We start from the raw sequence: 72,089 nt of genomic DNA on the forward strand, positions 1-72,089 counted from the left end.
ATTGCTTGTAACTGTTAAATCCGTAAGGATCGCTCTGTCCCAGTAAAGCTTTATTTCTTCGTTTTCCATTACGTTTTGAGGTACATATTTGTAGTAAGGTTCATCGGTGTTGTTTGTTAACTTATATTTGATGGCCAGTTGTTGATGGATTATTTTGGCTGCTATATTGTGTCTCTCAGTGTAATCGGTTCCTGCAAGTATTGAGCATCCACTTACGATGTGTTCTATAGTCTCTTTTTGCTGATAGCATTTTCTGCAAATATCGGAATCTAAGCGCTCTTTGAGGATGTATTTCCTGTAGTTCTTCGTTGCGATTACTCCGTCTTGAATTGCTAGCAGAAACCCTTCAGTTTCCGGAAACAGACGACCTTGTGTTAACCATTTGTAGGAGAGTTCTGTGTTTATTCTACTATTAAGCATTATGTTGATATGTTTTCCATGTATTGGTTTTTGTTTCCACGTTTGTTTCTTTGACTCAGTTGTTATTATTTGTGTGGTGATGTTTTCCTGTTTTAAGTTTAGTGGGGTGAAATCATCATCTGCCTTGGCTATTGCTTTGTGTAGTTGTGTTTGTTGGTTGTGAAAGTATTCTCTTAGATTTTTTATTTGTGTATTGTGTAATGCATGTATATCAATAAGTCCTCTTCCACCTTCCTTCCGTTTGATTGTGATCCGCTCTGTACACGAATTCGGGTGCAGGTAGCGATGTTTTGTTAGAGTTGTTCTTGTTAATCTATTGAGACTTTCGAGATCCGTATCTGTCCATTTAATAATTCCGAATGAATATGATAATATGGGTATCGCGAATGTGTTTACGGCTTTAAATGTATTAAGTGCGTTTAGCTGGGTTTTAAGTATAAGTTTGAGCCTGTGCCTATATGCATTTTTTAATTGATTTTTAATCACCCCGTGGTTAATTTTCGTATTTTGTTCAAAACCGAGGTATTTGTATGTTTCGTCAGCTTTCATATTACTGAGGATTTCACCATCCAGTGTCTCGTTTTGTTGTTGAAGCGTTAATTTTCCTCGTTCTATGTGTACAAGTTTGCATTTTTCAATTCCGAATTCCATTCCAATGTTTGCCGTGGTTTTTTCAACTATTCTCAGAATACTTTGCATTTGTGTTAAATTAGGTGCATACATTTTTATGTCGTCCATGTATAGTAAATGATTTATTTTGTGTAGTGTTTGCTTACTGTGTTTTATTTGCAAACCATACTGCGTGTTATTTAATGCATTTGAGATGGGGTTTAATCCCAGACAAAACCAAAGCGCACTTAAAGAATCGCCTTGAAAGATACCTGTGTTTATTTTTATTTCGTTTGTTTTAATTTTATTCATTCCGTTATTGAGATAAATCGTAGTTCTCCAAGATTGCATTGCACTTTTAAGGAAGTTTTGTATTTGTAGGTCAATTTTATATATTTCAAGGACTTTTTGTAACCATACGTGGGGTATTGAGTCAAATGCTTTTTTATAATCGATATAACATGTTACAAGATTTCTTTGAGACTTTTCGGTTTGTTTCATTATTACACTATCAATAATAAGTTGCTCTTTACACCCTTGACTATGCTTCCTGCATCCTTTTTGTTCTTCTGTAAGTATGTTGTGTTGCTTGATATGTTTCTCTATTTTTGTGGCTATTACTGATGTTATAATTTTATATAGAGTCGGTAAACAAGTTATAGGTCTGTAGTTTTTTGGATTTTGGGTATCTGAGTTTTTAGGTATTATAAATGTTTTTCCATGTGTGAGAAATTTCGGTAACTCCTCTGGTTTACTTAAAATATAGTTTATTTGTATTGTCAATGTGCTATGAAGTGCTGTAAACTGTTTGTACCAGAAATTGTGAATATGGTCGGTTCCGGGTGCTTTCCAGTTATGAGTTTGTTTGATAATATTTGTAAGCTGAGTTGTGGTTATTGAGTGGTCTATTTGTTGTGGTATATGTAAATGGTTTTGCTTTTCTGTTTTAATCCAGAAAGCATCTTCTTCTATTGTCTTTGAGTGCGACCAGATGGATTTCCAAAAGTCTTCTATCTGGTCCTTGCAGGGAGGTATCATGTCAATGCTATTGTCTCGTGTCAAATTCTTGAAAAATTGTCTTTGATTATTGTTGAATTGATTATTATGTGTGTGTCTATCATTTGATTTTTTATATCGTTTCAGTCTCTTTGCATACACTGAGAGTTGTTGTTTCATTTTGTCCATTGCTTCGCATGTATTTTCGTTGCGATTTGCTATAATGTGCTTAATGTTGGTGATAAGTTTTTTTGATCGTGAACCTGATATATATTGCGTTAGTCTACCTATGTTTTTTCTGAGCGCGTTGATTTTGTTTTCCAGTCTAATTTCCCATTTCGGTTTATTGTTGAGTTTTTTGTTCTTGATATTCTTATCGGTATAAATTTTTTGATTGTTATTTAATATGATTACTGTGGCTGCAGCATATATCAGTAGATGTGTTTCTGATATGGTTTGTAGGTTTAATGCATGATGTTCCAGCACAGAGTTTATATTGGAAATAAGGTGCTTGGTATTTCTATTAAATTTGAGTTTTGGTAGTTGGTATCTATTTTCGGGTTCAATGTCTTGCCACTTTATTAATTGTTCTTGTAATTCTTTCTCATATTTATTTATTGCTATATTTTCTTCGTTGTTATTTTTATTATTGTTACAGTTGTTATTGTTTATTAAAGTAGTTTGTAGAGTTGGGGTATTATTATCATTTGGGTTATTGTTTTGAATTTCTATATGTTCACTGTGTTGTGCAGTATTATTTGGGTTATTGGTTTCCAGTTGTGATTCTATTGCTGAGTTGTTGTTGTTATCCTGATTGCCACTTTGTAATTCTTTTGCAATTTCCTCTTTTATATTTTGCAGTTCTACAGCTGTTAGACGATTGTTTGTTACAATAGTGCGTTTCTGGTCTACTACTCTCTGTTGGGTTATGTTTGCATATTTGGGGTATATTTCAACGAATAATCTATGCAAATCTTCACGGTATCCAGTTTTATTTGTTTCTATGTTGGTGCTTTTGTAATAACATCGCATGACATTTATATTCATTTCTCGTGTCCAAGTCATACGTTGTCGTGGTTTTCCAGCTTTGGTGGTTGCTTCTTCAGAATGCAAAACACTTCCAGCTTGTTGTTGTTCGCGGTTATCCGTGGAGTTCGGGTTCGTTTCGGCATCTTGGTCGAGCAATGTGTTCCCGCGTCGTCCTCGACCCTGACGACGCTCGTCCGAGGCTACATTTTTATTACCAGGAACAATTTTTCACATTGGTGGGTGGTTAGCCCATACCAATGGTAAACTGAGGAGTGCGGGGTTGTCACACCCGAATCATATTGGATTCCTCTGCACATTTTTGTTTACAGTTTTCATCTGGGTTCACTGTTTCCTTCAGACATATATTTTACTAGCCAACATGTTAGGCGGTTTGCGAAAATTTTCTTTTTATCGCTCAGACTCAGGTTCCGTGGATTCGTCACATCCATAGTTTCCTTGTTAGGGACTTCCTTGCGGGTTTTCGACTAGGGTCCGCGGGCTTGTCACACCCGTCATCTCTCTGTGAGCGATGCCCTTGCGGGCTCGACTAGGGTCCGCGGGCTTGTCACACCCGTCATCTCTCTGTGAGCGATGCCCTTGCGGGGCATTTATTATTATTATTATTATTATTATTATTATTATTATTATTATTTATTGTTCGACTTTTTTAAAATAAACATTACATTTCATTTTTAATCATTAACATTAGACCGTACGACAGTAACACTAGGTAGTTTGTCGGAAGAAAAAAGAAAAAAACAAAATCTTACATTTTACATATGTTACTATGGTACTATGTATTGTATTTGTTTAAAATTAATTTTCTATATTCTATAGCTGAACTTAAATAAGTTATTATATCCAGAAGGGCCAATACCATTTAAAATGTCTATGATTTCATCTCGGTTTAAACTATATTTTCCAAAAAATCTTTGACGAATTCTTTTAAGTATGGGGCATTTTCCTAAGAATTGTGTGATGTCTCCTAATTCATTTAAGTTACATAAAGTCCAATTTAAATCCCTTTGGCTTCCCAAGTATATTAAATCACATCGGGCTTTCATAATCCACATAATTTTATAGATTCCAGTATTATCGTTTAAATAGCTTCTGGCGTTGTTATGGTCTAATTCCTTATATAATCGGGTGCTTTGGAGTGCTCTTTCTCATAAAGTTCGAATATTCGAATCATGAAGATTTTCTAGTATTGAAATTATATTTCTATTCCACTCTCTTTTATTTGAAGTGCCCCAGTTACATGTTATATTTAACTTTTGTGCCAGATTACTAATTTCTTCAACCCAAAATATCTGTTTTTCTAAAATCTTTTTTTATAGTATATGAGGCAATCTATTATCATCATATTCAAATAACGTTTTGAATATATATTTTAAATGAAGCTGCAGTGTATACAAATGAAAACTTGCAACATTTGTCTCCAAGAGAATGCAATAAGATGGCGTATTACTCGGGAGATGAAGTAAGTGGAGAGAAATATGTGTACCGAATTTAATTGAAACATATTAATTTATGCTCTAGTTATCATGCATACGGATAGACGGATGTGGCTGAGTCGACTTCTGTTATTATCCATGCATGTCTCTATCCATCTTCATACTCTCTCAACCGTTAAGCGAGCAAAAGTATTGAACCTAAAAACTACTAAGTGAAATGCTAATTCTCCCCCACTGGAATGGTTTTTCGATACATAGTAAAGTAAAACTTTACATATTGGTCTAAGAAAGCTTAAGGTCGTCAAAGAAAATAATTTTCCATAAGTAAATTCGCACTAATTAACAACATCGTAGGTATGTACTTACGCATCTATCTCGAAATGTTGAATTTTTTTTCGAAATTTACCACTAACAAAAATCTTTTTAGAATACTAATTTAAATAAATCATTCCGTAAAACAAGCTATGACAACGAGACAAATGCTAAGTTATTTATGTGCTGTGCTGTAGACTTTGCCTCAGCTCATATTTTGTGCCCAATAAAGAAAACATAACAAAATAATAATGAAAATGGCTTTAATGTTTTTCAAAATATTCTTCTTGGAGGTCAATACACTTCTGCATTCGCTTAAACCAATTTTCAAAGCGCTTTTGCAAACTCAAAAGTGGATACCTCCAAAAAGAGCTGTTTAAAAGCATCTACAGCTTCTTCAGGCGTTGAAAAACGTTGTATTCTTGATGTTAAAAAAAAACAAATTTTTAATTTCAAAAAACCCTCTCGGCGTTACCCGGAGAAAACTATTATCTAACGAAATAACTTTGGTTTTTTGATTTCAGATGATTTAACACCGAGTTATGAGGGGCACCGCAAAACTACTTTTTTTGAGATGCGTCCGAATAATTTCTGCCATTGCCGTATTTTTAAATATTTTTGGATGAAAATTTCACAAAACATACTTCAAATGCTATAGTTTTAAGTAGTAAAAGATTTGACGAATACATTTTAACTGTGTCATCAAACAAAAATTATAAAAATGTGCCTTTTTTTCCATGAATTAACGTTACCCCCCCTTAATTCACCAAAAACTTCTGGTAAACAAATGGTAGTGTATCGCGCAGAACTGACTGTTTTAAGTTTATCTGGTGGTAGAGTCGCGACCGCAGTCGAGCGTGACGACCATTCGGAAGCGCGTAGGTTCGAATTTTCGTGCATCACAAACCAAATGATAGAAACCGTTTTTCTAATAGTGGTCACAATGGGAAACCCTCGCGAGTATTTCTGCCATGAAAAAGCTTCTCATGACAAACATTTGCCCTTCGTAGCCGGCTTAAAACTGTAGGTCCCTTCATTTGTGGAGGATAAGGGTGTAAGCACCAATTATACATACATACAGCTGCGACGTGGGGAGATTTTCCGAAAAAAATAGGCGATCAGTTGCTTTAAGGTGCTTCTTCCGCGAACAAATTTCATTGGATTAAGCTTGTCTTGGAACACTCGTACTGCCGATTGTTGTTTTGTTTCCGGTGATATGCTTAGATCGAAGATATGCCACTTCATATGACCTCTTTGCCACGTCTATGAAGTTTGAACTACCGCGGCTGAATTTCTGCAGTATTTCTTTAAACCACTCGACACGAGTCCTCTTTTGGGCAACTGTGAAATTATTCGGTATCCATCGAGAACAAATCTGCCTGCAATATTGAATAAATGCATACTGGCCCCACTTATGCTCAAGGATGACTCTATCTCACGATTTATCACATGACAATTCTGCGTTTTCAATTGGCGAACGGCATCAATTGTTTCTGTTTTTTTTTTCAGTTTTTGACCGTCATCACGAAATTCATCCTGTAAGAATCGACGGCCGATCGTTGCACCAGAGTTTTTTAGTGGCTAAGTGTGGTTAATCAGGATAATCCATGTCAAAATCATAATAAATCATCACACGAAAATTTTCACAAGTTAATTCCATATTTGAGCGAGATGAATTTTGCAAAATCACTGAAAAAAGAACAAATAAAGCTTGAAAGCAAAAACGTTATATACGAGTTTATGCTAAAAAATATCAAACTTTTCGATGAAAATATCGAATTACAGCTCAACACAGGTAGTGCGGCAAAGGCGGAAAATATATAACACCACCCTCGTAAGAGCTGATGAAAAGTCGACAAGGTTTAAGAATTAACAAAAAAAAAAAAACAGATAATATGTTTGTAAAGCTAAATTATTTATATAGCCCTTCAAATGAGTTCCTCTCAAAGTTGATGACTACCAAGCAAAACAAGGGATAAAGTAAAAAAGTTGTAGTATGTACATACATATGTAATATACTTAAAGAATACATACATACACATATGCCTATGCAATAGACACACACACGTCTTCATTATAGTCACTTCATAGAAAATTATTGAGCAGATAATTCAAAGAAAAACGCAGTTAAGTCAAGTTCAGAAACCAAACAATGCAACTCTTTTTCTTAAAAGACTTCTAAACCGCCGATGACTATTTCAGCGGCTATACAAAGGGAGTGCTCCCATTGCTTTTCTCTGTTGTGCATTTTTTGTTGTACAGGGGCGTGTACAGATTTCCGCTGAAACTTGATAACTGAATCTTGATACGTGCATCTAAAACAAATGAAGCAAATTAGGTTGTTCAATAAGTTTTGCAGTTCGATGAGAGAGGGCGGACTAGCCTAACTGGTTTTTATGTTGGTACATTCTGCATATGGACGTATATGAAGTTTCATTTCAATCTGTCAATCCATTCTTTGTTTACAAGCCATTCAAGCCTTGATAACAAAACACTTCAAGGACGTCCAAAAACAACAACAACACCAGAAATCGTAGAAAATATACAGAATTTCGTATTGGAAAGTCGTCGAGTGACTGAAAGGGATTTTGTGGAAGCCCTAGGCATCTCATTGGGCAATGTAAGCAATATTTAGATTGAAGTATTGGGTTACAGAAAGCTGTGTGTGCGATGCGTGCCGCATTCGCTAACAATGGAAGAAAAACACATCCGATTGCGACTTTCTCAGCAACATTTAGAGCGTTTTCGAAAGGATAAAGTGAATTTTCTGCGTCGATTCATCACTAGGGATGGTTATATCACCATGATCGTAAATCAAAACAAGAGGCTAAAGAGTGGTGTGAACCTAATTCTTCGGTTCCGAAACGATTTCGTGTCCAAAAATCGGCCAAGCATCATTTTTTTTGGGATGCGAAAGGAATTTCGTTTGTGGATTACGTGCAAACTGGTAAAACAATAAATTCTTAATATTATAACCTTTTAGACCTCTTCATCTTCTTGATTGGCGCGATAACCGCTGAAGAAGTCTACGTAAGTGGGGAAAGCCACTGATTGCCATTCACTTGGTAATGGTCAGAACGATTCTTCTACATATGGCCCAAGCAGCTCACAACTTTCGGGTTAGTCCAAGTATCCTCGGATTAGCTTCCGAACAGCCGTTCGAGAGCGACCTAATGTGAGAAATCGAGCAAGATAGCTGGTTACGCACTGCGTTTGGGACCCACCCCTTAAAAAATCGCCTCCAATACAAATACGAACCTTTTAGATCAGCTGAAGGAAAAAAATCGTGAAAAAGATACAGTTTGCAAAAGAAAAAAAATCCATGAATTAAAGTTTGAATTGTTGGAGCATCCAGATTTCACCTCTAGCGACTTCCATCAATTTCCAGACCCAAAAAAGCGTTTTTCATCAAATGATGAGGTCATACCACCTGTATTTTACAGCCCTTCCAGATTCTCACTTCAGGGGTGGAATTCATAAATTGGAATCTCGTTGGAACAAGTGTATAGATGTTCAGGGATACTATACCGAATAATAAAGCGTATTTCAAATCGTGTTAAAATTATGTTTTTCTTATCGAACCGCAAAGCTTACTGAACAACTTAGTATCATTCACTTTGTTGTAGCATATAAAGGTTTGCTTCCTCGTTTTCGATCAGGTGGCAGTCAGATAGCCTGTTGCATTTTCTATACTGATTCGAGCCTCTGCGAAGGTGTTCAGTTCACTAGCTTGCACTAGCTTCACTAAAATGCACAAGACCGCCAGCAATGAACTGTATTTTCATAAAAAAATTATTAAAGTGAAATAAGAAGCAAATAAATGGTCAAAAATTGTCCATAAGTCTCAGTGCTACATTTACTCAACGCAGTGTACATGTGAATGTGTAAGTATGCATGTACAAGGTTTACATAGGTCAGTCATTTTAACACATCCATTTTCATGTAGTAATTTTTTTTCCAATTTCAAAACATGCAATCATAGCAAAACTAATATTATAGATTACTCTACTCCATTGATCCACTCGCTCATTGCAAGCATTTTGTATCCCTCATCCTTATACAGATTCCATCAACGCTCTTTTACTTATTAATTATTTTTCACTCCGACATCCTCATCAATAAGCCACATTTAGATCAGTCACAGACTTGATTGCAGACCGCATTACAGTCAAAAGCAACAAATATTTCAACTGCTGGTGTGTGTGTCGAAAATATAGTACACAAATATATACAAGTAGTATACATGTAACGGAACATCTAAGTAGGAAAATCTTTATATTGTATTACATTTTAGTATGTATAGTATGTGACTAACATTCCTCAGTCAGCTTACCAAATGCATCCACCCAATTTCTGGTCAGCACCGTAGCCTCTTTCGTGAAGACACAACATCCCCACGCCTCCCACTTTCGCCAGTGCGAGCACTCGAGTGCTTGCACAACCATCTGCCATTTTCCAGCCCCATCATATGATTAAAGCTTTATTTCAATTATTTCACTTGGATAAATATTGAATTGAATGGACGAGATTGATCCTTTGGAATGTGAAGTGAAATATTACACATACATTCAGCATCTGGTATTTATATGCAAAACATACATACATATATACTTGCGTGCATACAAACATGTTTACGGGTGTAAGAGCTCAGTTAGTGTAGACTTAATTTACGTAACATAACTTAACCAATATTTGTCCCGACTTGTTGGTTGGTTAAATCATAACTTAACTTAGGCAGGTGAATTGTTTGAAGTGCCAGTCTGGCACTCCTCAAGTAGCACTGAAGCGTCGTTTTGTCTACAGCCAGCCAGAGTTAAATGGTAACCCTAGCTTTTCCGCGTGTGTGCCGATCGTCCAGTGACCGGTAAACACAGCTACGAGTTTGGGCATTGAATGGTGAGGAGTCCAAAAGACTTTCTGAGTCCATCGTATATTGTACTGGGGCCAAAAGGTGAAATAGCACATGAAGAAATGGAGCTCCATCTTTTCTGTGCTTTTCTGAGAAATAATTTGTGCAGTTCGCCTTTAACAACTGTCAGGGAGATGCCGATGACTGGGTAGGAGGTCTCTGAGGCCAATTCAGTCCCCTTCCTGGCAAGCTCATTAGCAATTTCATTTCCATCTATGTTCCTATGTCCTGGAACCCATATCAGAGAAATGTTACATGCACAGCCAAGAGATTTGATCTTCTCCTTACAGGAGTTTACTAATTCCGTTCTGCACCATGGCGTCGTCATTGATCGCGGCTTGACTATCGGAGATAATGTTAATATCTCCTTCGTTCCCGCGTTACCTAATCATTTTGCATGCCTGCAGGATCGCAAAGACTTCTGCTTGAAAAACATTAGCAATATTCGGCAGTTTAAATGAGATAGATAAATGGGCTGATTCAGAGAAAATCGCTTATCCAACTCCCGATTCCATCTTGGAACCGTCAGTGAAGACGAATGAGCAAGTCTCGGTGTAGATTTTCCCCTAGATCCAATTCTATTCTATTCCTATTTGGAAATATTGCCCTAGCACGACTCTCAAACTCTAGATTGCGGATAGAGAGTTCGAAGTTCGGAGAAATACGGTGTTAACTGCCCGAAAATGCTACCATGTCCCTTGAGAGATTCCCTTCAGAGGCCAACCTCCTTAACAACTTAACTTAAGAAGCTGTAAAATTTAAATTCTTCATATTCGGCGTTCCCGAAATCAGGAGCGGTGAGAGAATCGGGCTTGCCATATCTACGATTTCATAATTCATAAAAATAAGTATATGTAAAAATAATTTTTGGAGAAAATTTATTTGATTTGACATTAACGAAGGCGAGCTATTAAACAGATATATTACAGGATTATATTACAAAAATAAAACATTGTCGAATGGAGTAATCGTTGCCAATATCTTAAGTTAAGTTAAGTCTGCTCTAACTGACCTTTAACTATCTGCTTGTGTTGATTTTGTACACTTCATATGGATGGCTGCAGCTCGCCCCACGTGTCTGTAGCAGCCTGTCCATGTACATATTTTCCTAAGGTCATGGGCGTTTGCAGAAATAATTAAGGATAAGGAGATGGTAGGAGCTGCTTGTTTACAGAGGGTTAATGAACATGTGTTTTCGTTTGGATTAGTGATGGACATTTTATTATTCAATAATGAATCAAAGACGATTTCTTAGGTGGCTCTTGGCTCCATCAGCAAAAAGTTTTGGGTAAAATAATTTTGTTTGTTTAGGCGGAAAAAGCAAAAATAGAAATTAGAACCGTATATATTAAAAACAAAACGAAATAAAATGAAAAAGTACTCTGAACATTTTGATTTTATTGGGGTTAAAATATCTGTTATATATAAATTATTTTATTGACCTATTAAATTTTCTTTAATACCTATCTCTTTAATAACTATTAAGTGTGAAACTATTTTACGCATATTTTTTAATTATTTTCATTAATAAATCGCTCATTTACTTCAATAGTGTCATAATCCAAACAAATGTTATTTAAATAGTAAAGTACGCAAAAATTAACACAAGGTCTTTTGTGTGCTGTGTAGAAAATGCATGCCAATATCAATTAACAATAACTCATTAGATGGAAAAATGTCTTTCCTTTATTTAGGGCGGCATTAAATTTTGAAATTTGAAAAATCCGAGCCAAGAAGCATGGAGAGATTCGTAACTCTTAAAATACTCAGGTTAAAAAGTTCATTGTATTCAAAGCTCTGGATATTAAAAAGGTAGATAGTAAGGGAGGAAAGGAGCGAAGTAGCAGAGGGAAAGAGGTAGAATAGAAACAGACATAGCTAGTCCTGTGAGATTTTTCAAGATACTTTGGCAAACATGAAAATATTCTCCAGCTTGACAGAACGAATTTTACTATTCTAATGACATCGGCGGCCGCCGTAGCCGAATGGGTTGGTGCGTGGCTACCATTCGGAATTCACAGAGAACGTAGGTTCGAGTCTCGGCGTAACATCAAAATTAAGAAAAGTTTTTTTCTAATAGCGGTCCCCCTCGGCAGGCAATGGCAAATATTTCTGCCATAAAAAAGCTCCCCATAAAAAATATCTGCCGTTCGGAGTCAGCTTGAAACTGTAGGTCCCTCTATTTGTGGAGCAACATCAAGACGCACGCCACAAATAGGAGGAGGAGCTTGGCCAAACAGCCGAAAAGGCTTTAAGCCCCAATTATATATTTATACAGTATAATTCCTCTTAACCGGCTTCGCATTAACCGGTCGACGGATTAACCGGCCTGTTTACAACAGCCGAGCGCAATGCAATATTTTCCAAGAAGTTCACCCGCGAGGCGATGCGGCTGGGATTCCCCCGATATTACGGGGAGATCCCGGCGAAGTAAACTACACTCCTCACAAAAATTAAGGGAGCAAGAAAAAAATTCAAATTTTTTCAGGTTTTTTGACGGACTGTATCTATGTGAAAAATGATCGTACCAGAAATTTAAAAAAAGCATTTTGAAGCTCCAGGGCTCTACTTTTCGAATCCGTGGAGCAAAAATTTTGCCAGGCCACGGTTTCAACGCAATCTGAAAAAGTATGACGAAAAAAAAATTTTCCAAATTTTTATCTTTCTTTCTTGGGCTCCACGGGCTCGAAAAAAATTTTTTCGATAAAGCGATCATATGGACCAGAAAGCCTGATTATTCAGCTTCATTTTCCTTTTTTTAAATTCTTCCTACGTCCATGTGTCACGGAGATATCCGGAATTGAACAAGAAAGGACCCTTTTGTCCTCAAGCAGCGATATCTCGACAACGAATGGTCGCATCGGAAATTGGAGGACGGTTTTGGAATCTGCAATAAATTCCCCATAAAATTCCGTGTAGACGTTTCACGGCGAAATTTTTTTTTTCTTTCAGTACTTCCCTGCAAAAAGTGGAAAAAATTGAATTTTTCTCTTGATTTGGAAAATCGGCTGTATCACCGCAAATATTGAGCATTGAGCAACGGTTTTCAGGGTTTTTTTTCACCTTAATGTATCCCTAATAACCCTGTAAATTTTTAGATTGATCCACTGAACCGTTTTTCCGGGCCGATCAATCAAAATTTTTAAAAAAATTAAAGGAACAAGATGTTTACCCTTAAACATTTTGTAATTTTTTTGAAATGGAAAAATCTTTTTTTCTCTCACTTTTTTTCTCAATTCTGCACCAGATACTGCATTAGTTCAAAAAAAGAAACACAAAAAAAAATTTCGAAAATTTTCGAAAAAAAAAATTTTTTGAAAAAAATTTTTTTTTTTTTTTCTTTTTTCATAAAGTTATAGCCTATCAACAAAGCATAAAAAAAGGTCTACACCTTAATTTTCGTATTAAAAAATTTATCGAACAAATTAAAAGTTGATACCCCCAAGGCAGGTCGAATATTCGTTTTACGAATATTGGAGCAATTAATTTTTCTGCGTTACACAAAGTGTCTAAAAAACAGTTTTTTTAAGACTATCCTGCTTTCTTGGTTAAAAAAACCAAACAACAGTTTTTGTCAAAACTCGAGATTTTTAAATTTTTGGTAAAAAAAAATTAATTCAAAGTTTTCGCAAACTTAATTTTTTTTTAATTTTTCATCATGCCTCGCCGGCATTTATCCGCGCCAGAAGTCGCTCGATTAGTGACTCTTGTAGAAGAAGGTCACACTTATCGTGAAGTTGGGCAACAACTGAACGTTAGCTCCTCTGTCGTATCTCGGGCTTATAATCGGTATTTGGAAACGGATGGCTATGAACGACGAGCTGGACAAGGTCGTCGTCGCGTGACCACCCCTCGCGATGATCGAACGATCGTTCGACGTGTTCGTCAAGAACCGTTTATTCCTGCAAACGTTGTCGCCCGGAATGTTCCAAACCGTCAACAACAACGACAACGACAACAGCAACGGCAACGACGACAACAGCCGCGGAACGTTTCTGTTCAAACGATTCGAAATCGTCTCCGTGAGGCTGGAGTGCGAACAAGAAGGGCTGCCCGAGTTCCGATGTTGACAACCGCGCATTGTCGTGCCCGGTTGGCTTACGCTCGCCAACACGCTAATTGGACCATGAGGCAATGGAACAATGTTCTGTTTTCTGATGAGTGTCGAGTTTGCTTGTATGGTAATGACCGAAGATCCCGAGTTTGGCGTCGTCGGGGAGAGCGATTTTCACGAAACTTCACTCAGTCCGTAGCTGCTTATAATGGAGGATCAATAATGGTTTGGGGAGGAGTTTCACGGTTCACGCGAACTCCTTTGGTTATTATCCGCCAAAATCTGAATGCTAGACGTTACATTGACGACATCTTGCGACCCGTTGTCTTGCCTCTACGGCAAAACACTAGGGGATTCATTTTTATGCAAGACAATGCTCGCCCTCACACAGCAAACATCACCCGTCAGTTTTTTGGAAGACACGAAATAACGTTGTTGAGGCATCCAGCGATGAGCTCTGATCTTAACCCAATCGAGCATGTCTGGGATATCCTGAAGCGTCGATTACGTCGGTTTCACCCCAACATTAGAACCTTACCTGCATTAGAGCGGGCGTTAGTTGAAACGTGGCGACGGATTCCGCAGAGAATGATTCGAAACTGCATTTCGAATATGCCTCAAAGGTTGCAGGCTGTTAAGAGGAACAGAGGTGGCAATACGCGGTATTAGCCCACACACACACACACACACACACACACACACACACACACACACACACACACACACACACAATCTTTAGAGAATGAGTTTGGAGTCTCAAAATACTGTGGAAGTGACGAGCCACGGGGTCTCATTCTCTGAGAAAACCACACACATACACGTGCGTAAGCACAAAAGAAGCGTGAATCCGACCGAGCAACCTCCACGTGGTGCGCTTTGGGTAACGCAAATGCCGGCGGTGGATGTTCCAATCCACTTTTATGTGGAATAATTTCAGTATTTGACTCAAATTTAAAAAAAAAATTTTTTCAAAAAAAAAATTTTTTTTTCGAAAATTTTCGAAATTTTTTTTTGTGTTTCTTTTTTTGAACTAATGCAGTATCTGGTGCAGAATTGAGAAAAAAAGTGAGAGAAAAAAAGATTTTTCCATTTCAAAAAAATTACAAAATGTTTAAGGGTAAACATCTTGTTCCTTTAATTTTTTTAAAAATTTTGATTGATCGGCCCGGAAAAACGGTTCAGTGGATCAATCTAAAAATTTACAGGGTTATTAGGGATACATTAAGGTGAAAAAAACCCTGAAAACCGTTGCTCAATGCTCAATATTTGCGGTGATACAGCCGATTTTCCAAATCAAGAGAAAAATTCAATTTTTTCCACTTTTTGCAGGGAAGTACTGAAAGAAAAAAAAAATTTCGCCGTGAAACGTCTACACGGAATTTTATGGGGAATTTATTGCAGATTCCAAAACCGTCCTCCAATTTCCGATGCGACCATTCGTTGTCGAGATATCGCTGCTTGAGGACAAAAGGGTCCTTTCTTGTTCAATTCCGGATATCTCCGTGACACATGGACGTAGGAAGAATTTAAAAAAAGGAAAATGAAGCTGAATAATCAGGCTTTCTGGTCCATATGATCGCTTTATCGAAAAAATTTTTTTCGAGCCCGTGGAGCCCAAGAAAGAAAGATAAAAATTTGGAAAATTTTTTTTTCGTCATACTTTTTCAGATTGCGTTGAAACCGTGGCCTGGCAAAATTTTTGCTCCACGGATTCGAAAAGTAGAGCCCTGGAGCTTCAAAATGCTTTTTTTAAATTTCTGGTACGATCATTTTTCACATAGATACAGTCCGTCAAAAAACCTGAAAAAATTTGAATTTTTTTCTTGCTCCCTTAATTTTTGTGAGGAGTGTATAAACGATGTTAGATAGGATTTTGTCGTTTTGATCAATTTGGTTTGTTTTTGCTGTGGGTACGGACATAACATAGTTCTTTCCTTAACAATGAGTGCAAAGCGCAAACGAATTGTGGTTTCGATGGATACACGTTTAAAAGTTCTAAGGCGGATTGATAATGGTGAGTTCGAAGCGAAAATATGTGCAGAATTTAATTTTGGAAAAAGCACTGTAAATGACTGGCGAAGAGATAGGCGTTCCATTGAGGAGTTTTGCTCGAAAATGGAATTTGATAGAAATCTGGGTAGCCGTTGTACGAGAAAAAAACCGATATGCGAGGTCATCGATGAAGCTTTGTGGATCTGGTTTCTTCAGGAACGTCGAAGAGGTACACCGATTGGCGGCCCAATTTTGAAAGAAAAAGCTTTGGCTATCCACCAGAAGATTAATATTGGAGGTGACTTTGTGGCAAGTGATGGTTGGCTTAATCGATGGAAGAAGCGACACGGAATTCATTTCGCACATGTAAGTGGAGAAAAACTGTCTGCTGATACATCTGGTGTGACAGAATTCAAGACTAAGTTTGGTGAAATGGTTAAAACAGAGGAATTATCTCCAGAACAAGTCGATAATATGGACGAGACCGGGATAAACATTAAAATGTTACCAGAAACAACTTTTCTAGGCAGTCATGAACAGTCTGCCTCTGGCTTCAAAAAGAACAAAGAACGTATTACAGTTACCGTTTGTTCGAATGCAGCAGGGACTCATAAAATTCCTCGTTTCGTTAATGGCAAGTCTGCTAAACCACGGGCATTCAAAAACTTGAATCCATCTTCCCTTCCGGTTTATTATAAGTCACAAAAATCAGCGTGGATGAATTCAGACTTCTTTAAAGAGTGGTTTAATTTGGAGTTTGTTCCAAAAGTTAAAAACATTTAAAAAGTGTAAACTTGCCTATTAAAGCAATTCTTGTGTTAGATAATGCTCCAACCTATCCTCGTGACTGCGGTGTAGATGACATAAAATTAGTTTATCTTGCTCCTAATGTGACAAGCTTAGTGCAACCAATGGACCAAGGAGTGATCGAAAGCTTAAAAAGACGATACAGGCGTAAACTTGTTTCTGAAATTCTGCAACATTCGGAGAGTGAAGACAAAGGTCTTTTAGATGTCATCAAAAAGATCCATATCAAGGACGTTATCTATATATTAGCTACAGCATTTCAAGAAATGCCCTTTTCAACGTTTGTTAAGTCTTGGAGAAAACTTTGGCCAGATGTTGAGAATCTAATTGTGATCTCGAATATTGCAGGGACTGAAGAAGAAGAAAACAAATCCACTTTACAAGACCTTCAAAAGTTATCGGGTACCGAATCATTACAGGCAGAAGATGTGGAAAATTGGATGATAAACTGTGACGAACACCTTGAAAATGAATTTTTGAATGATGACGAAATCATAGATTTAGCAAGCAAAGAACAAGAGGAAGATGATGAGAGTAGTGACGTTGAAGAGGAGAAAACAGTTTCTCATGAAGAAGCCAAAAATGTGATGGAAATTGCATTGAAATACATTGAGCAACAACATGAGTCAACAGCATTAGACGTTGTGGCGATTAGAAAATGGAGGGATGTCGCATTCAGAAATTCACTGAAGGTTAAAAAACAGAAGAAAATCACAGACTTTTTCAAAAAATAATTATTACACTTACATATATTTTATTGATGTAACACATTAACATATGTAAATATGAAATACATAAATATGTAAAAAATGCTTCTCAATTTTTTTATATGTATGTATACAATATATTATACAAGTATACTTCGGATTAACCGGCCAAAACGGCAACCGGCCAAGTATGCAGTCCTGCGGTGACCGGTTAAGAGGAATTGTACTGTATATGTATATAAATGACATCGGAACACAAAATTCGTAGCCTTGCTCTAGCAAAGGCAAGGCACTAACAGAGAAAATGCTCAGTGCTATCCACCTCCTCTAAGTAAGACAGGTAAATCGGGTCCTGAATGATTGTAATGGTGATCATATGCGGACCCCACGCTACTGTGTCTTGTAATATTACCGACCATCAAGACGGGGTTTATTCTCAGTTTTAGAAGAAAGTTCGACAGTTTTCTGTTCGGTCTTGTCACAAAACACTTTGCGGTTCTGTAACGTTTTAGACTGGACCTCTTTACGTAAATTTCATACATAATCGCTGATCCAATTCCCGAACTACAGGGGAATTGATTCCGATTATTGGCTCAGGCGACTACAATATGTTCCTCGCTCCATCCTCTCTCAATTATCGATTCCGTTACTTTCAGAATAGCAAAAATTTCCGTTTCGAAAGCAGTTGCCATGCCTTCCATAGTGCAATGATACTTATTAAGATCGTTTACGTACCATTCGGCTGCAGAACCTATTCCATTCTTGGACCCATCGGTAAAGAAAATATCCGTCAAATTTCTTTGAATGCACTCTGGACTACTCCATTTGTCCTCAAATTTTCTTCCAAATGACACTATGGACATAAGATCGTCAGTAGATGGCAAACACAGTGGATACTGTTTAGATAGCATCTTAAAGACATCTCTGTGTCCCGAAGTTCCGTCTTCGTACCAGAAATCATATTTATGGAGCCTACACATTGCTTTTGCGAGTATTGCTTACTGCTGTTTCTTAAGATCCAAGGCGAGCAAATCAGGCCTGGCATTTACGGCATCGCCGGAGGTTGTACTCATGGCACCCGGAATGCGTAAACATACACTTCTGTGCAGTTTGTATACTTTGAAGCCGTTTTTCTCGACCTTTTGGATTTTTGTATGCTTCTATAAAGTTCAATACAATGGACTTTTCCGTGGGGTATGCCTACATTTTATGTGTAAAGTTATTCGTTTACAGCACTGCTTTCACCTTTTCAAAATGAAAGTGTAAAATCCCACGTTTTGTTAATAACGGTTTTTATAATTTGCTTTGTTCTGATCAGCACATACATGTGCGCTTGCTCAGGTATATGTATATACTTATATATATATGAATATATGTTTGTACACATGTGAAAAGACACACACAAACGAAAGACAAAAACCAATTGTAATGCATTGCTTCTTGCTGCAAATTTTAGATAAGCAAAGCATTGCTCTAAGGCGTATTTTCGCATGTCGGAAGTTGATTTACATCCATACACACATATGTATGAATATTTAGATATGTTAGCAATATAGAATTTGGTGGGTTGATTGGCTGAAAGTGGAAGTTGCAACAGCACCGAAAGCAGTCAAGCTCAACGCAAAAAGTTTGTCATTGTGGTTCCCTTAACTGGTTCATTTACATAATGGAATACCGATATCGCTCTCGCCAAAGCCCCTTATGAAGCGTGATAGATATTTCGGAAAAATGACGATGCCATGAGTCATTTGAAATATTTCAATTGCCATCTGGAGTTCCACTACTACTGGGAGCGATACTACTCGTGATTCCAATATATTTTACAAACCCATACTATTTTTAATTGAATGTTTAGAATATTCTTTAGTCTGATATACAAATATACGTTTTGATTTCTGCATGTAATCATTCATTGCGAATATCAATTTTATCGAAATGCTGATCACTGTTTTAAACATTAAATTATAGTATACACCTACGGCAGCCGGTTGGTTTTGTAGAGGGTCCTTTAAAAGTGACGCTTAAATGTCAGAAGTGAATAATTTCTGGACGGTACCCTTTTTAAGGGGTAACACCACTGTAGGAATTTAAAAAAATTGATTTTTTTTTATAAGCTTAAAAAATTCTTTGAACCTTTTAAAATACAGAACAAAAAGTTTTATACGTTACCGAAGTTCATTTCATAAATATTTTAAGCTTTTAACCAAGCGTTAGTGACTGCTACCTAACGACTTCTCCAAATTTCCAAACTTTAAACGCGTTTTTCTCAAAACACGTTTTCTGAAATTGGCACGCAGCATAACTCAAACAATTTTAAATATTTTTTAATCAGGTTTTTCACTACGTCTGTATAATAACCTTCTTAAGGGGGAGGTAGGGTTTAGCGCTAAAAAAAACACTGTTTTTGTGAATTTTTTACAGAAATATGGCTTAAGATACTTTAATAAAATCAGTTACATGTTATTGTACATTTTTTCAATAAGTTTTTAAAAAATATTAATAATAAAATATTGACAAATAAGCCCATGACAGAGTTTTTTTGGAGATATGTTTTTCGAGAGGTGCTCTGCGGGGCCAATCGGCATTCGTCGTAGAATCATCTGAAACTAAAAAAGTCGAATTTTTCAGTTAAAGTATGACGTAATGCTCCCCCCTACATTAATAAAAATTTTTTTTTTCATTTTTGTAGTTTTGGTGGCAAAAAAACGTAAAACGAGCATTTTTGGCGAAAAATTTCGCCATATTTATAAGTGAAAAACAACCTTAAAAAACAAAAAATAAAAAAAAAACAGTGTAGGGGGGAGGTATTTTTGATTTAGAAAACGTGTGCCAAATTTGAAAAGAATCGGTTGAATAGTTTCGGAGTTGTGATTAGCACCGACTTTTAAGAAGTCGTTTCGGGAAAAACGCGTTTGAAAAAATGACTCTGAGAAATTATCGATGCTCCGCATTCGAGGTAGAGTGCCTACAAAGGCTATAACTTTGAGAGTTCTGCTCCGATCCACTTAAAATTTTGACACAACATTCTTGATGATTTACTATAAGATGAGTGAAGAAAAAAATTTAGATTTTGTGACCGTGTGCGTCTTGATGATGTTCCACAAATGGAGGGGCTACAGTTTTAAGTCGACTTCGAATGGCAAATGGTTTTTATAAATAGTTTTTCCTTGACAAAAATACATTCAGAAGTTTGCCATTGCCTGCCGAGGGTCGACCCCTATCACACATTAAGCCATTCGGCTGCAGCGGTCGAATTTATTACATCCACTAAAACGTACTGTTGGGTGTGGTTTTAGGACTGGTGAAATAATTTGCCTGTTTTTTTTTTTTTTTGAAGATGAAAATGGAAGAGTTGTTACTCTCAATGGACATCGCTAGCGACAACTGACTGAAGATTTTTTATGGCCGGAGCTTGAAGAAATAGACATAGACGATATTTACTTTCAACCGAATGCAGCCACACAACATAGGAAAACATTGCATTATGGCGATCTAAATTTTCCGGTCGACAAACCCTAATCCCATGTTGTTCCTTTTGGCACCTGGGTCGTTCGCGTCCGGTGCTTATTTCTACTATGTAACGCCAACAGAAAATTAGAAAAAATTCATAAGATGTCTAAGCTTTAACTAAACATATCCGAAGAGATTTTTTCAAAATTTTTTATTTTAATAATATTTTATCATAAACAAATGGTATGAAACATGCACCGTGCAGTAGTTTCATAAAAAAACGGGCCGGGCACGAACGACCATCGACATGGGATTAGAGTGAATTTTACGTAATAGTGACATAAATTGGACACCTGGATCGTGGATCATAATTCTTAATAGCCGTATTTAGAAATAGTGGAACCTAAAAGAATCTAAATTTTTCCAAGTTTTATTTTAAAAGAATATCTAGGCGCGTCTTCATAAATACATACTATAGGGTTGTTCAATAGGTGCGCTTCAACTTTTTTCCGATAGGGAGGGCGAACGACGCAATATTTTTTATTTTTCGCTTGCCATTTGTAAACTTCATTAGTATACATTTCATCATGGAACGCTACACACTTGAGCAACGATTGCAAATTGTGCAATTTTTTTATGAAAATAATCGTTCTGTTGCTGCTACTTTAAGAGCATTACAGCCATTTTACGGTCCATTTAACAAGCCGTCCAGTTTTGGGGTTATGTGAAGTCATTGGTCTACAGTAACAAGCCGGCGACGATTTGTGAGTTCAGAGCCAATATTGAACGCGAAATTGCTGGAATTTCGGCCGATTTATGCAAAAGAGTGGTCGAAAATTGGGTTCAACGATTCAACGATTGGACTTCGTAAAACGTGCTCGCGGTGGTCATGCAAAAGAAATCGAATTTCATACTTAAATGTATATGTTCAAGCTCGATAATAAAAAAAAAATTAGTTAAAAAAGTCTAACCGTTTGTGTTTTATTCAAAAAAGTTCAAAAGTTGAAGCGCTCTTACTGAAAAACCCTATATTTATTTGACTATCACTCGGTTAGTAAGAGTATGAAAAATAAATAATAAGAAAAGCTTTGTAGGAGTTCAACAACACGCGGTGTTTCCAAGCGGTCCCCCATCCAAGTACTAACCTCGTCCGACGCTGCTTAATTTTTCTTTGAGTGCAATAAGTAAATATTTGTAATTATTTTACTTCTAAATAAATAAAAAATAAATAAATAAGAAAAGTTTTTTTCTAATAACGGCTCTCTTTCGGCAGGCAATGGTAATCCTCCGATGGCATTTCACCATTAGAAAAGCATTGTGTAAAATTAATAAATGCGTAAAATATCTTTTGTTTAATGAGTCGATATTAAAAGATTTCGCATAAAGCGGGTCGACTACTGAGTACTCAAAAACGATTGCACTACGCATGAATCACGTGAAATGCCAACTTTGAAGTTAAAATACACTTCTTTCTTGTTCTTTTGCTCAATTTTCTTCTTTGCTATCCATTTTTGTGAATTCTCGTTGGCAAAACTTTTTTCCCGTGTTTGCTATACAACTTTTCTATTAGGATAATGGGAAAGTTTTTTTGCAAATATTGTTAGAAAAGTACGAAGGAGGGGAACTTTTTTCGGTCAGTCAATGCATGCAACGCAGGCGATCTGAAATCTTCCATTTGTGCTTCGTTTGCAATTAGATTAATGAGTTTGTGTTGCCTGCCTTAATTCGTCGTGCGGCAGGTGTGTGGAAACGACTGTCACATTTAGTAAAATGCTTTGGTTTTGAAATATGCAGTGAGTTTGGTTAGTTACGAGGGATTACTCATCACCTTTTATAGACGACTTGCGCTATCCTCCATTCTCTTCGAGATGTAGGACAGAAGTATTTGTTGAATTTTATGTTAGCAAAACCATGTTTTACAATCACTGTGAAAACTGTTACTGTGTTTTTCTGCTCACAGTGATTTTAGCCAGCGATTCGAATTTAGAATTTTATGATTTTGCATAAATAATACAGTTTGGTGCAGCTATAAAAAAGAAAAACCCTTACATAGTAAGCATTCGTACTGATTTACAAAGCGATTCATAAAGCTCGAAATGTACATAGTAATGACTTTGACGACTTGTGCAAAATGGGCGTTGTCGTAAAAAAAGTATTTTTTGACCATGTCGATTAGGTCTTTTCAGTCGAATAACCTCATTCATGTGGTGTAGCTGGGCAATGTAGAGCTTCTTATTGACCGTGGCATTCTTTTTGAGCATTTCCCAGGGTTTATGGTCCCAGCATATTATGGTCTTCTTTGGATGAAGATTTGACCTGATTCTCGGCTTTGGTGTATCTCCTGGAGCCACCGTTTTTTTTTTTTGCTGCATATTGATGTATAGTCACCATTTCTCATCTCCCGTGGCGCTTCGGTACTAAAAGCGCTATTTATGACCGCGTGTAGCTCGATGGCGGGCGAGATGGTGAGCAGCAATTTGAAGGTGCCTTTCTTTGTTTTTTTCGTTGAGCTTGTGAGACACCCAGGCTCCTCATTTTTCGGTAAATCTCAGTGAATGAAGCAGATTGAGAATCGTTTTATGATCGCAGTGTATTTTGTTTCCCAATTCACGACTGGTTTGGCGAACGTTCTCCTTCAAAAGTGATTTGAGACGTTGTTCATCGAATTCAGAAGGCCTTCCGCTGTGGGAAGTGCCATTGACGTTAAAGTCGCCATTTTTGAACTTTGCAAACCATTTCCGGGCTGTAGACTCACCTATCGCCCTTCTCCATACTCGTCGCAAATGTCCCGGGTTGCTTCGGCAGCTTTTTGACCTCGATGAAAAGTAAAGAAGGAAGACCAGGTGTCGAAACTGTTGATTTTTGCCGTCTTTTGCGAAGGGCAACGATTTTTTCTTTTGCGACCTCTGCCAAACTTGGCAACACATGCCAATTGCGACTTGATTTTTTGGAAATATCAGATATCTGAGCACCTCTAATAGGTGTTTTTTGCGACACAAGTTTGCTGCTTCCCATACGTAAAAAGTGGCGTCTGCAGACGGAGATAAAAATCGTGAAAATCCACTTTAGGAAGATCCTTATTTAAGACAATACGACAGCACTTTAATCCAGTTACAGCGATTGATGCATTTGGAAATGGTCCAACGGTAACTGTGATGCTACCCGGGGTAGAATGAATAAATCGGAAAACAACGATTTAGTACATATTTTCAACTAAAATAAGCGGTGAATTGTCAGTTGCTGTCAAAATGTTGCCCATAGCAATTTTTTGCTCAGCAATAGCAAATAGCCGGATTTGTTATATATTTTCTATTAGTAATTGATTCTTGTTCGAAGGTCTTCGGCTGCAACAGTCTTGGGATAGGTTAAGTTATACTGGCTGGCCGAAGCTACGCAGAGATCATTTTGTTCCATAGCGATACCAGATCAGAGTCCTATTTTAGCGAACTGTTCGCGAGTTTTAGGAGTCGCCCATGCTTTAGTTCAGGGATACATTCTAGCCTTTCAAAACTGAGGACACCCAGGTAGCATGGAGTACCTTTCGAGAGAGCCGGATAGCAGCATAGGAGATGTACTCGGGGTTTCCTTTGTACCCGGTTCATTACATTTTCTGGCAGTATTGTTAAAAGTCAGATTTAGTTTGTATGTATACGCTGTAAATAGGCAGTGTCCTGTGAGTATACTTATCATCGCATGATCCTAGAAACTTTGCAATTGGTTAAACTAAGTCATCTGCCTTTCGCCTTTCTCAACATGTGCTCCTCTAGTTCTTTTTGAATTGTGCGCAGGGTTTTAAGTACCTAACTTATTTGATCCCCTGCAAGTCTCGCGCCTTCTTCTCATATCCCTCTATGCCCAATATACACAAAGCCTGCGGTTACGAGCGAGCATTTATGAGCGTTTTTGGATGATAGAGAGTACGATTTGAACGCTTTTATAGTCGCGTGGCTATCCATGTAAAAGTTTCAGTTAATTGTTGCTTCTGCACATACATACAAGCTCTGCTGCTTTCTTTACAGCAAAGACCTCAGCTTGAAACACACGCTAACCGTACAAAGTCTGCACAAACAATCCAGCAGCTCTCAAGCTCTGCTCTGTTGAGTTTCATTAAGATGCTGTACGAGTATATCCCAACTATTCACAAAAGTGGTGAGAGGGCATTTCCTTAACGTGTTTCGTGGGCAGCACCGCTTGTTGCCCGACTTATTCTGCTACCTAGAGTACTGCATATCGATCTGCAATCACTGTCATTCTGCTCAGTGTCTGAGGGATGATGTCCGTCTCAATGCTGCTGAAAGCGACCTCAATGTCTAGACATGTCGAAAAAGTGTAATGCTTGAATTGAAGGCATCGTTCTATTAAGCCCACCAAGTCATAAGTTTTATAAGTATATTTGTACGTATGCATGTTGCGCTGATGTGTGTTGCTTCTTTCAATGCAATGAGCTTATTTCTATGCGAACTTATTAAGATTCAGTTAATGAATAAATTTGTTTGTCTTCCGTCCCATATTTGGCAATGTCCTTTGAAAATGTTTTGATCATCAATTGCACATCAGCAAAGTCATTACAAACTGGCATAATAGAATAATATAAAGAAAAAAAAAACAATCATCGTAGTAATGCTAAGTGAAAGTACATAAATTACTACATCTCCATGCTTATGTGTGCATGTATTGCACATATGTATGTATATGCCTGCACATACTCCACACAAGGACTTGCATACTATTACAAAGACGAACAAACAGGAAGGAAGAAAATCATCAGGAATATAATCTGACAGCTCCACTCTCTTTTGGCTCAAATCTTCCATATCCGTCGTCGCCATATACAGCACTACATACCACAGTCCACACGTATGCACATACACACATACATACACACATACATATACACATATTTGCATAGAAACTTGTTGGCAGCTAAAGCACACTTCCACCGATGAGGGTTCATGCACAGGTGAAATGGGCAGGCTGACTTAAAAGAAATCAATTTGATAAGTTGGCAAAATACTTTTTTTGTGAAATTCTAAACTTTGTGATGACGCCTGATACTATACATGAGTTGCCTTGAAAGTTACTGATTTTTTTTTCTGGCTGCTCATCTGAAGCTGTCGGTTTATTTGATGGTGGCAGTTTATTTGCAGTCAGATTTGAGCAGCCTCTTAAAAGGATTTGTTTATTTTTAGGATGGTTGCTTAGGTCGAAAATCAAAGACACCTTCTTGAATTGCGGTGAGAAGGCCACTTTCAGTTCGTCCATTGAAAATCATCTTATTATGCTATCTGAATGCTAAGAACTATTAGATTAAAATAGAATGTAAAAAAACTGTTTGTGAGAGTAAATTGCTGAAAACATTTGCTAAGGATTGAGCGCATTCTGGTTTAGTTCGAAAGTAGGCCAGTTCCTACCTAGTCCTGAAAGCGAACGATTTATAGCTGGGTTTTTATGTTTTTACAAATGTATGTGTGCATGCATGTTTGATTGAGTGTTCATTTTGTTGTCAGCAATTTTGTTAGATTTATGTCACAAATACGAAAAAGGCATTAAAAGAAATTTTTCAAATAGGACACATCTGTAGTGGGGGAAGTAAGATTGTTTTGGATATCTTTTTGCATTTTGAGTAGAGTATAGAGTTTCGCCGGAGTTTTGAACGATGTGAAATGTATATATGTATAAGTAAATACATATGTACATATACATAGCCGTAGTTTTTTTGTTGGTTGATTGACAGAGCTTCTGCTTCAATTTGTAATGTGCGTCTTGATGGTTTTGAACAAATGGAGGGACTTACAGTTCTATGTATATTTTTTATGAAGGGATTTTTCATTTTTCATGACAGAAATAGGAGTTTTGTCAGTGCCTATCGAGAGGCGACTGATATTAGAAAAAATCTTTTCTATCATTTAATGTTTCTTGTTTGCAATAGGTTTCGAGTCCGGACCCTACTGAAGGGTTGGTTGGTTGGTTGGTTGAAGTGGTGATTCGTCCATAATCCAACTAGCACCATTTTGTTGCCACATTCTCGCTACCAACTTGTTTAACGGTTATTTACTATATCCAGTCTTTGCGCTTAAGAACCTTATTAGATTGTGAACGTCTCAGTCAGGCAGTTGTTCGAAACTCTCGAACAGTAGTTTTCACAGTGTTGACATTCTCTTCTTCCATAGGTCAGGGCATTCCCAGACGAAATAGAAAATTGTTTCGTTTTCCTCTGGTTGTTCACAACTGTGCCTGTGTGTGTTGTGAGGGATGCCCATTTTGGCTGCTTGTTCCCCGATAGGCCATGAGTCCCTTCGTTTCATAATTGTCAGTATTGAATTTTATTTGAAGTTGTAGGTGGCCATACCATTCTGCTAATTTTGCATGTCGTCTGGTCTCTCCATCTACATTCCGCGATTCGGAGGTATTTTAGGGAAGTTGTATTCCCAGTGGTGTGATTTTGCAAGATTGTTATTCATTGCAGATCCCCCTCTTGCCAGTTCATCTGCTTTTTCGTTACCTTGAATGTTCCGATGACCCGGGACCCAGATTAAGTAAACGTCATGGTTTCCACTCAAGGTGGTAAGGCTATTCTTACTTTGTTCCACCTGTTAAGAGGTTGTTGTAACCGAATCCTGTACCTGGATTGCAGCTTGGCTGCCCGTAAGAAGAGCGATATTGCCCTTAAAAGAGAAATCTGCGATTAGTAACCTACAGTACTTCCGCCTACAGTACAGTGCCTGCAGGCATTAGGAAGACGTAGGGACAATTCTAAGTCTGCTTCTACCCCACAATCTATTTTAGAACCATCTCTATAGACTGATTATTGAATGTTTTATAAAAAGATAAAAAAAACAAAAAAAAAAAAACGAAATAAAGTATACGCAATGGATACTACAAGAAATCTAAAGGGTGTTTTTTTAGAGGTTAGGTTTTCAAGATGAAATAAAACGTATATAATTTAATGTTATGGCCAAGAATTTAGCTTTATTATAAAGATAAGGGTTTGCCATTATGTTTTAAAAATGATTTCGTGCAAGTGGGCGCCGCGGCTGGCTCGAATAAATTCCAGCCGAGAGGCCCAATTTTCGACCACTTTTTGCAGCAATTGGGGCCGTATGTCAGCAATAACGCGCCGAATATTCTCTTCCAAGACGTCAATCGTTTCGGGCTTATCTGCGTAGACAAGCGACTTCACATAGCCCCACAAGAAATAGTCCAGCGGTGTTATATCGCACGATCTTGGAGGCCACGCCACAGGTCCACGGCGCGAGATAATGCGCTCACCAAAAGTTTCCTTCAATAAATCGATTGTTGCGTTGGCTGTATGGCATGTAGCGCCGTCTTGTTGGAACCAAAGGTCGTCCACATCAACATCGTCCAATTCAGGCACGAAAAAGTCATTAATCATGGCTCTATAGCGCTCTCCATTGACTGTAACATTATGGCCGGCTTCATTTTTAAAGAAATATGGACCAATGATTCCCTCTGCCAATAGAGCACACCAAACAGTAACTTTTTGAGGATGTAACGGCGTCTCAGCAATGGCTTGTGGATTATGTTCACTCCAAATGCGATAATTTTGCTTATTGACATACCCATTCAACCAAAAGTGAGCTTCATCGCTGAACAAAATTTTCTTGTGATGCGTCGCGCGAACCGAACCATTATTTTCGTAATAAATTTGCACGATTTGCAAACGTTGTTCAGGTGTAAGTCTATTCATTATGAAATGGCAAACCAAACTGAGCATAAATCAAGTGACAGCTGTCAAAAAGACCATCTACGAAAAAAGTAGTGCCAACTTGAAAACCTAACCTCTAAAAAAAACACATGTTATATTTATATTGGCGAAAAGTAAACGAAAATTTCCTCATTATGCTTCAGAGAAATCCCATGAAACCTTTTGCGTATTTAAGTTAGTAAGTACTTCATATGCGAACAGCTTTAATTGTTGCTGTAAATTGCATTGTTATTTAATTGAAGCGCTGTGATCTTAAAAGCTTCATTGGCTTATCCTTTTTTCTTTTCAATGAAAATGAATGGTTTACTTTTTCATTTCATTTCAATTCTAGTTTTCATTTCAATGAAAGCAAAATCATTAAGTAACCACCCCCGTCTATTGTGTGTGCAATAATATCCCTAACACAAAGCGCCCACAAGCGAGCTTCAAAGTTACCTCCCGGTAATCTGGTACAATTTTGCCAGCATTTACAAACAAACAATGAACTTCAGTTGGCTAATCTGCGAGTGGAAGAGATGCTAACCTACAGCGACTTAATTCGAGGCACACAAGCCTGCCTATTTGTGGACACATACATATGCACATTTTGTACAGTTTTGTGTATAACTTTTTTCATTTCATTTTTGATAACGAATGTATGATAACCCAGAGTTGCAAAAAAAAAAAAAAATTTTATAGACATATTTATGAGTTATTGATTGTGATTTGTTTAAAAAAAGAGTTCACGTCTTTTCATCGGTTGTGAATAATTCACAAAGATAATTTTGAGCTTAAAAATAACAAATTTATTTACAATCTACAATTCGCTGTTCGCAATTTACTGATGCCATAAGAAAGTTTTGTGTGAAAGATATGAATTTGATTAAAAAACGATTGAAGACAAACTGATAACATTTTATATCAACAATTTTACCAAATTTGTAGCGTTATTTCTTCACTACTCTACTTATTAGTTTTATTTTCACTTCCGGCGCAACGGAAGAAATCGTCTATCGAAAGCAAAATTGAAATCTAATTTTGAAGAGTTTAAAGAATTTCACAAAAAGTTCTAAAAAGTTTAAGTGGAAGAGCACTCATTAATTTTTACTGCATACATTTCATGAAAAATTGTATAAAATGACTTTCAGTTATTAGTTCTTATAATACCTGCTAAATAGTGATAATTGCGCATGCCACAAAGAATGTGAAGATCCTGATACCCCAATCGTTGACGACGGAATTGTCGTTCCGCTACCCGCCCATGACGAAGTGAGAATAGCGATAACGCGGCTAAAGAGCAACAGAGTCGCGGTCGCCGACGGACTGCCGGCTGAGCTATTCAAACATGGCGGCGAGGAGCTGGTAAGGTGCATGTATCAGCTTCTATGCAAAATATGGTCGGATGAAAGCATGCCTGCCGATTGGAATTAAAGTGTGCTCTGCCCAATCCATAAGAAGGACGATCCTGCAATCTGTTCCAATTACCGAGGGATTAGTTTTCTCAATATCGCCTATGAGATTCTAGCGAGCGTATTGTGTGAAAGGCTGAAGCCCACCGTCAACCAACTGATTGGACCTTCTCCAAACTGGATAAAGAGGCAAAGCGAATTGGTCTGATGATGAACGAGGACAAAACGAAGTACCTCCTGTCATCAAACAAACAGTCGGCGCACTCGCGTGCACCCACGTCACTGTTGACAGTTATAATTTCGAGGTTGTAAAAGACTTCGTTTATTTAGGAACCAGTATTAACACCTATAACAATGTCAGCCTGGAAACCCAACGCAGAATCTCTCTTGCCAACAAGTGGTACTTTGGACTAAGCAGGCAATACAAGGTTCTCATCATGCCTGTCCTAACGTACGGCGCAGAAGCGTGACGATGACAACATCCGATTAAGCGACGCTTGGAGTGTTTGAGAGAAAGATTCTGCGGAAGATTTTTGGACCTTTGCACGTTGGCAACGCCGAATATTGCAGGCGATGGAACGATGAGTTGTATGAGCTTTACGACAACATAGACATAGCGCAGCGAATAAAGATCCAGCGGCTACGCTGAAATGGATACAAATGCTCCGGCTCTGAAAGTATTCGATGCGGTACCAGCTGGTGGTAGCAGAGGAAGAGGAAGGCCTCCTTTGCGTTGGAAAGATCAAGTGGAGAAGGACTTGACTTCACTTGGTATGTCCAATTGGCGCCGGTTAGCACGAGAAAGAAACGACTGGCGCGATTTGTTAAACTCGGTCAAAATCGCGCAAGCGGTTATCGCGCCAATTAAGAAGAAGAATACAAGGTGGCGCCAATTAATCATCCAATTGCGTTTGAATAACCCTTTTAAGTATATACATAAAAAAAAATACATAATTGGCCCGTACACTTCTCTTGGTGTTTGGCTGAGCTCCTTCTCCTATTTGTCTTTATGTTGTTGGTGTGCGTCTTGATGTTGTTCCACAAATGGAGGTTTTTTATTAACATAAAGTTTATATTGTACTACAACAAAAACCATATAAATTAAGGTTTCAAAATTTATACACAATTAAAAAAAATTCCAAAATGTAAAGCTTTTTAATCAGAATCCTCTGGTTATGCAGTTTTGTAGCTCATTTAATTTTAAGGTACTCAAAATTCGCGTCGATTCCGTATAATCTTTTTTTGTTAATGCTGTTATGCTCTTTCAGCCACATAACGAGTACCCGATTTTTTCTTTTAATGGAGAAAGTGCTCAAGACCACCAGCAACAAAAAGTTTTCATAAATCAAAGCGGTTTTTGCACTACTTCGAACTTACGTTTTATTATACCAAAATTAAAAGGGGTATAAAATTGCATACTGGAAGTTTTTCTAAAAATTCTGATTAAAAACTTTGAAATTTTGATGCAAATTTGTCGAATTTTTGTACAAAATTTTGAATTTGAAACTTTGAGCTGAATACACATATGGCTTTTATAAAATAAATATATATATGAAGATATTTAAGTAAAATTAATTAAATAAATAAAAAAAATAAAAAAAATAAAATAAATAAAAAAATTAAATAAACAAAAAAAAAAAATTAAATAAAAAATAAATAAGTAATGAAAACTTTGTACTATATCGCGCTGCTTTTATTGTGAACGAAGCTGTGTGTATATAAATATCTATTCAGCTCTCATATAGACTTGCCACCTTCGCAAAAGCATATAGCAGTAGGGTAGCAAATGTGACGTACTTTTCGCAGCTTTCAGAAAATTTTCGAATAGTGTTGCTGCATAACTTTTACACTCTCACAAACTTTGGAAAGAATTGGTATCTATATCTCGGCAAAAAGTTGCTTAGGTTTTGCACAATACTGTATGTGAATCTATGCACACAAACAAAACAAAAATACATTCCAACAACCTGCTGACAACGCAACATCAGGAGAGCTACTAAGGCTTTCGAACGATGTCTGCAAACGAAAAAGGCTGCAACGTCACATATAAAGGGAAATTGCTGGTGTCGTGAATGCTTCCACCGGCGTGCCATTTCCTTCTTTACCAAACGCTTACAGCTATGGTTTGTAAAGGGGAAGTAACTTCACAAACAAAGTTTATTATTTCTTTTTACATAGATTCATGTGAGGAGCTTCTGATCCAATGTGGATTGTGCGTCTTGCACGGCCGTTTTCACAATTTACCACTAAAGTACATACAACACTGATTCTGCGGAATGTAATTCATTAGTCAATTTCAAATAAATTTGGTCTGCTGAATTGGCGGCATAAAACTGTAGGTCCCTCCATTTATGGAAAATAAAATGTTTTTGATGGCGCCATCTTTTTAATGAGTTAGTGCGTTGGAAGTAACATCTCTAACTGACTTCCATTGACAACTGACTTGGTGACATTTGGTTCAGTGGTAGCGAAGTTATTGCTTCAAAAGTGTCAGAATGTTTGTGCCATCGGTACAAAAATGAGTTTCAAACAAAGAGCTAATATCAAATTTTGCTTTAAAATCGGTAAAACGTTCGCCGAAACATTTGAATTGTTGAAAAAAGTTTATGGCGATGATTATCTATCCCGTTCCAGAGTTCATAAGCGGTATACACGTTTCAGAGATGGTTGTGAAGACATAAATGACAATGAACATACGGCCCGCCCAAAATCAGTAATCACTGAAAACTCCATTGAAAATTTTCGTAAAAATGAAACAAAATCATCGTTGAAATTCATGGAATCGGAGTTGAATATCTCCAAAACTTCGATTTATCGCATTTTAACTGATCATTTGGGCTTACAATAGGTCTGTGCACATTTCATTCCGCACAAGTTAACTGAGAACCCAAAATTGATCAGAATTCAACATTCGAAAGACCTTAATAAAGAGGTGAGAAAAGACAAGAACTTCCTTTACAACGTTGTAACTGGTGCCGAATGGAAGGCTCCAGACGAGACACCACCCATAAAATCGCGTTCGGAGAAGCCAAAAATCAAGTCGATGCTCATTTGTTTTTACGATTGCAAGGGAACTGTCCACGAGGAAGACACGAGGTCAGCGGGCCAAACCGTCAATGCAATTTTCTATCATGGCGTTTTGAAGCGTTTGTTGCATCGCAATCGTCGAATTCGCTCTGAGTACCGCGAAGGAGGAAGCTGGCGCTTATTGCATGATAATGCACCATCTCATCGATCCACTCTTGTGACTGATTTTGTGACTGGAAATCGCATTTTAACTATCTCACTCACCGTACTCCCCTGATATGGCTCCCTGTGTATTCAACCTATTCGGAAAATTGCATTTGGTCATGAAAGGAAAACGTTTTGCTTCCATAGAGGCCATCCAAAATGCTTGTACCGACATCCTGATGGACATTTCGGTCAATGAATTGAAACACTCTTTCGAAAAGCTTTTGGATCGCTCAAAATAATGTATCGAGGCCAGAGAGAACTATTTTCAATAAATAAACTCGAAGTTATCAGATGAAAACTTCTGTCGTTTCTATTTCAGCTCAGTCTTGTTTACTCTGGACATCACCTTGTATATGCATACATGCCGTTCCTTTATTAGTGAAACGGTAAAAGTTGCTGTTATATACCTACCTCTCTAGTGCGTTCGCTGCTGGAATACGCCATCTTTATTTGGAGACCAAATTATGGTTGTCATATTAGTAGGCTTGAACATGTCCAGACGCTTTCGTGCCATGCGATTTGCGTTCTTTGAATTTCACAGTTCCCATTCCATTCTATAAGAGTCGGTGTTTGTGTTCATAAATCTAAAAACACTAAATATTAGAAGGACTATTCTCTCTCTCTCTCTCCCTCACTTTCACTTTCGATTTGTTGAGTGGGGCGATTGACTCCCTATAGCTATTCGAGAAAAGTAATTTCAATATTCTTCAGCGAAGCTTGCAAAATCATGATATTTTCTGGTTAGGAATGGTTAGAACTAATTAATGCTTCGATTTCTAGAACTTTGAGGAAATTTAATTCGCTTTCAAATCATACAGGACTAGATATTTCTTCAACAAAGCACCACTTAAAAATGTTACTTAATGAATTATTGAACTAAATTCCAATTATTATTTGTTGAACTAAATGAATTATTATTAATTTATCTAATATTCTTTCTCTGTAAATAATGAAATTTATTTTTGATTAAATTAATGGATTGATTAATTAAGTCTAATCTGTTTTCATTGCCTGTAAGAAATATGAAGAAATGAATAAATAAATAAATATATTCAAATACAAGTCTATTTAAAGTAATCAGATTCTAGTTGAAAATAAGAATTTTCATTTCATACGTTGGTGGAATTTTTGATGCATTTTAAAGTTTTCCCCTTAAAGTTGAAAATACAAAATTTACGTTTCTACATTGGCGCTCATGGCCACCCATGCAAATGCGTCTGTCAGTAAAGCCGAGAATAACACAATATGCTGCAACCGAGGCGATAACACACATTTTTCACTCCATACACTTTTCACTTCAGTAACTCGAAAGCTCACATGGCACACAACGGTCGCCAGAACGGACGGATGGTACGGAAGAGCGGAAATTCCAATTTAGCCATAGGCGATTGCAATATCAAACACAACAATAACACAAACAGTAACGGAAGCAGAGGCAACAGCAGCTGTTGCATTTTCTGTTGATACAATTGCTGTTGTTGTTGTACCTGCATTGTTATTGCTGTTGCAAGTGGTCAACCATCTGTGTAGTTCTCGCTCTTGTTTGGTTGTGACAGTTTTGCTGGAATATTGTAATATATACTGGATGCTGCTGCTACTGGGGGGAAGTAAGCAGATGGGTGCGCGTGGTCGTTAGACCGCACGTTGCGATGGCAACATTTTAATTGGCAGTCGTATTTCACATTTTCATTGCAGTTTGGGAATGCGATTTATTTGTCTGGTATTAATTTGAGTACTTTCTGGTGCTATTATATGTGGACTAAGCGCACATAACTGAACGTACATACATACATACATATGTACGTATATACATAAATGTTCATTAGCATGAAAAACATATGTGTTTTCACATTTTATTAATACCAGAGTGACTCAAGAAGTGGCTTGCTGATTTTGGAACAGGACAACCTGGAACTCAGAAATAGATAATAGATAAATAAAAATATTTTCATAAATAAAAGTAAACAACATTTTCGTTAAAATGGTGCTTATTGCATACATTAATTTATATCTTGTATTATATTTTTATTAAAAAAAATATTATTTTTTATTTTAAAAAATTAAAAAACATTCCCAGGCATCATTGCATCTAAATCAGCGCCTTGCACTCATATTGGTTTAAACGAATGATCTATGGGACCGTCGGTTTGGTGCTTAACACTTTTACATACTTACATATATCCCTTGTGAATGCAGTATGGAACTTGAGCTGGTCCTTAAGCTAAATACACACCAGGCAACCGTTGCAGCAACACGGCCATGTTGAAGCAACCGTTGCCTCGTGTGTAGCTGTGTTGCCAATTGATTTTCGTGTTGCTGCAACCGTTGCCTGAAATATCAAATAAATTTGATTTTTGGGATAGGTTGCTGCAACCGTTGCTTCGTGTGTATCATTGTTTACTGCTTTTACTCGTTCAGTTCGTTGAAAACAAGCGAAGAAGAAGGTTCGTGCGGAGTAAAATAAAGTGAAAAAGGAAAAAATGGCAATTGAAAATAATGAAAATTATGTTAATTTTATTAACGAATATAAAAATTTGAGAGAGCTGTGGGATATAATTAAGTAGTGAAAAATATAAAAATAAAAATTTTAGAAAAAAAGCATACGAACAATTAAAAAATGAATACAATAAAATTGATAAAATTTTCAAGTCCACAAAAGAGTTTCCTGTTGCAAGATACCGCAAAGTTATTGCCAGTCTATTTCTGCTGATATTACCTCTCTCATTATGGTATCTTGGTTCGTTATTTTGGGCTTTACGAAGTCCAGCAATTTTCTAAACAGGGCTTCGTCCATCCTCATGTAATTTTTATAGTCCGCTGGTTCATTTTCCTTCAGTTCTTTCAGGAGCCTCTCGTTCGAAAATTCGATTTTTTTTAAAAGCCAATTTTTGGACCAAATTTTCTTTCTCTTCTTTTGTTGCATCTCTTCTTCCTCATTTTCGTACAAAAGTTCGTCAATTATAATAAGAGAAGTAATTTTACGTATTTCGTCGATCATTTAAAAAATTTAATTTTACGTATCTTCCGCTCGTACCTTTCCTGCACCACAGTTATACACAATACTGAGATTGAAGCAACGGTCGCAACGTGTTTCTTAAACAAAGGCAACACGTTGCTGCAACCGTTGCTTCAACGGTTGCCTGGTGTGTATTTAGCTTTACGATTTGTATATAGGTAAAAATCTAGCCATCTAAATTCCATAGTGCAGTAGTGGTGTGGAGTTGGCTGTAACATCATAACGGAACAGATATAAATATACATATATATACGTTCAAACTTATTAAAAAATATGCAGAATCTCGCCAGCCTGCCTTCTATGCACGATAGTATTAATACAACTTTGCTTCCGTCGTTTTTCGATAGATGGCTGAAGCGCTAGACGCTAATATAATTAAAATCGACATACATACATAGTTTGGACATCTGTAAACATAAACACGACACCTTATTAGTGAAAAAGTGTTTCTTCATGAACTTAATCTTGGTAAAGGATGTCACTATACTTACTTTTTCTAGACTTTGAGAAAGCATTTGACACTGTTAAAAAATGCGTCACTTTGGTGTGCCTGGAAAAACCATTGAAAAATCATAGTGCTGAAAGCAGAGCACGTTTCAAAGGCAAATCTAGCGAAAGATTTTCTATAGTAAATGGTGTAAGACAAGGATGTGTCCTTTTACCTCTTTTATTTATCGCAGTACTGGAGTATAAGTACAGTATTAGAGAAAACAAATTGCGAAACGCCAAACGGCATTCGGTGGCGGCCGTTCCAAAAGTTTGGATATCTAGATTTTGCTGACGACATACGCTTCCTGAGTCATATGGTGGTATTCGATCAAAATTTGAAAAATTAATGGCAAATGCAGAAACCATAGGCCTAAAAGAAAACATTGCAAAATCCAAATTAATGCGATGTGAAATTAACAATACCACGCCCCTGGTTGTAAACTCTGCTGATACGACTGCTGAATTGAAGATGTTAGCGAGTTTTGCTATCTGGTTAGCAAATATCAGCAAAATTTGGGCTTCACGAAATACTAGTACATGTACCAAACTAGGAATTTTTAATACGAGTGTATAAACGATCCGCTTGTATGGTTGTCAAACCTGAAAAGTCACTAACAGAATCTGACAAAGTCATGCAAACCTTTGTAAAGAAATTTCTTCGACGAATTTGCCGAATTTTTTGGCCGAGAGTTATAACGAATGACAATCTACTAGCACAAACAATGCCAGAACCTGTTAATGTCGAGATTAAACGCCGGAAATGGTGTTTGATTGGGTGCACTTTGCGAAAGGAAAATAATGACGTCGCCAAAAGGGTATTCGAGTGGAACTCCCAAGGTTCACGAAGAAGAGGACGACCCAGAGGTACATGGATAAGGACGGTACATGCTGAATGCCAACAAATTGGTAGCTGGCATTTATTCGAGCAATAATAAAAATAATATAAACGACGGTATGCGTTGGACTCCGCCCTATGTTCCGACTAGGAACGACACTAAATTGTATCCATTGCATGAATGTTTTTTGTATTCAATTTATTCTCAAGGAATATAAAAAAATACACCCTAAGGACAAAATTTACATAAAGGGGATAAATTGGATACGTGCACTTTTGAAAAGTACATACCTTGTGTTGAGTTCAATTTAATATTAGATAAAATACTTTATTGTTTTTCAACTTTTGTTAAATTGTTATAATTTTCTGTGAGTTAAGTAGGTTTTGTTTGTAAAGAAATGTGTATAAATACGGAACATTTTTGTAAAATATAGTGAGAAAAAATTGTAACTTTGTCAATTGAAGCAGCAAGTTTCATTATTTTGGGCAATTGTTGGATACAGGACTCTCCCCGCAGCATTAAGGATAGAGGACTCTCCCCGCAATGGATTTATAGCCGCATACAAGATTCTTCCCGAATTATATTTCTTCCTGCAACGTTACTGGTCCTTCCCGCATCAATTTCTTCCTGCAACATTATTGGTTCTTCCCGCAACAGATTTGTAGCCGCACACAGGATTCTCCCCGCAACATTTTTGAACAGGATTCTCCCCGCAACATTTTTTGGTCCTTCGAGCCGGATCTAGTCACTCCGCTTGCCTTTTGCATATACGCATTCGCTTGTGTACATACATACGCGTAGCAAAAGGCGCAACGATTATTAAGAAAATTATTTTTGTGCATTGTGTGTACGTTTGTGCAGCCGTTCCTGCATTTAACATCGCGAAAATTCTAAAAACCCGTCGTTTGCTTTTCTGTCATATTAAAAATGTCAAATTCCACTAAAACGCGCGATTCCGCTCTCAATGCCATTAAACGGTATATGGCAAAAAGTATTGATGAGGCATTCACTATGGATGCAGAAAATATTGCAAGCTACCTTCAGTTATTGAGTGAACAGTGGGTTCGTTTTAACGTTGCTCAAGACGCTGTAGAAATTACGTGTGGTGCCGATGTTATTGAAATTGAAGAAAATGTGCGTATCCAAGCCGAAACTTGGTACTCTACAGCTTCAGCTAACTTTAGCCGCGTGAAAAATTGTCGTACTAATTCGCAAGATAGCTCCACAAAGGCATCTGTGTCCACGGTTATACGTTTACCGAAAATGGAGTTGCCCACATTCTCCGGTGACTCTACAGAATGGATTGGTTTTTTCGACGCGTTTTCTTCGTTAGTTGATAATAACTCTGCTTTAACAGATGGACAAAAGTTGCACTATCTCCGAAGCTGCTTGAAAGGTGACGCGTTGAAAATTATCAGTGGTTTTAAAATATGTGACGCAAATTACGTTGAAGCTTGGGGTCTATTAACATCGCGGTATAAGGTTATTCGTGTAATTGTGGAATCTCATCTTCGCGCGTTGGCTGAAATTAAAAGAGCTACGCATGACAATGCTGACGCAATCAAAGGTGTAATTGATGCGTTCCAACAGCATATTCGCGAGCTTAAAGCGTTGGGTCGTCCGATTGAGTTTTGGGATGATTGGTTGGTACATGAGGTCGTCAGTAAGTTGGCATTCGAAACGCGTAAGCAGTGGGAGTTATCGCTCGTTAGTGATGATCCTCCATCTTTTGAGCAACTAATAACATTTTTAGAGATAAGATGCCGATCGTTATCGATGTTTTCGTCGTCAACAACATCAGTACCAATTAAGGTTAAAACTGCATCATCAAGCAAGTCGACAAATGTGTTCCACACGATATCAAAACAAAGTAACGTGTGTGCATATTGTAGTGGACCTCATAAAATTCACAGTTCGTGAAGCAAGGACACATATGCTTCAACTGCTTAAGTTCAGGTCACTATAAAGACCGTTGTAACAGTGCTTCCACTTGCCGCATGTGTAAACAACGTCATCACACTCTGTTGCACGGTGCTTTGCAGTCGACGACCGTTACCGCAGTGAACAATTACGCGACGCATTCGTTATGTGCTGCTGACGCCACATCAAAGGTAAGCGCAAAAACTTGTGAATTTCCAGCAAGCGTCGACGTTCCACGCGTTTCTTCATGCTTGAACTCGAGCTCCAATCCACCCATAGCTGTAGAAAGAGTTGTGCTGTTATCCACCGCATTAGTGAAGGTACGCGACTGTTCTGGTAATTGGCAGCCCGCACGTGCACTTTTCGATTCTGGATCACATGCTTCCTTTGTAACCGAAGCGTGTGTGCAACGCTTAGGCCTGCCGCGATCAACATCTGAAGTAAACATTACTGGAATTGGGTCAGCGCAAGGAGGACGAGCTAGAGGTGAAGTATCACTTTCTCTTTCTTCTTTCTCTACAAATCAATGCTTTACTGTCAAAACGTTAATTCTGTCTAAAATTACAAGCGACTTGCCAACACAGACTATAGCTACTTCATCGTGGCCACATATCCGAGGTTTATTTTTAGCCGATCCCCATTTTATGAAGCCTGGACGGGTCGATATATTGATTGGAATGGACGTTATGGATCAACTGATCTGTACAGAACTTCGTAAGGGTCCATCTGGAGCTCCTATGGCTCAACTGACGGTCTTTGGGTGGACTCTGTTTGGAAGCGTGAATGGATCTGAGCCTGATATGCCACGCTTACAGTCGTTACATTGCGATGTTCATTTGGATCGAGCATTGAACAAGTTATGGGAGTTAGAGGAAGGTCCGCAAAAAACGTTTCTTACGCATGAGGAGCGTTACTGTGAAGACCATTTTGAAACAACGCATCGAAGGGAACCTAACGGACGGTTTGTCGTCGAATTGCCGCTGAAGCCCGATGTAGCTCTGGGAGAGTCGCGAAACTTTGCTATCCGGAATTTGTTACGACTTGAAAGAAGACTCGCTTGTGATTCCGATCTTCGTTTACGCTACAATGAATTCATGAATGAACTCATTGATATGAAACATATGCAGGTCACGTCAGAGACTATGAATCCAACGTATTATATGCCTCATCATCCTGTTTTAAAGGAAAGTAGTACCACGACCAAATTGAGGGTTGTATTTAACGCGTCCGCAAAATCAACTTCCGGAAATTCGCTGAATGACGCATTATTTATAGGACCCCAATTGCAGGAAGATTTATACTCCATCTTACTTCGCTTTAGAACACACCGCTATGCTGTAACAGCAGATGTCGCCAAAATGTATCGTCAAATCTGCGTATCCTTAAAACACGCCGATTTGCAACGCATCGTATGGCGTAGCCACCCATCCCTGCCTATCCAAGATTTTCGCATGGTTCGCGTAACGTACGGAGTGGCAGCTGCATCTCATCTAGCTGTCCGATCACTTCAACAGACGGCAAGAGATTCGTCGAATGATTGTGCTAGGGCTGTTAGTGTTATTCCCAAGGATTTTTACATGGATGATCTACTTACTGGTGCATCTAGTAAAGAAGAACTTCGATTGTTGCAGCAAAATATTTCCGAAATATTGAGGGAAGGGGGGTTTGAACTTCGTAAGTGGGCATCGAACTGCGCTGAGCTAATCGCAAGCATTTCTAATGCATCTACGAACATATCACATTATATTGTCGACGATAAGGATGTTCACGCTTTAGGTCTTATCTGGAACACAGAAGGAGACTATCTCACGTTTGCTATTAACTTGAGGGAACCGCCAGTTAAGTTGACCAAGCGCATGTCTCTATCAGATGCAAGTACGCTCTTCGATCCTCTGGGCCTGCTTGCTCCCGCTACTATAAATTCAAAAATTTGGTTTCAAGACATATGGCGCACTAAGGTAGGTTGGGATGATATCATTCCTGAGTCTATCGCAACGAAGTGGTTGGAGCATCGCATAGAACTCAAGAAACTGGCACATTTGAAGGTGAAACGTTGGTTTGGTACTGAAGTAGCTGGGTCATTTACGCAATTGCACGTATTCGCAGACGCGTCCGAGCGGGCTTACGCCGCCGTTTTGTATGCACGAACAACACAAAGCGACGGTAGCATTATTGTGTCATTAATTTCGTCGAAAACCAAGGTAGCTCCGCTTAAGCCGACAACGTTGCCACGTCTTGAATTATGCGCCGCTCATCTTGCTGCTAAACTAGTGCGAAGCGTGCTGCACTGCTGGTCTGATCTCCGTTATCCGCTTTTCGCTTGGACTGACTCTACTATAACATTGGCATGGTTACAAGCTCACCCCAGCAGATGGGTGACATTTATAGCCAACCGCGTCGCTGATATTCAAGAAGTTTTGCCTCCCGAATGTTGGAACCACGTTCGTTCTGAACAGAATCCTGCAGATTGTGCTTCAAGAGGTATAACTCCCTCCGAATTATTACGTCATCAATTGTGGTGGGCTGGTCCTATTTTCCTGAAAAGCACTGAACAATTGTGGAAGCAGAAAAAATCTAAAGAGCACACTACAGAGCTGGGCATACGAAAGAGTATTCGTGCCCATGTGATTAATTCTACAGATCATTGGTCCGTGATGACAAAATACTCATCGTATTCTAAGCTGCGTCGAGTTATTTCCTATGTTTTACGTTTTTTGACTAACATTCGGGCTAACAGACGGCTTAATGTTATAAAGCGTTTTGGTACACCGAGTTGCCAAGAGTTATTTGAAGCTGAACTTCGCCTAATAAGGTATACGCAACAGTTTTATTTTTCTAATGAAATTTCTCTTTGCAGCGCTAAAAGACCAATCCCACTTCGCAGTAGTCTTTTGCGTCTGCAGCCCTTTCTGGATGGGACTTGTGTTCTACGTGTTGGAGGAAGAATAAAAAACGATGAAATCGCTCCAGATGTTAGGCATCCCATTATCTTGCCTAAGAATTGTCCGCTTGCTAAGTTAATAATCTGCGAAATACACAAGGTCACTTTGCACGCTGGGCCCCGCATTATGCAAACTGTCTTACAACGTCGTTATTGGGTTATCGGCGCTCGTAGCTTGATCCGTAATATATACCATAAGTGCGTGAAATGCACTTATTTGAACCGCAATCTTACCACACAAGTCATGGGTGATCTACCTGTCATTCGTACAACCTACGCCCGTTGTTTTACTCACACTGCTGTTGACTTCGCTGGACCTTACCTCTACAAATTCACCCAAGGAAGAGGAGCTAAGGCTACCAAAGGCTACATTTGTTCGTTCATTTGTATGTGCACTGGTGCGATGCATCTCGAATTTGTTGGTGACCTGTCAACACCAGCTTTCCTAAATGCGTTTAAAAGGTTCACCAATCGTCGAGGATTTTGTAAGGTCATGGCATCAGATAACGGTACAAATTCCGTTGGAGCCGAGAAGGAGTTGCGCATTGCATTTCAACAGTGCATGGCTGATATTAAACTTCGCTCTTTCTTTGCGGACTCGAATATCGAATGGCGATTTAATCCACCGGCTGCACCCCATATGGGAGGTTACTGGGAGACCGGAGTCAAACGTGTTAAGTATCATTTAAAACGCGTATTAGGAGAAGTTCCACTATCATACGAAGAGTTCAACACACTTTTGACTGAAATAGAAGCTTGCGTAAACTCTCGTCCACTCTGTGACAACTCTGAAGCTGCTGGTGACTTAGAAGTTTTAACTCCCGGACATTTCATAGTCGGTGAACCGCTGAAGTCAATACCGGAACCTGAGGGTCAAGGGTTTCGTGGAAATCTTCGACAGCGATGGCAAGCAATTTCTGCCATGAGACAACATTTCTGGCGTCGTTGGAGAGACGAGTACCTCGTGAGCTTACAACGTCGCACTAAATGGTTTCGTTCTTCACGCAACATTGAAGAAGGGGATGTGGTTGCTGTATTCAACGAGCCTAATCCTCCGACGAAGTGGACGATTGCACGAGTGATCAAATGCCATCATGGCACCGATGGACGCGTAAGAGTAGTTACGTTGAAAACACCGCATGGCGAATTGGTTCGCCCTATAGTCAAACTTTGCCTTTTGCCAACGAGAGGAGATTTATTTCATGAAGAAACTAATAACTTATCGTAAATGTTTTTCAAGGCTTTTCATTTTCTTTTTAATATTTTGTTTTGAACTTATTCAGATAGTTCAAGGGCGGCGGTATGTTGAGTTCAATTTAATATTAGATAAAATACTTTATTGTTTTTCAACTTTTGTTAAATTGTTATAATTTTCTGTGAGTTAAGTAGGTTTTGTTTGTAAAGAAATGTGTATAAATACGGAACATTTTTGTAAAATATAGTGAGAAAAAATTGTAACTTTGTCAATTGAAGCAGCAAGTTTCATTATTTTGGGCAATTGTTGGATACAGGACTCTCCCCGCAGCATTAAGGATAGAGGACTCTCCCCGCAATGGATTTATAGCCGCATACAAGATTCTTCCCGAATTATATTTCTTCCTGCAACGTTACTGGTCCTTCCCGCATCAATTTCTTCCTGCAACATTATTGGTTCTTCCCGCAACAGATTTGTAGCCGCACACAGGATTCTCCCCGCAACATTTTTGAACAGGATTCTCCCCGCAACACCTTGAGTGAATAATCGGAAGTTACCAATTTTTTTATATGGAAGAAAAAACCTACCGCATCGTCAAAAAAATAATCGCCAAAAATCAACGGTATTTTGTTGTACTGGAATTCAAGGTGCTATAAAACTGCATATCCAGAAAAATTCCAAAATTCTTGTTAAATATTTGTAAGTTTTGATGAAATTTTGAAACAATTTGTACAAATTTTGGGATTTCGCATTATATGGCTTTTATTGTAGTATCAACTATATTTTTATAAAAAAAAAATTGTGATGTGCTTATAATTTTGCACACAAATTTATGTATAGGAGAATAAATCAATTTCATACTTAACATTCAATACTATAAATTATATTTGATTTTAAGTGATCCTCCAGAGAAGTTGAGTGGATCGAACTAGTTCGCGCTAGTTATTTTTTCTATACGTGTATGCATATACTATATATACATGTATATCATGATGGAAAAAATAATGAGATGGCGCCTATCGTGGTACCGTTACTTTGCTCTCAGCGAATTTGACAATGAGTGACGTCTTATTCACATAATTGGCGACCAATATGGCCAGATAACCATTTTCGTAACTTGATTTCGCTTGTTTTGTTATTTAGTCTCGGAGTTTTAGTTCTTTCTTCATGACATTTTTCTAGCCTCTTCTAATTAAAAAGTAATGGTTATAATTTTGTAAAATATACATTTTTAAAAATTAGTTCAATAATTTACTCAGTTTTTTAGCTTTCCTTTTTTAACATCTTGGCATATTACCCACGATTGTGGGTACTGTTGGTGTTTTTCTGCTTTCAGCAGTCAAATCTCTCTCTCGCTACTGCAGTGTTACCTAGCTTTGGATATAAAAACGCACTGAAATGCCCGTTTGAAGAAAATAAAATACCAAATTTTTATTGAATTATATTACTTAATTACTTTGTCACGCATAAATTGTCTTTAAAATGTGCGTTTTTTTTAATAAATGTGTTATGGATATGTACAATTTAATTTATGAGTTTTTTTGTTAAAAGAAACTCTTTTGTTAAGGGAACGACTTATTTGCTATATTTCAGGTTATGTACCATAACTTTTTTCGTAAAAATGTCGTTGTGGTTTCTTCAGTATTTTCTGGTATTTTGTTGCCTATTTTTACTGTGAATACACTCCTATGCCCCACTAAGGATTGAGAACCGGACGAAGCGATTGCACCTCTATGGTTTTAATTCGCATTCAGTAAATTCAAACGCTTTTTAAAATGTGTAAAAAGGTTTTCAATGTTAAGAAGAGTTGAGAAAAAATGATTTAATATTCTAACATAACCTTGAAAGGAGAAAGAAATTAAACTTGCACTTTCAAAATATCAAATTTTATAAAAATCAACAAATTTTCATTAGCACTAAAACCTTTTCAGAGTGAACCTTTTTAACCTTCTTTTGTTTAATAATACAGTTTTTTTTACTTATAGTTTTGGCAGCTTTAAATTAAGAAAAAGAAACAAACACCAAACTTAAACATTTTCGCATTTTGGGTATAAAAAAGCACTAAATTTATTGCGAAGAGCAAATGGTTGGCAAACTGCACAACTCAGCTGACGTCACGCACTCTCTGATGGGCGCAATCTTGTATCTATCATCCATGTATGTATACCAACCGCCATATCCCCTTTTCTGTAGTTGCAGACCAGTGTCAAATTCGATGGATAATTCTATGTGAAACAAAACTATGCTCCAGGTATAGCTGGCCTCTGCAATTGTTTAAAAGTAGAGCACGGAACTCTCACGGCTCGTTTGTTAAAATATTTTAAACTTAAGCTTTCAATTGTTGCACTTCAATTTGTTAGTTTATACTTACTGCAAACTATGCATGTGATAGAAATGCCCTTGTTTGCATCTGATCAAATATACTTACTAGAGCAGTATGAGACGGAACTCTCAGCTTGGTGAGAGCATTGTCAAAATGTACGCTTTTATAGCATTTTCCAATAGAGACACTCCGTTATGAAATGCAACACGAGCATTCACTGAGCAAATATTTTTGGGATTTTTGTGATTAAATAAAATGATTAAATACAAAGATTTATTTTAAGTTGAGTTAATTTGTAATTTTACCATTATATATTAATTGTTGTGAAATTCAAATATCGCATTTTATTTAATGAAGAAATTTTTATAATGAAAATTTCTATATGAAGTATACGTGTTTTTAGGATTAGAAGCGATGCATTTCGTATGTATGCATGTATGTAGTGGTAACGCAGAGTAAATGCATTCTACATTCATGCTTGCAAGCGTATTTGCACATCCAAGAGTTGGTATATGAGTACGAGTGTACTCAACATATGTACATTAATTTCCGCTGTTGTGCACTTAGCAAACGTTTTTGAATTCTGTTTATTTAATAGAATGCCATTTAATTCACGCCATGTTGGCGTTTTAATCCGCAGTTTAATTCAATAATTAAGCTGTAGATTTGCATTATAAATTTAAATAGAATTTGTTCATATATTCACTAACACATACATACACACATCTGGTTATATGTTATACGAGTAATAATAATTTCTTAACATATAATATTGTAGTAATAACTCTTGATCAATTTTCTTGTCTGACACCTGAAGGATTTAAATATAGTTAATATAAATTCATATATCAGTAAGCTGCCATAAGTTGGTATTATGAAAAGTACAAAATTGCCAAACAACTTAAAAAGAACGCATGCAATAAAAAGCATACAAAAGCAAACCACATCGAATGTTCGAGTAATGTGGAAAATAACTGGCTAAAATACCATAAAATAGGTATTATTCTCTTCTTCTTGATTGGCGTGATAGCCGCTTGCACGATTTAGGCCGAGTTCAATAAAGTGCGCCAGTCCTTTCTTTCTCCTCTCTTTCTTCTGCTAACTGTGCTTGTTAGACACACCAAGTGACTCCAAGTCCTTCACCACCTAATCCTTCCAAAGCAGAGAAGGCTTTGCTCTTTCTCTGCTCCCACCAGCGGGTACCGCCACGAATACTTTGAGAGCCGGACCGTTTGTATCCATTCGGACGACATAACTCAGCCAATGAAGCTGTAGTAAAGCTTTCATCGTCTACGATAACCGCCGTCGCCAACGTGCACAGGTTCAAAAATCTTCCGCAGAATCTTTCTTTCAAACAGTCCAAGGAGCGTCTCATCAGATATTGTCGGGCATGATGAGAGCCTTATAAAGTGTTAGTTGTGATAGCCGAGAGAGGACTTTACTACTCAAATGGCTACTTAGTCCAAAGTAGTACTTGTTGGCAGATTCTCCGTTGGATTTCAAGGCTGACATTATTATCAGAGTTAATGCTGCCTCTCAGGGTTAGAGCTTCAGAGTTTACTTAGATTCGCAAAAGGCGCAGGCTTATTTCAAGAAGCCTACTACAAAGAAACGAAAGGCTCCATCTGGCACAACTAAGGGCCAATAGGTCAGGTCAACCTATCCTGATGCTGGTTCCTAAATCATAACTAACAATAGTGACGTGGGGACCGACGCGCGAGTGGGCCGACTGTTTGTTTGATGACAGGAGGTAATTCGTTCTGTCTTCGTTCACCAGCAGACCCATTCGCTTCGCTTTTTTATCCAGTTTGGAAAAAACAGAACTAACAGAGCTGCCTTATCCGAACGAGTTACTACCGTTCGGGAGTGCGTAGGTTCGAGTCTCCGACAGCAATATTATAGAAAAAGTTTTTTCTAATAGCGGTCGTTCTTCGGCACGCCACAAATAGGAAGAGGAACTCGGCTAAATACCTCACAGAAGTGTCCACGCCAATTATTTATTTATTTTATTTTTAACAGCGCAGTTGTTAAGACCGATGATGTCAATATAGAGTTTTATAGTCCTCATTACTAGGTCTATGCCTGTGTGCCTGCGTCCAGGTCCCGCCTTTCCATCCGGCGAATTTTTTCCGCGAAACCACTGATGGTCTCTCACATTTCCTCGTGGCTAATCATCTTGTCGATTACATTTCCTGCTCTTTATTATACTAAAATTTAATGGGCTGTACAACAGCGTACCCAAATTTCTGTTTTTATTGGGTATGGGCATAAGTTTGCGTCCTTTCTTAGCCAAAGTTACGAATTATTATACATTGCTATTGGAAGCTACAACTTTATTCCATTTTTCGGGACGCATATGGTTTCCGCTGACGAAAAATTCGAATTCTTTTGACTTGATGCTCTCGTAAGAAGTGAACCGCTCTCCAATAAGGGCTGACTGCATTGATCGGAACAGATGGTAATCCAAAGGTGTAATGTCTGGGGAATACGGCGGGTGGGGCAAGTTCCTCTAAATATTTCTGGACCGATTTAGCAACGTGTGGCCTGGCGTTGTCATGCAGCAAAATCAGTTTGTTATGTCTACCGTCCCATTCCGGCCGCTTTCCTTTGAGAGCTCGATTCAAACGCATTAGCTACAGTCGGTAACGATCGCCAGTGATGGTTTCAGATGATTTAAGGAGTTCATAGTAGATGACACCCTTCTGATCCCACCACATGCACAACATAGCCTTTGAAGCATACATTTTTTTTTCGCTGTCGATGGACCTGGTTCACCTGGCAGGCTCCAATATTTTCGACGCTTGGGGCTATCACAATAGATCCATTTTTCACCGGCAGTAACGATGCGATGCAGAAAACCTTTTCTGCTCTATCTCTCGATATCCCACTCCTTCAATTGATGTGGCACTTAGTTACCTGCTACGATTCAGCTGCACTTTTCTTTAAAAGGTAATAATGAAGCATGACTTCCCGCAAATGCTGATTTTTCGGTACGAACGTAGACATTTTTGACGTCAGATAAAAAATGATCTTTCCGCTTCAAACGAATGTAAACTACTGCAATCGAGACCTTCAAATCACCAGTATACTCGTATTATTAGAGCGAACACAAAAATAGTAGCAGCAGCGACACCTCATTTACGAGGGCGGAAACTTATTCCCACATGATAAATTTTGATAAAGATTTTGAAATGAAGATTTTAAATGAAATTTGTCAATTTTTTTTATTAATATTGTACAAAGTTTGATTAATATGACCTTTAGTTTAGAATAGAATACATTTTTATTAAAAAAACAATTTAGGTAATAAACTACGTAAATAAATAGTTAAAATTGTCAAAATGTTAGATTGCCATATACAGTTTTTTGGTTGTTGGAATTAAAATAAAAATACATGCATTTGCATTTTCTGGCTTGCCTAGTCATTAGTTGCCGCTTGAAAATTGCAATAAAATACGACAATCACACTGAAATGACATGAAATAAACTGGCAAACAAGATCAGTTAGATAAGTCATGGAGTTGACTTAGTTAAATTTAGCAGAGCTCGGTGTGCTTGCCAATTTTAATTGTTCTTGATGTGTCACGACCTGCTGCAACTGCAAAGTATCTAATATGTATATGCATAGCTAACTCTTAACCACCAAAAAGCGGAATTGTTTCTTCCTGCCGCTTATATGTAGCGCTTACATGAATATATTCACCTCTGTAATAGTATTTATTTACACACATACATACATATGTGAATGATCCTTAACTTTTCATTTTGTATTTTCATGTATTATTCAACTTTGAAGTGCACTATAAATTTTTAATGTTTGCCAATCTTTGTATGGGCAATGCTACCTGTCATTCGAATTGATTGTTGTGGCTCAAACATTTCGAAGCGCCAACACAAAACTTACCTTGCGCATACCCTGCGGAAATTGGTAGCCATGATTATTTCGCGTTCCTCCACTTTACCGAGCAAGCTAAAGTATCATACCACACATCCCCTTTTCGTATTCGAAACTACTGCTGAGCTCAGGGGTCGGCAACCTTTTGAGTCGGAAGAGTCAAAAATTATAATTTATAAAATTTCAAGGTTTTTAAAGAGCCACACAATTTTTTCTTATAAACAAAAAATAGTACTCGCATAAATAAAGTTTTTTGATGAAAAAACAAGTAATCTATTCATGCACAAAAAATATTTATTTAGTCATATAAATGTAGGGTTTTTTACAACAATCGATCCGAGGATAGTCAGCACTCCAAATGCCAACTTCTCTACCTCTCTATAGCAGTCTGGAAGACTATTCCATGCGTAAAATATAAGTGCCTCAACTCACGACATTTCTTGCAAAGCTGCCCATATTCGTTGCTTTACGTACATACATTTTTGGACCCCCAACTTTTCCAACTTGCTTTTCAACTCTCTAAATTTTCCACTCCATAAAACTTCACTTTTGAAATCGAGCAATTGCATTTCTGGAGATCCAGTATCAATTCTAAATACAGTTGTACCTCGGTTAACCGGGCCTCTACTAACCGGGTACATCTGTTAACCGGCATGCTGTGTGTTTGATTTTATATCTCTATTAACCGTGCTTTACCTCTATTATCCGTGCGGCGTATAATAACTTTTTTCAATTTAAGTGAATGTGCAAAGAAATAAAATTCGGGGATTCCCATTTTTTGTTTATGTAATAAGTTTGTATCAAATTTCATTTTCATTCATTCTGTAAGTGCAAAGAAATAAAATTCGGGGATTCCCATTTTTTGTTTTTATGTAATAAATTTGTATCAAATTTCACTTTCATTCAGTCTGTAAGTGAAATTTGATCTCTTAACAGGTGCTTTTGTGAAAATGGCTCCATCAATAAGTAAACTGACAAAAAGAGCAAGAAAAGTTCTTTCAATTAAAGAGAAAATAAAACTGATTAACGAATATCGCAAGAACCCATCCGTTCATTTTTTATCTGAAAAATATGGTGTTGGCAAACAAACTGTACGAGACTTAATAAAAAACAAAGAAACAATTTTGAAATATGAATCGGAAAGTGATTCAATTCACGGTTTAAAAAATAGACATACTCTGAAAAAATCCGAAAATCCAAAGGTTGATTTTGCAACATATGAATGGTTTCGACAAGAAAGATTTAAGGGATGTCCCATTACAGGTAATATTACTCAAATCCAGACATCCACATAAACTGAAAATTTCCTGCAATTTCTAGGCGAAATGATTACTGAGAAGGCAAAATATTTTCATGGTAAATTAAACATAAATTCCGAGTGTAAGTATTCATCTGGTTGGCTGGAAAAATTCAAAAATCGGCATGGAATTCGTAGGCTGAAATCCACAGGAGAAAAGGAGTGTGCTGATTATGTGTCTGCAACGATGTTTGTGGAAGACTTAAACGAATACATTAAAAATAAACAACTTACAACTGAACAAATTTATAATGCAGACGAAACCGGTCTATTTTGGAAGTGTTTGCCCCAAAATTCGTTGGCGAGTGGTGATGAATATTCTATTGAGGGGTACAAAGAGTCCAAGGAAAGAATCACAGCTTTACTTTGTGCAAATGCAGCTGGGACTCACAAGTGTAAATTGATGATAATAGGAAAAAGTGCTAATCCAAGATGTTTAAAAAATGTTAAATACATTCCTGTAGTTTATAAGTCTAATAAGAGAGCTTGGGTAACACAAGAGCTATTTCTGGAGTGGTTTAACAACAATTTTGTACCAGAGGTAAGAGAACATTTACAACGCATTGGTCTCGAAAAGAATTGCAAAGTTCTTTTGCTATTAGACAACTGTCCAGCACACCCGGATGTAAATGCAATGATATCTGATAATGTTACAGTAAAATATCTACCACCGAATTGTACATCTTTGATTCAGCCTATGGATCAAGGAGCCATTCGGAGTTTCAAATGCCAGTACCGTAAATTTATCGTGCAAAAACTTGTGGATTCTAATAGTCGACACGAATTTGTTAAATCTTTGAACATTAAGTCAGCTATATGGACAGCAGCGACTTCGTGGGATTCTGTAACCCCACGTGTTTTAAATAAAGTTTGGAATAACTTACTATCTCAAGATGATGAAAATGATTCAACTTTTAGTATTGAGATACAATCAGATGTATTAATACCACCTGGTTTTACAGCTGATGCTATCTCAAAGTGGATGGAGTGCGATATTGATGTCGCACCGTTTGCTATTGTATCTGATGATGAAATCGTTAACATGGTCAATCAAACAGAAGAATATGAGCTTGAGTCAAATTCAGAGGAATCAGATGGAGGTAATACGGTAGAAACCCCCACATTAGCTCAAGCAATAGAGGCTAGTAGTGTTTTGTTAAAGTTCTTAGAAAACTATACTGGTACAGGTATTTCACAACCAGACAAAATACAAGTGTATCGCATACAAAGTCATTTACTTAAGGATCAAATGAATTCTAAAAGACAAACTACTTTAAACGAATATTTTAAATTAATATAAATATGCATTTATGTACCTATATGTATGTATATGAAAGTATATTACAAAAACAGTAATAAGATATGTATCTGTATTCATAAGTATGTTAATAGATGCAAATTTACATGTTCTTTTTAAAAATAAATAACAATAATAAAATTTTTGAATATTTCAAAAAACCTCTTTCAACCGTGTTTTCGATTATCCGTGCTGAGCCCGGTCCCGAGCAACCCGGTTAATCGAGGTACAACTGTAGCTAAATGTTGATTTTGTTACTATTTGTGTTGAAATGATTTACTATGAATTCTAAATGGTTTTTTGCTTTGAGTTGCTCAAATCTGTCAGTAAATTCCTATAAAATTGTTTTATAACTGTTCTGAATTTGGTTGGTTTTGAAGTAATTCATGTCAACAGTTGCACCGGTTTGCTATAGAAACTGAAAATGAAGAAATTTACTGCCCTGAATATCTTCTCCAAAAATAATTTATTTTTCTTTAAAACAACCCAATTCTTCTACCAAAACATAGGCGTTCACTCTCGATTCAGCTCGTTTTAATTTCGGTGTGATATCCACCATAAAGACAAATGTTTGCACCCATTTGTCGTTTTCTAATTTGGTGATTTATGTCTTTTTCATTTAGCCAAAGCAAAAAGCAAAACGTTTCGACAACTTACCTTTGGGAAGCCATTTAAGCACTTTATTGTGAAGAAAGTGGCCGGAGTACTTAGTCTCCATTTAGTTTAGGAATTCTTTAGACTGACGATTGTAGAGTGACGATTTTGCTTTTTTTTTGTTTTTGGTTTTTAATAAATTATATTTGCGTATGGAACTAAAGCGCCACAGCTTCACATCCAAAGAGCCGCGTTTGGCTCGCGAGCCGCAGGCTGCCGACGCCTGGCTTAGCTCAATAAATTATATCCACTATGTTCTGTGTCCGTTATTCCATATTGTCAGATTGGAGCTGAACAGTGTTAAATTTGGAATTAGATAACTTTTGCAATATCATCTGGGGCCAGTTTCTAAGGAAGAAATTCATGTAATTCCAATGACAAAAAGGAAATTAAATACACTAAGACATTTTTTTTCTTCTTCTATTAATATTGATTCAACTGGTGCTTATCGTTTATATGAATTTGACAAAATAAAATATAATATTAGTTGTACTAATACTTCTATGAAAATTGTTAAAAAAGTCAATTGTGTTGCTTGATTTTACCACATTTCAGAAGTTTTTAACCCGTGACGTATTGACATCGCACCAGTTCACAATTGACAAAATGTTATACAAATGAAGCTTCGCTTTTAAGTTGGAAGTGGCCCATTACTATTTACACACATATATAGAAAACAGAAATGTGGGCGAAAAAGATCATATCCAGATTTCATGTATGTCTCAGAGTTCTGCCCTGGCCCCACTGTGATTTGCCTGAAAGGTAGATTAAAATTTCCGTTTACCAGATTTGATTTTACGGCAGGGCATTTATTATATAGGGCTTTCCCAACAGAGGTGTTATTTTGATATTTAAAGAAAAATGCTATTTTTTTTATATAAATGACCGGATGTTTATTTCATTATAAAGAGGGAAGGTATGCCGTTAATAGTGGAAAATGACATAAGGCAAATGATCACCACGACCACGCTTACGGGACAATATCCTTTTCATGAAATTTTCCTTAACCGAATTGCAAAGTGGCTGCCCTATGTCCTCGATAGCCTCACAAAATCCATCTTTGAGGTGTTGAATCGACCCTGGGCGCTGTTGGCGAAGATCTTCTCTTTCACGTGGCCCCAAAGAAAAGAGTCACATTGTGTTAAATCACAAGATCTCTCTTCGAGAGATAACACGGTCCGGAAACTTAAAAAATCGTTAATCATCTCTCGATAGCTATATAAATTTACTCCTATGTACGTTAATATTAAATATAAACTCCTCGTGCAAGTGATATTTTATTTATTTTTTTTTTGGCTTTGTGTGCGAGTATATCTGGTATGACATTGCATGCAGATTAGTTGCAACTTTCTGTTTCTATTCTTTGAGCTGTTTTATTAAATATTGATTAATAGCAGAGTGACAGCCAAACAATTTCTATTTGAGCCGCCAACTACGTATAATCTCATATCTGTAGATAAACGTAAAGTTGTAGTCGGTGCTGTTGCAACAGCAAGAACAATAAACTCACCTGACTTTTGACAGTGCAAATATTTTACGGTTAAGAGGCAATCGGAACAAGTTTCTCAACTTAAGTTCCGGTTAACCGTGTGTCGGTTGCATTGTCGCTAGGAGACCAAATGTCAGCGACCACCAACACTATATTCCATTCGCCGTCGCAGAGCACAGATATGTAGTCGTCAGTCGTTAGCCGGTTAGTGGGATGGTTTGGTTGTGTGCATTGCGCGGAGTCGGATGCAGGAGAACACCCTCTACAAGTCATGCACCTGGTCATTGTTCATTTACTGGTCACGAACTTTTTGTACGCCTCACACACCGGCAGCACTAAGCAAGGCAAACGGCGTTACAAACTTTGATTTTTATATTCAATACCACTTCATGCACGTAGAGCACTCGAAGGCAGGCCGTGGAAGGCCATAAACAATGTCAATCAAATTCTCCCAAGCCAGCCAAAACGAAGCAAAACTAATTCACATCAACCTAATATTTTTATGAAATGTGTATATGCATTACGAGCATATGTTTGTATGTATAGCAGATATATCTATGTATGTAGATTTTGATACGGATTTCTACAATGAAGGAACGCGCAAAGCCTCCCACCTAAAATAGAAGATTTTAGATACTTTATTGAATCTTCTGGTATTGAAGTTGTTTGTGTTTCCGCAACTTAGTTCTCTGCTTGGCTGTTGTGATATGTTGTTTTGTGTTGATGGGTATGCGCTTTACCGCTCGAATAGTATTGGATATGGTGGTGGTGTTTCGGTGTTGCGGTGTTTGAAAAATCAAATTTGTCCTATAAAATTAAGTGTACCTCGAACCATACAAATTCTATTGAGTACGTTTTCGTGGAAATAATGTCTTATTATAAGAAAATCCTCGTAAGCTCCGTTTATAGACCAGCAACAACAAAATAAACTCCGAGCTCTTTCTCCTATTAGTGGGGTGCGTCTTGATATTGTTCCGCAAATGGAAGGACCTACAGTTTTAAACCGACACCGTTGTGATAACACTGGAACATCTTCCTTACACATGGGATCCCTTTTATAAATGAGCTTAACTTCATTCTAGATAGGTAGCTTCTACAATAATCGCAGCATAGAGCTCCCAGTTCTCAAAGTTCTTGTATCCTCTCTGTTGAGTTTTAGCAGGCAATTCGAACGACCACTCTTGATTTTCGGCCATGCCAATTAATTTGCTTAATTTTGCCATTTTGAATTTACTACTTTAATAGTTTCTCTGTCTATCAGTAATTTACAAGTGGCTATGGGCGTGGGTATGATCGCTTTATCTGGTTGAATAGTTTGGGCTGTACCTTTTCTGGCAAGTATACTATATAGTCTCCTATTATATTTCTATGAAAGATAGAAAACTTCTATCAGTAAAGTTTTGCTGATTCACATTGGCAAGTTTACGATCAAAAGAAATATTGTTTTAAGGTGTGCAATTAAATATTTAAAGTTAAACTATCCCGGAATTTAATTGGTAAGTAAGTAGTCCTATTACAAATTGAGTACATGGATTATTTGAACGCAGCCAATAGAACTTTTGTATCTACGTTCCAGCGACAGTCGCTTCTACGTTACCGGAACGACCCGAATTTATATGCGGCCAAGGATTGCCACTCCAGCTGAATTCCTCGTACATGTATGGGGAATGTTTATGCTGCTTCAACAACAACAACAATTTTTGTGTTTAGTTTTTTGCATGTGTAACAGCGTTTGAGAACGAATGAAATTCTACCACTTGCAACACCTTTCATTTTATTGCCTTTAATATTACATTTTGTATAAATGGAGCCACACCTTTACATTGCTTAGATGGTTTTTTTGTCTTAAAAAATTAATTCTAATCACACATAGAAAAGCAACAAAGAAACTTAAACAAATGTGTAATAAAATGAAATAATCATATAGAGTTAAGACTTTATTATTACCATAGATTGTCGTCAAACACCTGGCACTAGTTTGCACACTAGTCGAAAGCAGTGTTGCCAACAAAAATTAGTACTGTTTTATTCAAAAAAGAAGACATGAACATTACAAATTTGAATATTTCTGCAACCGACAATCAGGTAGACAGAAAAATAAATTCGGGGACATTACCACCGGTTGATTGCCGATATTATTACAAGACACAATCCATGGGATCAGCTTATGACCACCATTGGAATCATTGAGGACCGGATTTACCTGTCTTACTTAGAGAAGGCGGATAGCACTGAGCATTTTCTCTGTGAGTGTACTGCCTTTGCTAGAGCTAGGCTACGGATTTTGGGAAGTAATAAAATTGGTTCTCTCCAATTGGAGGATATTTTCAGATTTGCCAAGGAATCTGCAAAATTCTAGCTATGTCTGTCTCTATCTCTATTCTATTCTGTCTCTTTCCCCCTGTTACTTCTCTCTTTTCCACCCTGACTATCTACCTTTTTAATATCCCGATATTCATTTATCATTTTGTGGTCTAGGAAATGGTAACTTCTACTCTCTTATTCAGATAGTAGAGAAAAGGCAAAGGGTATCTTTATTCTAAACCAATTTAAAGACTGTATGGAATGAAATTAGAAAAAAATTTAGAATCATAACAGGAATTCTAATAGGGCATTCAAGATTAAAGATTGAATCATCTGCATCGATCGATATGATCCATCGATTCTTGTCGTTTCTGCTATCAATCCCAGAAGAGTCCTATGCACCTTCTTCTTGAATATGGCGCTATAGCGCGGAGAAGGTTGAGACATCTTGGCCAACTGCATTCAGAAGAAAGTCACATACGCTCAATCTAGCCCAACTCTGTCTTGAATTTAATAAGGGTTAATGGTTGTAAATGAGGTACTCTGATGAGTAAAGGGCACAAAAGACCACGAGGTCGAAGTGCAAACCTCAAAATAATCTAATCTAATCTAAATAACCTGGGCAAATACTCCAATGGAACTTGCAGTTTCTGTAGAAAGGAAGATGAAACCGCCAAGCATGTGCTGGCATCAGAAGAGGAAATAAAACTCAATAAAATAGAATAAATACTAAATTTATTGAAGGATCTGGGCCCAGAATCCATGAAGGACGGAGCCATGTAGCAGCGTATGCCTATAAGATAATATAGGAATCTGAAACAGTGAGGAATGCAGGAAATGTAGAGGGTAACGCTCAAGGGGGACTGTAGAACATCTCCTTTGTGGCTATTCGAAACACGTTTTAAATATCTGGGGTACTACAGGATAGGAAGTTATTTCAGCAGTAGGTTGGAAATGTCTCCTTAAATTTGCAATAGAAACAGGAACCTTGCCGGTGGACTATTTCTAAAAGCATAACTAATGAACTCCATCTGGTATCGTCGTTGGACCGAACCGGTCTATGCTTAATTGCAAGTAAATCAGTTCAACCTAACCTTACCTAATTATTAAGAGTGCACAATAGACTTTTCAGGTCGCAGTGCTAAATCGCTTCTTAATAATAATAAAAATTAAAGTTGGTCAATTGGAATCTTTGCTTCACACGCGTGAAGTGCTCAGTCGGCACTTGACATTTTTGTTTCACATGTCGCTTTGCTTTTGGTCAATTGTTCTGGCAGCGTTGTAAAGCTACCATTTGACCATAGAAGCTTCCAAAGAACGCAAAGCAAAGCGAGAAAAGCCTGTAGTTGGCCAGCACCTAAGGGCTGTGAAGCGTAAATCAATCATTTAAAATGCCAGCAAAACATAGCCCTAGAAGCGTTAAATCACATTACCATCGCAAACCGCAAAAGTATCTACGGTTCCTTTTCTTTTCGAAAGGGTGCACGCCCCAATTATATATATATACGAGGGGTGCCTTTTATTTTGCAGGATTTGGCAACCGTGGTGTTGCAATCTGGCAACTGACAGCTGTGTCGCAAAGTTTGACATTTTTTGGCTTTTACGTACTCAGAACGTTTTGAAATACCAGCGCTATTTGTGTTGTTTACAGTAACCTAAAAGATTCATCTCGGTCCAAAAATGGAATTAAATCGTGAACATTTTCGTGCGATTATTTTTTACAACTTTCGACGTGGATTAACTCAGCAACATTGCATGAATGAACTTAATTCATTTTTTGGCGATGAAGCTCCATCAAGGACCAGTGTTTATCGATGGTATGGTGAATTCAATCGTGGTCGTAGTTCACTCCAAGACGAATTTCGTGAAGGTCGTCCAAAATCAGTTGATGTTCCGAAAACCATTGATGCTGTGCGCGAAGTGATATTGCAAGTTCGTCATGTGACCTATCGTGAGATTGAGACAATCTTAGGCATTAGTGGGGCCTGCATACATTCAATATTGCATATACATTTGACTGTCAAAAAAATTTGTTCGCGTTGGATCCCACACAATTTGTCAATCGCTCAAAAAAAGGCTCGTGTCGATTGGTTGAAGGAAATGCTCAAAAAATACGAACGCGGGGCTTCGAAATACGTCTATGACATCGTGACAGGTGATGAATCATGGATTTATGCGTATGAGCCCGAAAGCAAACAGCAGTCGACTGTATGGGTGTTTCAAGATGAGCCAAATCCAACAAAAGTTGTTCGCGCACGAAGCACTTCCAAGCAAATGGTCGCCTGTTTTTTCGGAAAAACTGGACATGTCGCAACCGTACCACTAGAACAACGCAGAACAGTAAATTCTGAGTGGTACACAACCATTTGTTTGCCAGTTGTCTTCCAAGAAATTAGGAAAACCAATCGCCAAAGACGGATCACTCTTCACCAGGACAATGCGAGCTCTCACACATCGGCTCAAACAACTGCATTTTTGAGCACCCAAAACATCGAATTAATGGGTCATCCGCTGTATAGTCCTGACTTGGCACCGAATGACTTCTTTTTATTCCCGTACGTAAAAAACAAACTGAGAGGTCAACGTTTTTCGACACCTGACGAAGCGGTTGCAGCATTCAGAATGCATGTTTTGGAGGTACCTCATTCAGAGTGGCAAAAGTGCTTCGATAATTGGTTCAAACGCATGCAAAAGTGTATAGATCTTCATGGAGAATATTTTGAAAAACAATAAAGTGATTTTCGATGATTAAAATTTGTTTTTGTTCTCTAATCCCGAAATATAAAAGACACCCCTCGTACATATATATGCATACAATATATATAATCTTAAAGAAGTGAACATTTATAGATTTTATTACAAAATTTCATTACTCAAACAACAGATGTGGTTACCCTATAGGTGAGTACATGAACAAAAACTCCTATGTCTATGCAAGTGTGCATATGCAAATTCAGTCAATTTAAATATGAATTATATTTTATCATTAATAATAATATTGGAAGGTTATATGTAAATGCTTAACAAATCAACTTCAACACGCTGACAGTATTTTTATGCCCAAGTTATATTATTTAGAATGTGAAAATGAATTGAGAATGTATGTTTTCCATTAAAGAAATGTACAAACATATACATATGTACCCACTTATATATGGCATGCTACCATACAACATTTCTTGGCAATGCTTGGAATTATACTCCTACCAAGCTGGCTGTAAATATTTCGCAGCGTGGAATAACTCAAATAGTTTTCCGTCTTTGAATTAATTTCTTCCTTTTACGTAGAAATCGTTGGATCTGGCGTAATTTGCATTATCCGCCTCTCACGTTTTATACGGAACTCTCTTTTATGGGAAATAAAAATTTGAAATTAATTTAATTTTTCTCGAGAAATGTTGCCAATATTTCGTGGTTGTTGCTGTTGTAGCAGCATAAACATTCCCCATCCATATACGGGGAATGTTGCTGAAGTGAGAGTCCTTGTCCGGATATAAATCCGGGTCATTCCGGTTATGTAGAACCGACTGTCGTGTCGAAACCCTCGCCTTAGCATTAGCATTGGACTGCGACCAGCTGATTTTAAAAATTTGCTTCATACAATAAGTCTTGAATACATACAGTGTGCGCCATCTCGAGCTTCGGTATGGAAATATTGAATAACTTTAGCAACTAGCAAAATTGAATGTTTGTTGGTGTTTTTTTATTTGATTTTGTCCTTTACAAACTGTTTCAACTGCACTTAGAACACAACATCCAAAAAATGACCACCTTTACGAGCCACACAATATTGTGCTCTTTTTTTCGAATTTTCCATTACTTTTGTTAGCATTTCGGGTGATATTGCCTCTATTTCAGATCTACGCACGTTGAGCAAGCACAATTGAACGACCATTTTCCAAATACATGGACACAATTTCCGCGCGTTCTTTAGGTGTAAAGTTATTCATCGTTAAAATTGTACTGAATTGACGTTTCCAAATTATTTTTTCTCAAGTCCTTCTGACAATGGATAGCAAAGTTATTCAATATTTCCATACCGAAGCTCGAGATGGCGCACCCTGTATATGCGAGAAATATCACAAAAAAAATTCCTTTAATATATGTATGTACATATTTTATCTTTTTTAATATCTGAACTGCGAACAAAACTTCAAAATGGTAAAAAGGGTTTTCCGATAACGGCCGCCCTTCTGTAGGTAATGACAAACCTTTGCCATGATTAGAGGGCAACGAAGTGTCGTTGGTTGGTTGTTTTCGTATAATATATCACCAACGCTATCTCAGTTTTTTTGTAAACACACCTCAAGTGACGTCTGTTAAAGAGCTCACTTTTGAAACGTTTTCACCATGGTTTAGATGTTGTGCTTCATTTTGTAGAGCCATATACTCGTGGTAAGTTTATATACACCATGAATTGGTGAATAAGACCAGCTCAAACGCCAGAAGATATAAACTTCACACTACTTATTATTATTAATTTTATTATAATATGTACATAATTTGTTATAGAGAGCTTTATTCTTTTCTCACATATGGAGACTCAGTTCTTAAACAAGTATCCCTAGCGAGATAACACCTTAGAGTAGCGGAAAGGTCTCAGGGTTACAGATTAGGTATGTAGAGCAATTACAGCGTTGCACTTCTGCAGAAAATCAATTCGAAAAAAATGGAGGATGAAACCCAGAGTAATACAATGGCTCTATACAGCGGTGTTTAGGTAATTTCTCTACTGTGGTTGTGAACATTAAACGACTCGCATTTGTTGTCATAACCGGCGCGATCGAAAGCATTATTTGCGAGACTACACTTCCTTCCAGTAAATCGTAAGGCAAGATATATACATAGCTAGCAGTGTGGCGATACGATTGAACACCTTAAGCGGGAAAACATGGGTTTTAGCCAGGGTAAGATTTTAACTGGTATTTCCGGTCCCCAGGCTCTTCCAGACTCGTGAACAGTGCACTCCCGCCCACACCTGCCATCACAACGTTCACGACTTTCATACCATCAATCCAAGACTGCGAACGGGGCGTTGCAAAACAGGGCAAGTCCATCCATGTATACGCAGATGAGCCAAAACTCGAGAGTAGGGTCGACCGAGGTGTATATTCCGTACATCTGGGGATCTCCTGCAGTTTTTGGCTCCCCGACCACTGCAGTGTTTTTTAGGCTGAACTAATGGCTATAATACATAAAAGCCATGATATCTACACACATTTTCACGGATATTCCCTAAACCTCTAAGGTAGTCATGAAATGCGGCACATCTTTTAACGAAATTGATGAGTCATCTCACCCAAAGGCAATATGGGTTACGGGCCATTACGACATCGAGTAGAACTGCAGGGCCTATGAACTAGCGAGATGGGTGATGAGTATGCAGACAAAAGCATACTCTTATGGACATGAACTCGTAAGTTACGTATCTTTAAGAAAATCGTAAGAACAGAGAATGAAAGCTCAACAATTTTAACCGACTCTCAATGCTAAATGCACAGAATCTCTGTTAAGGGGACAGATATCTGTAAACGGCCATATTTTCCCTGATTTTCATTAAAATTATTTAAAATGAAGAAGTCAATATACCTATTTTTTCAAAATTGGCATACAGTTTATTTATACATACATTAAAATAATATACATTTTTTTTTATTTTAATCATTTAATATGGCGGATGTACACTCAATTCTTCCAGGAAGCTCGCAGCGGGGCTTCTCAATCGGCGGGCATTGTAGCATCGGCGTCAGAGAACTGAATACAAAAAACCAAAAATTTTTTTGTTAATTAATGTCATCATTTCTATATGAATTAAACAAAAATGGAAAAAAAATTCGCGGCGTAAAATGCTTCAAAAAAACAAAAATGAATTTTGGGGCGAATTTTCCTACCATTTTTGCTTCGAAAAAAATTTTTTTTTTTAATTTTCAAAAACTTTAAATTCACATAGAAAGTAATATCATAAAAAAGATGTGTGCAAAATATCAGGGAGATCGGCCAATAACTTTTCGAGCTATCGTGTACGCCAATTCGAAAAATATAGTTTTGAGAAAAACGCGTCTTAAGTTTGAATACCTTCCCAGCGCTCGAACGCAAAGAATAGAGTCGTCACGGTTGACGATCTATAATATAAGAAATACTTAAATGTACTTTTTAAAAATTTGTTGACATATTCTTAGAGGATTATATAACATTAAAAAAAAAAATTTTTTTTAGGTATCTGTCCCCTTAAGCCAAAATAAGAATAGTCCTAGCACACTGATCTTCGGTATAACAGGACACTGCCTAATAGGCAAACAAGTGTAGAGAAGGGGCATGTAGGCACACTTGACTTCTGTGGAAGATGTATAAATGCGGAAAGAAAACAGACGATTTTGCACCTTGTAAGCCACTGTCCTGCTCCATCCAGACGCATATTTACCATTTTAGATTTTGATAATTCATCAATAAGCTATATTCCATAAGGAACTCGCGTCTATAAACTCTTAACAAAATTACTGATTTGGGAGTAATCTTTGACTCCACTTTTCAGTTTCTTAGTCATTTGGATTTTGTCAATTTCAAATTGTATTCTACACTTGCCTTCATTCGGCGTTTTGCTTCCGATTTTACGGATCCTCACACTTTAAAGTCACTATTTACTTCACTCGTACGATTCAAGCTGGAGTATGCCGTCTTTATTTGGAGGCCACATCATCAGTGATACATCAATAGACTTGAACGCATTCAAAAGATATTTCTTCTTTTTACACTCAGATCCTTGAGCTTCACTGATCCGATTTCTTCATACATATTAAATATAGGAATACTAAATTTCGTTATAGCCAAAAGGGTTAGGTTAATTCGAAAAGTGAAACATAAATAAAATATAAAGACCGGAACATTCAGTTTCTGGCCCAGTCCATTCCGCTACCTAGACTTAATATAATAACAGGGGAGTTTTCTTATTTTTGCTCTTTCCAATTCGAACAATTCAAAACTGAATGATTTGCAGTCAAGCGCTATGCGGTGAGTTGGTTAAGTGCTATGTAGAATGTATGTGTAGATATGTTTGTACATACTTCCATACGAATTCGTGGTATACATAAATTGTGCAGGTTTAAACTGCATGTGCAATGTGGTCATATTAATGGCTCAATGACGGTCAATGGCAGCCCGAAGTCTTTTGTGCTTCTTGGAATACAAAGGATATTTTTGCTTTAATTTTAGTTAATTTCGCAGAGAGTGTCAATAGCCTTGAACTTAGCAGTGTGACTGAAGCCATTAATTAACCGCAGAATGTCGTGTATACTCGTATGTAAGTCGGAATATGTTTTTTGCATATGCACAATATTCCCACAATACACCTATGCATACATACTCCTATGCATATACATACTTACATGCATGACGACCCTTTCTTGTGACCGGTTTCTGAAGTGAGTTCATAGCGGCAATACATAAACTGTTGACACAAGAAATTTAATTGTGACTTAACTGCAGATATGCGCCAATAAGCATAAGAAGGGCCATAAGTTACATTTTCGAACTTTCCATTGAGATTATTGCTACGATGGATATTATGAATACATAAATCTATCTGATGTTTTATTGGTTATATTAATCTATTTTTTTGAAAATATATCAGATATCGATAATTTCGAAGTACATGAAGTCCTCTCGATGAAAAAAATATAGGTACTTCATAAGTCATTCAACTTGCCCCTGTTGTTGCATGGCACAGAGTCGTGGATGAAGACATTCACCTCCTGTGAATTATATTCGGAAGGTTTGAATATCACTCAGGCTCTCTCGGACTGACCTGATAGAAATTCCCATGTCACATATAACTTTGTAACATTTTGTTGAAGTTACTGCTTAGGGCTCTAAACTAAGTACCTCGCGCTTTTCTATTACGTGAGAGGAAATACACAGTAAGATTAGGTTTTCCTTAATACTACTTCCTTAGAAGATGCTTTCATTAGGAAAATAACATTTCCACGCGATTTTTCCATCGAATATGCTGATAGATGTGTGCCAATCGCTCTTTCCTAGCAAATGCCACCTCTTTGAGCTCAAAGGTTTAGAGAGACCCAACGAAACATCGACAGACAATAAACGATATTTGCCGAGGCACAATTAACACATTAACGAGTTCTCATCCCATGAGCGCTACAATTAGAGGCTAACCAGCACCGACCGCAGATGAAGAGCCTGAGATAAATCAGGGGACAAGTGTAATACTGGCACAATTACGTTCTAGATATTGCAGTTGTTGCCACTTCCTCGTTACCAACAGGTTTAACGGCTATTTACAGCATGACTATATCCAGTCTGTGAAAGTTTGAGAACCTTACTAGGTTTTTGACGTCATTCGTTGGCCAAGGGTTGACATTCTCTCCGGCCATAAGGCAGGGCATTCACAGAGAAAATGGGAAATCGTTTCGTTTTTCTCTGGTTGTTTACAACTGTGCCAGTTTGTGTTGTGGGGATGCCCGTTTTGACTGCTTGTATTCCTTTGTTTCATACTCGTATTTGTCAATACTGACGTTTCTTTCAGGTTGTAGGTGCGCCATAACGTTCTGCAAACTTTGCATGTATTCTGATCTCACCATCTACAATCCGCGATTCGGATATATTTGAAAATTGTATTCTTGATTGCCCCAAGTGGTGTGAATCCGATTCTGCAAGACCGTTATTCATGGCAGATCACCCTCTTGCCGAACTCTTACTTATATAGAAATCCCGCACGATACTAACCACCTCTTCATATGCTTACATAACTTGACCCTTTTAACATCCTACCGAAGGCAACTGATCTAATCTGACCCCGCCAAAACAGCTCGTTTCCTGAACGTGCGGATTTCCTCAATGACAACATTAGTAGAGGTCCTGTATGGAGCATTTCAACCCTAGAGTAATGGTGTTGGTTTCATGCGCAATATGATTCTCAGGTGCGTTAACACTCCTAAGACAAAAGGAACCGTTGTAAAGATGAAGCAACCTGTTCCTAAGAAAACACTCACTTTTTTCAAGGATGAGGCTCAAGTTACCAAGCGCATTTGATAAAACCACTTAGAGACTTTCTTTCAAGAAATATACCTGCAATATTCAGCAAACATCGAGTATCATTAACGAGAGAACTCTGCCATTCGCATGCAAGGATCACTTAGAGATCTAACAACTTGAAGATCCTAAACAAAAATAATCTTAAACAAACTTTTCATTGAACAAATGGCAATAAATTATGAATATTTTTTGGTAATAATTTCTGATTCTAAAAAAATAAATATAAATAAAGGATATACTATATTTATGTTTGTATATAGATATATACAATTGCCATGTACGTACTTTGTTAGGTGTTTGGCCGAGCTTCTCCTCCAATTTGTAGTGTGCGCCTTGATGTCGGCCCACAAACGAAAGTCACATCAGATATATTTTTGTGACGCTTGTCCATGGCAGAAATAGTACACTCGGAGGTTTGCCATTGCCTGCCGAGGGGCGACCGCTATGAACCGCTAAATTACTATTATGGTATTATGTTTGGTGTTTCAATTGTGGTTATGCCCATTCGGCTACGGCGGCCGCAGTAAGGCTGTAATTAGTAACGTCTTAGCCGCAACATTACAGCATTTGTCGTTTAGTCATGGCGTAACCGTAAACGACTGCTATTGAAGTAGAATTTATGACAACATTTGCATTTTGTCATAAAAACACGGATAATTTTCCACTAAGTCAATGAATTATGCGTCGTTCATTTCTATTATTCAAATTTGTATCGCAAATATCGAAACAAATGTCAAGTATTTCACAGCTGCTTACGGCTACGGGGAAAAAGCAAAATTCAATAGATACATACAGGTACGGCTAGGATTATGGCTAAGGCGTTATGGTTTAGCACCTATAGTATAATCGTTTACAGTGATGCCCATATGTTTGATCAGAACGACTGATTGCTATGGTTACGGTTATGGCTAAGACACGGCGCCACTAAACGCAGCTTAAATTCTGTTATGTTCCCTTCGGACGCTTGTGTATGTATGGATGTGTAAGCTCTAAAATATTGTTTTTTTTCTAAAAATCTGATTTATGTTATATTTGGAAAAGTCCGCAACTTTTAGCTTTGACTTTTTGGTCACACCGGTTGACGGTTGCTGAAGCAAATCTGGAATTTGATTGTTAAAAAATTGAAAATTAAGAATTACAGTCATAATAGTGAATTAAGTAATGATACAAAAATATTTTGAAAATAAATGTGTCTTTCTTTAGGTATCACACACATCGTTTAATGAAATTTGTTATTCAATCCTTTTTTAAGGTAAGCAGGTATCATTTTGTTATTTTGTTTTTTCGTTATTTTACAATTTTGAGGTAATCGCTTTGCTATAATTTTAATTTCAATTGTGAAGTTTTAATTTCAATTTAGTAGAATTTTATTTTACTCATCTTATCCAACAATTCATATATTAGTTTTTCTGCTGATATCCCTGGCAGCTGATGATCAGTAGTCAATTTTAGCAATTTAACTTATTTAATTTTGTTAATAAATAATAATAATAATAATAGTTCTTCTTATAGGGTTTTAAATTATTTTTCTATATTATTTCCCTTAAGCTCAATAATATAATCATCCCCCAAACTAACGTCACAAAATATCTCGGCATCCATTTTAATAGCAAACTTACATGGAAAACCCATATTTTCACCAAACGGCAGGCTCTAGCAATAAAACTCAAAAGCCTATATTGAATACTATATCGAAATTCTCAAGTTTCTCTCGAAAGTAAGCTCTCACTTTACTCAGCTATGGATACATGGCATTCAACTTTGAGTCACTGTAGCCAACTCCAATATCGAAATACTTCAAAGATGCCAATCGAAAACCCTCAGAATGATCTCAAATGCCACTTATTACTAATATAGCACAAATTAATTCTGAACTCAAAGTGTCCACTATAATTGAAGAAAGCAGAAAATATGCCACATCACACAACACTCGACTCCAATCGCACTCAAACCCTCTTGTCACAGAAATAATTGCAAATCTCATAACCTTTAGTAGACTCAGGAGAAAGTCTACAACAGACCTCCTATGATAATAAATTAGTCTAAATTATTATTTATCATAAAATTAGTGAATGGTTGCACCACTGGGTGTATTCCATAAATGTTTTTCTCTTAAATGAATTAAATAGCTTTAAGTAAAAATATTGCTTAATGTTTGAAAAACAGATCGCAATAAAGAAATGGACTTCAAAAAAGTAGTTTTTTTTCTGAAATGAGTGTCTGACCAATAATTACGATGATATGCTCTATGCTGATTAATTTTAATAGCTTTGTGTTATTATAAAAGCGAACAGGTGTAGAAAATTCGAACATAAATTTAAATTTTATAAATTTGTACGCTTTCAAGTCCGATTGCGTCTCTGTGAAATGGTTCATTTTAGCAACCGAAAAAAAAGGCAGAGTGCGAACGAACATTCATCATATACATATATACATACTTATGTATGTACATATGTATGTATATAAGTATGTATATATGTATATGTAAGTACGAGTATGTTGGTCTTTATAACACTAGTCTACGATTAAATGTAGTATAGAAAGTATGAGTAAATGTTTTATAGATGCCGAAGAAATTTGGATATTTTTGTAGCTTTCAGTAATATATACCTAAACATACTTATATGCATATATACATATGAATGTATGTATAGTGTGACACAATCAAACTGCTTAGGTTTAAATACTTAAAATAAATAAAAAAGTTGGCACAGCCTAAAATACTAGAATATAGTGAGCATATATACATATATATAACTACATATAATTGGCGCGTACACCCTTTTTTGGTGTTTAGCCGAGCTCCTCTTCCTATTTGTGGCGTGAGTTTTGATGTAGTTCCACAAATGGAGGGGCCTACAGTTTTAAGCCAACCCCGAACGGCAGATATTTTTTATGAACAGAAATGCACTGGGAGGTTTGCTATTGTCTGCCGAGGAGCGACCACTATTGGAAAAATGTTTTTCTTAATTTTGGTGTTTCACCGAGACTCGAACCTACGTTCTCTCTGAATTCCGAATGGCAGTCACGCACCAACTCATTCGGCTACGGTGGCCACATAACTAGGCTCTATTAAGTAAATATGTAATATATACATAGGTACATGAGATTAATGAGCAGAAATGTACTATTAACCCTCCGTTGCCCAACGGACCAGACTTTTCTGATCAGACTTTTTCGACTTTGGACGTGAATTTAATGTATTTCTATTATAGTTAACGGCTTGAGCTTCCATTTAGCTACCTAAAATTGAATTGAAAATTCTGTCTTCCACAATTTTTGCGAACACGCAGACGACGCTATCATTGAAAATGATTTTGCATGTTGTTAGTCCATAAAATTAAAAAGACAAAAAAAGTTTAACTTTTTATATATTAAAATTTCAAAGGTGTTAAAATAAAAGGTGTTTTTGAATATTTTGCAGTTGATGTTCGGTATTTTCGTTATCGCTTTCATCGATTAGAAGTTTTAAACTTTTGGTTTTGGAAGTTTTTTCCATTTAATTTCAACAAATTTTTTCCAAAATACCCCTAACTTTATCCATTTGAATATTTTACAAGGCCAGCACTGGGATTCACTAACACATTTTAACGATACACGCATTTTCATCTTTCCTTAACCACAATTTTAACGATTTTGCTATTAGGTAAGCCGTTTCAAAACGAAAATCGATAAGACATAATCAGCTGCTTGGTTAAAATGTCGATTATTGCGAACTAAATGACTACAATTTTGTTGTGGTTAAATTAAACGAGAAAACAAGAATTAGTATATTAGTTTCAATTAAAATTTTGAAATTACATTCATAACATTATGTAATCATGTAAAAAATACACACATTACAAAAAACTTAATAAAAAACGCGAATATGTCCTTTAAGTATTTAGCTTATGGCTGGAGAGGCGTTGAACCCTCAAATAGTGGATCGATGTTTGCTCCAGGATGTGGACAATCCTTTCCATTTGGCTGCAGGAAAATTTTAAAAACTATAAAATTATATTGAATAAAACGTAATCTCTTCATTTGTTTTCCTTGTTCACTCATCTCGGGAGCATGGGGCCTCGACAAGACTTAGTCTTGCCTTGGTTTCGTTAATCTGTTTTTAATTTCTAACAGGGTAGGTGATTAGCCTGCCGCTGTCAGTCCTAAGTAGTGGGAATATCCACCTGTCGTGACTTAGGAACAACGCCTTCTTACTGCTTGGAGCGTCATCTATGTCTCACATTTTTCTGGCAGAAGGATCGCACAGATGGTTGAGGACTTCCCTAAATTTCGTGTGCCCGCGCTATTACCGCAATCGCCTGCTTCCTCTTGCTGGCGCCACTGATGCAATGTGCAGCTATGTGATTTTCTTTGTTTTGTTGCTGGAATATTGTGCGGAAATAAGGATGGAAAGGATAAGTTTTTGGGGTTGAGGAATGGAATTGCAGGAATTTTTTTTTAAGAAACAGGAAAAGTAGGGAAATTTGGAAAAGTGCGAGGACCGTGTTTTACGTGGGATTCGAACCCACAACCTCTGGGATGGCATTCTAATGCACTTACGCTAGACTACCGAGAAATCTCTTGATTACCTTTCCTGTTAAATTTCCTGCATTTATTACCTTGTAAAAAATCTGCTTTATCAATAACAAAACTTGGATCTCTTTTCCACATCTGTCAAAAAACCATTTACAATATCAAAAACAGAAATCAAAATCTTCTTTCTGGCTTTATTATGAATTTGTTATTGCTATTAACTTCACTGGATTCTTCATCTTCACTCTCTGAAGAACTATCGGCGACTTTTTCAAAACCATCTCTTATGTCTCTCTTAGCCATTGCGTTCTCAGTATGCATCAAAAGTGCGTCTGAGATATAAATGCTGGCATTTTTTTAGTGAATGGCCTCAAATCTGTATATTCTTTTTTACAGTTTCACGATATTTTTTCCGGCCAAACAAAAAATAAAATCTCTACATTTATCAGGTTTTAGTGTTTGATCGGTTTACATATTTTACTTGTTTCATATTTTCGAGCGCTTAATCGTTTTCAATGTGAAAATGCTTGCAAAATTGCTGACTAGTGTAATCAGACGTGCGTAATCATTAACCGAGTCAAGTAATTATCAAACTATGATGACTTAATTGTATTTTATTAATTGACCACTCACAATTATGCCTACATGCAGGAATATGTATATAGGCACTTGTACATACACACGTACATACCTGCATGTACAGTATTGTTATTAACCTATGCAGCTTTTTTGTAAATTTTTTTATCTTTGTTTTATGCCACGAATTTTGAATATTTTTAAAAATCAATTCTGAGGATTTTCATTGTATTTAGCAGAAAAACGACCATATTCGCATATCCAAAAAGTGACATCGACATTTTTGGTTGATTGATACGGTGCATACTTGTAACTGATCCATTTGGGTTGAAGTGAAAATAGAGGAATTTGCCAAGATTTGTACGAATTATAAAAATATATACAAATGCATTTTTTTTATTTTCATGCAGATGGCGCCGTAGCAAGAAAGAGTGTGTGTATAATTTCTTGTGTTTCGCAGTTTCTATTGCTTTCGCTTACTCTTCGTCTTCTTTCGTTTTTACGAGGATCGTTTGAAAAGTGTGTGCAAAAATAAAATCTACTTAATTTTTGGGGTAGAACTGTCTTTATTTTTCGATATAGTCTCCTTTTAAGCTTATACATTTCCTCCAACGATGTTCTAGTTTGTTGATCCCTTCCAAATAAGAGAATTTGTTCAAGTCTGAAAAATAGCAATTCGTTTCTGAAATCAACTCCTCTTTTAAAAAGAATCTTTTTCCGCCATCCATTTCTTCATATTGAGGAGCAAACAGTAGTCTGAGGGATTCGAGAGATCCAACTCCGGAGTATAGGGGGGATGTGAAACGAGTTGGAATCGTATTACCCTTAATTTTGTGGACGATGGAAAACGAAAATCACTCGACTTCCTTGATTCAAACGAATGCAAAACACAACAAAATATATCGATCTGGCTGAAACTTGGTGCGTGTTTATCCAAGAGATGCCACTAACTAAACACAACCTCGATATGCGCACGTAGTGCCATCTATATGACTTTGCACGGACTTTCCAAACGACCCTCGTATATTCTTCAGCGTTGACGTGACAGCGAGTTCGGAAGATGCAGTCTTGTATTATACTATTCTTGATTGCATCTGTGGATACCGAACGCACAGTTTTTATGTACAAGGTGGCGCAGAATTAACCGCCCAATTGTGTTTTGAAAAACTCTTTAACAAAATGAAAAAAATAATTAGTTTTCAGTGAT

General features: G+C 37.2%; 3 protein-coding genes across 3 annotated transcripts; all 3 read left to right on the plus strand.

Moving 5' to 3' along the window:
• Positions 1-15,724: 15,724 nt before the first annotated feature.
• On the plus strand, positions 15,725-26,734 carry LOC129244080 (jerky protein homolog-like). The gene is made up of 3 exons (XM_054881695.1): positions 15,725-16,409; positions 16,583-17,274; positions 26,669-26,734. Exons 1-3 carry the CDS (start codon positions 15,725-15,727, stop codon positions 26,732-26,734), a joined length of 1,443 nt encoding a protein of 480 aa, XP_054737670.1.
• Positions 26,735-40,148: 13,414 nt separating this feature from the next.
• LOC129244081 (uncharacterized) lies at positions 40,149-43,517 on the plus strand. Its single transcript, XM_054881696.1, has 2 exons — positions 40,149-42,160; positions 42,206-43,517. The coding sequence occupies exons 1-2, from the start codon at positions 40,149-40,151 to the stop codon at positions 43,515-43,517; spliced, it is 3,324 nt and encodes a 1,107-aa protein (XP_054737671.1).
• An 8,116-nt stretch (positions 43,518-51,633) lies between these two features.
• LOC129244082 (jerky protein homolog-like) lies at positions 51,634-52,299 on the plus strand. Its single transcript, XM_054881697.1, has one exon. It carries the CDS (start codon positions 51,634-51,636, stop codon positions 52,297-52,299), a length of 666 nt encoding a protein of 221 aa, XP_054737672.1.
• The last annotated feature ends 19,790 nt before the right edge of the window (positions 52,300-72,089 follow it).

Source organism: Anastrepha obliqua, chromosome 4 (genome assembly GCF_027943255.1).
Source record: "Anastrepha obliqua isolate idAnaObli1 chromosome 4, idAnaObli1_1.0, whole genome shotgun sequence".
Lineage (NCBI taxonomy): Eukaryota > Metazoa > Arthropoda > Insecta > Diptera > Tephritidae > Anastrepha > Anastrepha obliqua.

Coding starts and splice junctions, on each gene's coding strand:
- LOC129244080 (XM_054881695.1), top strand. CDS start 15,725: ATGAGTGCAAAGCGCAAACGAATTGTGGTTTCGATGGATACACGTTTA. Junction 16,410..16,582: donor AATTCCTCGTTTCGTTAATG/GCAAGTCTGCTA, acceptor TGCCTATTAAAG/CAATTCTTGTGTTAGATAAT. Junction 17,275..26,668: donor CATTCAGAAATTCACTGAAG/GTTAAAAAACAG, acceptor TGTTTGCAATAG/GTTTCGAGTCCGGACCCTAC.
- LOC129244081 (XM_054881696.1), top strand. CDS start 40,149: ATGCCACGCTTACAGTCGTTACATTGCGATGTTCATTTGGATCGAGCA. Junction 42,161..42,205: donor GCTGAACTTCGCCTAATAAG/GTATACGCAACA, acceptor TTCTCTTTGCAG/CGCTAAAAGACCAATCCCAC.
- LOC129244082 (XM_054881697.1), top strand. CDS start 51,634: ATGATATCTGATAATGTTACAGTAAAATATCTACCACCGAATTGTACA.